Below are 72089 nucleotides of genomic sequence, written 5' to 3'. Positions count from 1 at the left end.
CTTCCTCATGTTTTCAGTGCCTTGGGGGATCAGTTATAAAAAGATTAAATCGAATTGAATGGAAGAGAAGAGGAGGTTGGGGTGAATGATAGAGCATGGAAGTTTAAAAGTAGAATAAAAGAAGATGTAATGGGATAAAAGAGAATAACAGTGGATGGAAAAAGAAAAGGAGGAGAGTAGGAAAGAGGAGAGAAAAAAGGATGGATTTATTTATAGACGACATATAAGGATATGAGGGTATTAACGGACATAGTGAGGAAAAGAATGGGCTGTAATAGAATGGAGAATGTTATATAAGTGGAGGGTTTGGGATTAAAGAATATGTATATGAATACCAAAGAAAAAACAAGGTTGGGAAGAGAAGACAAGAAAGATTGAAAAAAAGACTTTACAAAACTAAAAAGTGTCTTGCATGATATATTACAGTAAAGGGGGGATAGTTTATACATCATTTATACCGTTTAGGTTCATATTGTTATGTACCACAACCTTGCATCCTAGTACATAATGTCCTCCTCCCTCCTCCCCCTTCATCAGTTATTAAGATCAGAATAAATTATGTGAGTAACAAGAGCGGTTCTTTACTCTATATGTACATTTACATTATACCAATATCTTTCTATATATCTATCTATCTTTATACATATGGTTTAACAACGAGCAGTATTAAAAAAACGACTTGGAAATTATTACAAGCGGGTTTCGAGAAGTTTACACACACATATCTCTGTACTCGACAATTTCACAAAGGTTTTAAGGGTACTGTTATAAATCAGGTATTGCCCTCTTTGTAGAGAGGGTCACTTGAAATTACGATTACTTCCATTAAATATAAAAAATTTCTGAAATTGTATTCTGTTCCATATTTTAAGCTGAGTTGTTTTTATAACAGTGTAGCCAGATCAAATGCTTTTTTATAACAGAGTATCAAGTTTAAAAGTTTTTTATAACTGTGAAGTCAGATCAAAAGCTTTTTTATAACAGTGTATCAATGGATCAAAGTTTTTTTTTATAACAGTGTAACTAAATCAAAAGTATTTTATAACAGTGTAGCTAGATTAAAAGCTTGTTATAACAGTGTGGCTAGATTTAAAGCTTTTTATAACAGTGTAGCTAGATTAAAAGCTTTTTATAACAGTGTAGCTAGATAAAAAGTTTTTTATAACAGTGTAGCTAGATTAAAAGCTTTTTATTTCAGAGTATCTATAAGATATTTTTTTATAACAGTGTAGCCAGATCAAAAGTTCTTTTTATAACAGTGAAATCAGATCAAACACTTTTTTATAACAGTGTATCTATGGATCAAAAGTTTTTTATAGTAGTGAAGTCAGATTAAAATTTGTTCTATTACAGTGTATTTATGGATCAAAAGATTTTTTTATAACAGTAAAGTCAGATTAAATTGACTGCTTGAAATAAAATATTTCGGGAAACATTTACCTTAAAAATATTATTAAAAAATCTATAATAATGTATATTGGACTATGGTGAATATTTGTACGCAATGTTTGATGGATGGGGAGGGGGGGGGGGCGAATAGAGGGAGGAGTACAATCAAGTTATGGAATGATACATCAAATATAATCTATGTTGATAAACATATAGGCCAGTCTGGGATGCTACATTTATCATTTTCAATCAATGATCAATTTTAAACAAGATGTTTTTTATACAGTGAGAACCAGAAAACTATAGAATAGGAATACGACTTTTAGACTCAAATAGTCCAATGAACATGAGGGTCGGCAATTGTGCAGTGTAAGCAGACCAATAACTAATTTAGAGATATATAGAGAATATAGAGAAACCACAATATAAGATAAAGGAGGAGATAAATATGGATATCTAATCCGTAATTAATCATAAAACGATTTCAGGGTACTGTTGTTAATCGGACATACCACCTCACTCTGATACCTGTGATTTGAAACCTTTGACATTTTATTAAATATCAATACCTTTTCTCAAAAAGAGCAGTTAGGTCTAAAGAAAAGAAGAATTGTAACTCAAATTGAAATCAATTTTAGTTTAATGTGTAGTCACAACAAAATGCAAATGGCAGTAGGAATTTATTAAGTATTATTTTCATCCAAGTTTAAACGTTTAATACAATTAAAATCTCATATAACAGAAATATGGCGCAACCCAATGTGTGGAGACCTAAGGTGAGGTGGAATACTCCAAAACTGGTTTGTTGTACGGTGGTAGGTGATGTTAGCAATATAATAAAGACGACTTTCAAATTTGGTTTATATCTAGCTTTTGAAAAGCATAGATACACAAAAACATGGAAACAAAGAGAAGCTGTCAATTTTAAAAATCAATTCTCTTTAATAACTAGTAAACTTGTAATTCGAAAAAAGCTTTTAAATAATAAAAACCTAAATAAAAAAGTCGTCTTCATTATTGATATTATCGCCTATCACCGTATGATAAAAACCGTTAGTAAACAATGATTTGTTAATGTTTTGATAAAACTAATTTCAAACAGCCTTCTATAATAGTTCACAATCACAGTATAGTATGTACAGTGTACATAAACCCTATCCCTAGCTCACCTTAGGTCTTCCCACGTTGGCCCGACCTATTCATTTTAGAAGTTTAGAGTCATCTCTTGACTAAACCATTATGAGGGGGGGGGGTTATGGTATAATGTTTTCTTTGAGTAAATATGTTTGATATTAATGGATGTTTAAGGTTTCACAGCTGATTGCTGATTTTCCTGTTTACACAACTATCTCTCTTTCTTCTACTAATCATCCTTTATACAGTTTCCACATACATATAGAGCTAGCTATTTAATAATGGTGTTTTGGCAAAATATATGAAAAGAGGTGGCTAAGGAAAGAGGGATCACCTTGCTTTTAGGTTTACAGTGCCAATTGTAAATAAGTGGTTTCAGGTATTTCTTATAGAGATTTTAAAATGTCGTCTTTTATAAATTTTAGTTATTTGCTAGACGTAAACAACTTGGAAGAGTTTACAAATAGAGTTTATACTGAGTTGACAATTGAGATATTCCACCGCAAACTAGACAGAAGTAGAAGGCGAAATAGACTGGTGGGGTACGACTTTGTGACCCCTTGTTTTGATTTGACGCATTTAAATATAATACAGAAGATATATTTTGTTACAGAATTCAAAACATTTCAGTTCTTCTCAAAATATCTTCAATTAAATGATAGTGATAGATTTTAATCAGTTTTGCAATTTATTTTAGGTTGTTGTCATTTCTAATTTAATTTATGACACAATTATTTTAGTGAAGAAACCATGCTTGAAAAGGTCAAACCATTAACTTTTTTTACACAAAGAACTAAGAAATATTAAATAAACACTGAGTGAAAATTATTTAAATTATTTAAATCTTATGATATCGAATGGGATAAGTGCACCACTCCCCTAACCCCGAAATACTAGAAAATATATTTGATATTCTGATTGAATTGATTTAACACCCTCCCTTATATTAAATTTCCTTNATTGTTGAGAAATTATTGATTAAATGTCAGACCAGAAGTGGTTGTATTTCCCTCTTCTGATAGACTTAAATAGATGCCGGTATAAACCACAGGATTACGCAATAATTCTTAGTTTTTCACCTAAAAACGAAAACTTGAAAACTTGAAACAAAAGTTTCCAGATTTTGGTTTCATGCAAAATTTTCATAGCAATTTTAAAATTACAGGCTTCGCGCGCAGCCATCTTCTATTTCAACTTTTAATTGTGGATCATCTGTGAGCATTGTCTCTTCGTATAACATAAAACAATTAAAAAATATAATGATTCAATCGTTTTGACGTTTATTGGATACAATTAAACAAACAGACAAACACCCACCCAGACAAGCAAAGTATATATATAGATGTGAATATCAATGAAAACAGCATAAGTGACCATATATTTAAAAATTACATGAATGGTTCAAAACGGCGCGCCTAAAACCTGTTTAGATGAACACAAACTGATGGAGATATCCTTATAATTTTCAGTATCGGGTTCATCGGGTTCTCTTTAAAAGTGATTAGCAGATTATGGAGCAGAGACAAATAAGGAATTGGATAGAAATGAAAGAATCTGTTTTTAAGAAAAACTATGAAATTTCCCTTATTATTACTCACCAATAAAGGTGTAGATCACTGAATTTTTACAGGGATATTGAATAGTATTATCATCCCGTTCCCGGAGAATTCGAACCGATAATATCTAGAATAGAGCAGAACTAATCCTAAACCCTTCTCCACACAACCTCAATAATTCAACCCTTCTCCCCCTTCAAATACAGAGAGGGAGGGGTTCACCAGTAAAATTGATGAGATAAAAATTATGTTTAAGAACCTGATCCAATTATTTTGTTCACAGAATAGGAATTCTGGTATTTTTCAAGAATTTTAAAGATTTAATCTGAAGTTGAACTTGAAGTTATGTCTGCATACTGTTAAAATTACATTGCTATATTTATACTCTTTACATTACAGTAAATAAAGGAATTGACTCTTTGCCACAAACTCTGATTTTCTAATCACTATGTCTTTGGAACCAAATGTTGCAGACCTTAGATATTTCAAACTATGAATTCTGTTAGATCAAATAATCAGAGTTTGAAATATCAAAGGTTCACAACATTCTAAAGGTATTGAGGTTTAAATATTTGAATTTGTTCCAAAGACTCAACTCCTTTGATCCTATCAGCCATGAAAATTGCACGAAAAGTTCCCCTAAATGTATATATTGTTCTTGTTATTCATAGTTTTGGTTAATCTTGACTTGAACCATGCAGGGTGTCCCACGAAACATGAGAGTTGGCGAATGGTTTTGAATGACTTCTTCCGTATACTATATTAGATATTAAAGACTTTTTGCAGTTTATTTCGTTAGATAAATTTTTTACTCAATTATATTTTACTCTGAAATCAATTTTACTATAAAATTACTGCCATGTTAGATTTCTTTTAAATGATAAATTATCTTTTTTGTATCAAAGAACTTATGGAAGAAGACATTTAATACTATTCACCAACTGTCATGTTTCGCGGGACACCCTGTACTTACCAATAGATAGTTTTTTTTGTGTGCCACTCATGTGTTTCAGTTTAGAGTGCAATCAAATTTTAATCTATACTTGTATCCACATTATTAAAAACCTTTTTAATCAGAAAATTGAGAAACCATGAGATCAAGAAACCATGAGTTCGAGAAACCATGAGATCAAGAAACCATGAGTTCGAGAAACCATGAGATCAAGAAACCATGAGATCGAGAAACCATGTGATCAAGAAACCATGAGATCGAGAAACCATGAGATCAAGAAACCATGAGATCGAGAAACCATGAGATCAAGAAACCATGAGTTCAAGAAACCATGAGTTCAAGAAACCATGAGATCAAGAAACCATGAGATCAAGAAACCATGAGATCGAGAAACCATGAGATCAAGAAACCATGAGATCGAGAAACCATGAGATCAAGAAACCATGAGTTCAAGAAACCATGTGATCAAGAAACCATGAGATCGAGAAACCATGTGATATGAAAATAAGAAATCCAAGTATTCCTTACATTCTTTATAGTTCAAAATTACCGCACCTAAAAAAATTTGTTTTCTTTTTTTACACAAACTTTAATTTTCTTACCCCTATTCTTGTAACCTGAGTTTGTGAAAACAACTCAGATCCTTAAATTTAGACGCGTCTGGATATGAATAAAGCTGTGCATCATGTTATAATGTATGTAAAAAATTCAATTCATTATTAATCTTTTTTGAGAATTTTGTCAATGAGGTTTGATCAAGATTATTACTAGCATTGTTGAGAAATTATTGATTAAATGTCAGACCAAAATATAATTAGTTTAAAGGATGCAAGATAAATGATGCAGGGATAATTAGAAATTGTTTTTAAGATAGATACTCATTATTCCTCTGGAGATAGATAGATACAAGTTGAATATATTAATTAATTAAATATTGCTTAATTACCCCTCATTCATCAAAGTTGAACAGTTTCAAGAGTTTGCTTAATGCAGGAGTACAGGGACAAACATACTTCAGTAGTCAAACACTCATTTTCATTTTTATTCAGACAGTCATAGATATGGTAAGAAAGGAAAAATGGATATGGTAGGAAATGAAAAATGGATATGGTAAGAAAGGAAATATGGATATGGTAAGAATGGAAAAATGGATATGGTAAGAAAGGAAAAATGGATATGGTAAGAAAGGAAAAATGGATATGGTAAGAAATGAAAAATGGATATGGTAAGAAAGGAAAAATGGATATGGTAAGAAAGGAAATATGTATATGGTAAGAAAGGAAAAATGGATATGGTAAGAAAAGAAAAAAGAATATGGTAAGAAAGGAAAAATGGATATGGTAAGAAAGGAAAAATGAATATGGTATGAGAGGAAGAAAGAAAAAATAGATATGGTAAGAAAGGAAAAATGGATATGGTAAGAAAGGAAAAAAAGAAATTGGGATTCGAGAAAGGCAATAAAAGAGGAGTGTAGAATGTAGAGTGTAGAGCACAGAGTGAAGACTGTATGTAGAGAGGTTTTGTTTAATTACAACATTGAGCCAGTGAGCCAAGTTTAACTAATTCTAATGACTCCCAACACTTGAAATTGATGAGTTCGGGGGGAACTCTTATTCAATCCCATTATACTCATTCATTCCCCTTCATCCTTCTTCTTCTATACAACTATCCTTCATTCCTCTTCATCTTCATCCTTCTTCTTCTATACAACTATCCTTTTAATTCAACAAGATCATATTTCATCCTACAGAACAATTCAAATTAGATAAACGAGTTTATTAAGATTTTCTCCCAAGATTAAAAATGCATTCTTCTGAAAAAAAAGGGAAAATCAATTGATGATGAGTAATAAAGGATTATTCTAGTTGTAAACAGATACTTCTGGAGCTCTCATTACATAAATAAGCATAAAGATCGTAAACAATATCAAAATGATCGGAAAGAAAATGATGAAGCAACTGTTAACTCTTCGTGCAGTAACCATCTTTGATCGCTTAACTCGAATCAAATCCTTCTTTTTGGCGTCATCAAAAACCTTCTGAAAAAGAACAGTAAATATTTGCAATTTCATCTTAAAATAAGGTTAAACATTTTCTCAAGATTGAATTTTGCTTTTATTTGTTTAAAGCCTTCAATTATTAAAGTGTAAAGATTGATTTCATGTGGTGTAAATATAATCCCGAAAGTACAACTTTAAGAATCCTTTCCTAAAAACAATTTAAACAATTTTTTTTTACAATTTTTTTTACCTGGAATTTTCCGAGCTCGTCATTTTCCTTGGTTTCCTTCTTCCTGTAATGTTAATGTTAGCCAGTCTACCATTATTCCGTCAAAAAAAAAACCCACCAAAGTATGAAAATTAATGCAAAAATTTAATAATGACTAATAACAGCCCTCGTTATATATGAACAAACCTGAGGTTATCAACAATAACGTGAACTGATATATTGACTGCAGTACTGATAACAAAGAACTGGAGCCAGATATCGATAACCTTGAGAAGAATTACTGTAATTTATTTAACTAAATTTCAGACGTAATTTCAAGTGACCTTCCAGTTCTACAGTTCTAAATATGTTTAATTCACCAGAGTACTCTTTTCTGAGCAGCTAATAGGAAACTATTGTAATTGCTCAATATAAAAATATGTTTAGTTCACCAGAGTACTCTTTTCTGAGCAACTAATAGGAAACTATTGTAATTGCTCAATATAGAAACATGTTTAGTTCACCAGAGTACTCTTTTCTGAGCAACTAATAGGAAACTATTGTAATTGCTCAATATAAAAACATGTTTAGTTCACCAGAGTACTCTTTTCTGAGCAGCTAATAGGAAACTATTGTAATTGCTCAATATAAAAATATGTTTAGTTCACCAGAGTACTCTTTTCTGAGCAACTAATAGGAAACTATTGTAATTGCTCAATATAAAAATATGTTTAGTTCACCAAAGTACTCTTTTCTGAGCAACTAATAGGAAACTATTGTAATTGCTCAATATAAAAATATGTTTAGTTCACCAGAGTACTCTTTTCTGAGCAACTAATAGGAAACTATTGTAATTGCTCAATATAAAAACATGTTTAGTTCACCAGAGTACTCTTTTCTGAGCCACTAATAGGAAACTATTGTAATTGCTCAATATAAAAAAATGTTTAGTTCACACATCTTCCTACCCGGTTGCACAAATCTGAAAGATTTTCTTCTATAGAGATACCACAATTTAGAATATTCATTTTTAAGCCATAAAAACAAGAATATGTAATTGATATTGGGGGCGGCCTAGGCCGGGGTAAAGAGACAAAGGTTTAAAGAGAACTGATGTGAATCGGACATGTCACTTAATGGATAAGAGGTGACTTGAAATTATTTCTTTAATTTCTGTAAGCACATTTATGCAAAGATATAGATATGCAAAGATAGACTTTTTTAACCAGATACATAAGGTTTTATTTGAGCTGGTCTAAGACATCTCAATATCTTTATGAGTTATCTTATTTCCAAGTTTTTTTTTTCAGAAAAAAATCCTATTTTTTGCCTAAGAAAATCTTTAATTGATTGTTGCCATTGAAAAAGCCGTTTTATTCAACAGTCACAAAATAAACAATTATGTCAATTATGTTTATTTTTAAGTTTTCCTGAAATATCTTAATAATTTGATGATTTTTGCTTTAGTGCGCGCCCTATAGAAGTGGTAGCAGAGCTATTTTTTTCAATTTTCGGTTTTAAAGTACCTTTTTTAAGGACTTTATATAAAAGGTCAGATAAATTTTCATATTTTACTCCAAAACCATAGTAGCAACTCCTAAATCCTGAGAGCAATTCCAAATCCCTGAGAGCAGCCACCCCTCCCTCACTGAACCCTACCTTGAAATATGAGGTTTTGGGTAGATCAGCAGTATATACTGAGGTTAACGTGGCTAGGACAAGTAGAGCTGTAAGAGATCCCATAAATCTAGAAATTCAGAATTGAACAAATTACTTCTAAAATTAAGGATATATTTCTCAAAAAAGTTAACAGATTGTTAAAATTTTAATATGTGTCGAAAATGGCATGAATAAAAAACAAGAAAAAATTCAAGAAAAAAGTTACATTTACCAAACTCAAAAGGACACATAAAACTGTAAATTAGGATGACGACATTTAAGCCATCTTATTTTAAAAAATCAACTAATTAAGTGAAATGTGCCAGTGTACACTGCACAATTGGTGTCTTAGACTTCTATAAATAATAAATTCAGTTTAAAAGTTTCTCAGTTTTATGTACCATACCAGATCGAAACTTGACTGGTTTAATTACCACCCAAATTCTACAATGCTCAGCTCTGACGTCAGACTTTATGAAGATGGAGAAGTAGTTGAACCAGTTTTGAAAAGTTAAACTACATTTCTATTATGTTAAGTAGTTCAACTATCCGTACCTAGATTATCTAGTTCTAAATATTCATAAATTTATACTGTTGGATATCTAGTTATTCTTGCGTGATGTGGAGTCATCAAATACAATAAATCACAATACAATATAGTCTAATGTCACCTATCATTAAAGTCATCTATATTGATGAAGAAGGTGGAGTAAGCTAGCATACCAAGAACAAATGTGGTCAGGAAAGATTGAGTCATGTAGTAAAAGTAATCACGTTCAAATAGAATAACAAGTCTCTGTAAAAAATTAGGGTTATTCATTATTTCAACTATTTTCTAGTCTACTATTTTATTTAAAAACCTGAGCACTTGAAATAACACTTTTTTATTCTTTAATCTTTGTATTCTGATGTCGTCGACCTTTTCAAACTACGAATTATGCTCCTTAAAATAGTTATGGTTTGTAATATAAAAACCTTTACATCATCAGGTTACAAAAATAGAGTTTGAGACAAGATTTTACGTTCTTTGAAAAAAAATTTCAATGGAAAACTTGTCTCTGTCAAGGAAATGATTTAGATGAGAAGAATGCAGAATGTAAAAGCAAACAAATTATTTTTGGTGGCGGGGACTGTACACTCTTTTTCAAATGGCACTTCATTTATAGAATGGCATATTTGATTTAAGCTTTCTCTGATCAAGAATGAATGAGACATCCATGTTTTCCTCTTAGAAAATTTCTTCTTTTTAATTTCTATAAAAGTGATTTGCAGATTTCTTGCTACAAAAACAATAGTAAAAAATTTTAGAATCAAACTCTTTTCAAATTAGAAAACGGAGATATTTTGAAGCAGATAAAGGTTTAAAGAGTGCTGTTGACATTCATTCAATAATTAGAAGAATGCATACATGAAATTACATTTTAATATCACCTGAGTTGAACGTCTATTGTCTGCATCTAAATCTATTGTAGAAATATTGATGATTGAAAATTCTACCATTTTCTTGGAACCTTCATAGTTAATTCTTCCCATATTCAGCTTTACAAATTTTTTAGTGGCTGTCCTCAGCTTGAAATCCATAAAGCATTTCTACAAAATAATTATTACTAGTCCTCTAGTAATGATAATCCTCTAAATACTAGAAATTCAGGGCCCTTAATTTCTAGTATATATATATATATATATATATATATATCTACCTGTACATCAAATGGAAAGTAGGTAAGATCAAAATCACAAAAATATTCAGCATAAAACCTAAATAAATCATATTTTAAGAAAAAATATTATATCTTGTTTAAGTTTTTACCTTATTGTCATATTAATAAAATTGTTTGCTCCATCGTATCTTGCTTCTTCAACTGCATAACTATCTTGAAATGGAATCTCGCTTCCTTTCTTTACTGCAAGGAGCCTTAATAATAGTTGAGTATAAACATGGTGCGGAGAAAATATTGAAAACCTTTATTTGGTAAATTCCGGGATGAAAAAGCTATCTATAACTTATGTATTCTTATTGGTCGCATCCGTAAGGGTAAAACTAAAATGGAGAAATACAAAAAATCATTACAATTATAAACTTGTCTTGTATCGTGACAACTTTTTCTTTGTTTATATAAATTTCACACAAATATTTTGATCTCTTGGGCATGCGCTTTGGATGCTATAGCGCTAATCGATCTACAATACGCCCGAAGTTGATATTCTCAACGGAAATTTTTAATTTGTAGCGATAAATGGCTAATAGTAAAGTAACAGCTGTTTCGCAAGTCCACGATCTCTCATTATCAAATAGCAGAATTTTGAAGCTTTTGATTATTTGATATTTTCAGCAGACAAAACACTCAATGTTCAAACTACACTATAGCCTAGGGTAAACCATAGAAACGGTAATTCAAAAATAATTGACTTAATCCTTAAATAACAAAAGATCACTGTGATTTAACCTTTTTGTCCTGACGTCTGGTTTTATGACTGGTTCCCTGGGGGGGGGATCAAGTTGAACCCCCCCTCTATTTTCTTATTGTGATAAAAATCTATACCATTTGATACGTTTTTGGAAAGCCCTTGGGCTCTACTTCAATAATATAAATTACAAAGAGCCATAAAATGTTGAAATACAATGATTGGAAGTATGTCTAAATATAGGTTTAGTCTGGCATAGGTAAAATAAGGCATTTAGGCAGTTTGCCTGTGGACACAGGAAGTTATAGGTGTAAAAGGAGTAAAAGCCAACTGTTAGCCTATAGTGATATGCATGTGTTAGTTAGAAAAGTCAGAAAATTTTAGCGTACTAGCTCAAATACTTTTTGAGTTATCGCAAAAAAACTATTGACAACCCCCCCCCCCCCAGGATAAATAAGGTTAAATATCGCAAGCTCTCAAGCAAAAATTGATGAGAATTTTGCCAATTACTTCTTTAAAAATAAAAGCTAGCAACAAGTGCTTCATAGTGCTAAAAGTACATGCAAAAGGACAGAAAAGGATAAGTGAGTTAGAGCGGTGAAATCAAAGCCCCAAGGCGTTGCGACACTTCAAAGTCGAACCTGTCTTAAAAATGGATGAGGCTTTTTAAAAGCAGGCTGAATTATGTGAGATATGGATAATTGCTTTCTGAACAGATTAACACTAAAAAAATTGCTCCCATAGCACACCTAATTGTATTTTCTTGAACTGTTTGTCCATTCTTCGCATTGTCAAAGTACACTGTGGGCTTCCAAAGTAATTTTACTTCTTCATCAGTTAAAATGTTCTAAAGAAAAATAGTTCAACAAATTTAACAAATTCAACTTAAAATAAAAACTTTGATTGTGTAGACTTTAGAGTTCTATTTAAACCAAATATAACACACAGAAAGAAATAGTGAAACTAGAAAATGAAGATTTTCCTATCACTAATGTTAGGACTTTTGTTACAATTAAATACAAAGTTCAGAAAAAAGGAAATAGAGATTTTACCACAAACTCTGATTTCCTAATCGTTATATCTTTGCAACCCAAAATGGATTACCATAGACATTTCTAACTAAATAAAATAGTCTAAGTTTAAAGTATAAAATGTTTATACCACCAGGATGCAAAGGTATTGGGATTAAATCATTTATGTTGTGGCAAAAACTGAGTTACGTAAAGTTCTTTTATCTAAACCTGATAAGGATCATCTCGAAGTTTTGTTTATTTAAACTTGATAAGGATCATCTCGAAGCTTTGTTAATTTAAACCTGATAAGGGTCATCTCGAATTTTTGTTTATTTAAACCTGATAAGGATCATCTCAAAGTTTTGTCTATTTATAGCTGAAAAGGATCATCTCGAATTTTTGTTTATTTAAACCTAATAAGGATCATCTCGAAGTTTTGTTTATTTAAACCTGATAAGGATCATCTCGAAGGTTTTGAAAAGTTATCCGTTTATCCTTCCAATTCACCTAAATACAATATACATTCAGATTATGTTTTTTTTTAGAAATAATTTTCTGTTTTTTTATATTAATTCTAATACATATCTTTTGTAATTTTGCCAGTTTGACTTTTCCTACATAAAATCAATAATATTAATTCGTGTTTAAAAATCAGATTGTCATAGATACTGTATATGTATGTCAAAGATGTTAATCTTTTTAATCCCCTATTTTTTGTATTGAATGGCAAAGAAAAATCTAGATCAGATTCTGCAAACTCAAATAAAAACCTTTAGTTGCCTTGCACCCTTCTGTGCAGATTGTAGATTTGTCAAACCTCCCTCTTAATAACCCTTATTTTTATAAACTGAAACCATCTCTGCCTGGATCTTGATCATGATCGTGAGTAGAAGATCCTTCATGATGATCTTATCCACGAGGATACCAAGGTCCAGTTCAACAGGAAGAGGTTCATTTGTAACCCCACTTGGAGCTGGGAGGAACGGATCATAACTCTCTAGAGATAAGATTAATTATTATAGGGGTGGTAATAAATTAGATATAAAATACGCAGTAGAATTCAAGCACTCTGCAGATAGGATTTCCAACAACGAATGAAACTTCAGAGACGACTGTACGTAATTTATACTGCCATTTATATTTTATATATTTCCTTTGTGGGTAACCCTGTAGCTAAACATACGGTATAACAAATGGAATAACTAAGAGAAAGACTTTATAGGAAATATTTTTAATTTTTGGGTCATGACCGACATTAAACATGGAAGGTTATAAAATTCAAATAATATCGAAAATAGCAAAACAGATTTGCAGACCAAATTTCTCAATCTAAAATCATCATTTAATTAAATTTCAAGGTATAAGTTTTTCCTTACTATAAATCAGAATAAACTATTTAAATGCATTAAAACCTTAAAAAATTGTAAGATTCAATATTATAATTTTATATTTAACATTTTGTATCCCAGTTTTTAAGAATTATTAGACAATAATACCTTCTTGGATGATAGATCTGCAACCTACTTCATCTGAGTTGTCTGGACAGTCTGGAGTAATATTACATCTGTTTACCAGAGGAATACAGGTTCCATCATCACACGTAAACTCCACAGTGCTACACCTATAATATCGTCTTAAGTATTCCCAAAGGCCTATTTCCAAGGGTGACTTCCCAAGGGACAATTTTCGAAACAGCAACTTCCCAAACATGCAATGTCCCAAGCGTCAACTTCCATAATGTATATTTATAGAAAACTATATATTGTCTCTCCATATGTTTCTACCCCACGTATCTATAGAAAGCTATAGATTGTCTCTCCATATATATCTACCCCGCGTATCTATAGAAAACTGTAGATTGTCTCTCCATATGTATCTACCCCGCGTATCTATAGAAAACTATAGATTGTCTCTCCATATGTATCTACCCCGCGTATCTATAGAAAACTGTAGATTGTCTCTCCATATGTATCTACCACGCGTATCTATAGAAAACTGTATATTATTTCTCCATGTTTATCTACTCGGCGTATATATAGAAAACTCTAGATTGTCTCTCCGTGTATATCTACTCCGCGTATATATAGAAAACTATATATTGTTTCTCCATGTTTATCTACTCGGCGTATATATAGAAAACTCTAGATTGTCTCTCCATGTTTATCTACTCGACGTATATATAGACAACTATATATTGTCTCTCCATGTATATCTACTCCGCGTATATATAGAAAATTATATATTGTCTCTCCGTGTTTATCTACTCGGCGTATATATAGAAAACTATAAATTGTCTCTCCATGTTTATATACTCGACGTATCTATTGAAAAATGTAGATTGTCTCTCCATATATATCTACTCCGTGTATTTATAGATAACTGTAGATTGTATCTCCATATATATCTACCCCGTGTATATATATAAAACTATAGATTGTCTCTCCAGATGTATATACTCGACGTATCTATTGAAAAATGTAGATTGTCTCCATATATGTCTACTCCGTGTATTTATAGATAACTATAGATTGTATCTCCATATGTAATTACTCTGCGTATCTATAGAAAACTATATATTGTTTCTCCATGTTTATCTACTCGGCGTATATATAGAAACTCTAGATTGTCTCTCCATGTTTATCTACTCCGCGTATATATAGAAAACTATATATTGTCCTTCCATGTTTATCTACTCTTCGTATGTATAGAAAACTATAAACCTGGTTAATGTAAGATAAACTTGTTGATACTGTATTGTATTGAAGCAATCAGGGTCAGATATATTCCACAAATATCTAAATAAAAGTTTTGTCTAATTCTTCAAATTCTGAGGAACTTGCCTCAAACTCTTATTCTATAATCTTTTTAACCTGATTGTGATCTTTATTACTAAAATTATGAATATTGCTAGATCAAATTGTAAAAGTTTGAAATTTCAAAAGTTTAAATTTACATATTGACCTACCTTCCAACAGGGTAGTTTCGTTCTGTATCATCGAACAAGAATCCTCTAAATGTCCCAAACTGAAGATGAATTAACTCCCAAATCATCAAATCCGCATTCTAAAGAGTAAAATATATTCGAAAAAAATAATTTATTGATTATGTAGAATTTGTCTAGTTTTTTATCTTACCCAGATAATCTTTGAGTTGAATCTTCCTTTGAAATAGATTTTTGATTTTTCATCATCAGGGCCAGGGAACAGGTAGAATATTCTGTTTTTAAACAATTATTTAAATTTTTTTTTCAAATAAGTCAAATGTGTATGAAGTATCAGTAGTATGGGGTAACCATGTTTCTCGGGAAATGATCAAAAGTACGAATGTGGATTTGTTATGTAAATTGTACTAAATAAGGGGGTAAGTACAAACTTAAAAAGATAATGTTTTAAAAAGTTGAACATTTCCCCACTTTGGAAAAATCTGAGCTTCCCATTTTGGAAAAATCTGTGCTTCCCATTTTGGAAAAATCGGTTTAAAATTTTCGTTAAAAAAATGGGGAAAAGTAGCCCCGTGGACGGAGTCAAGAATTCAGTAGAAAAAAAAGGTTGAATTTGTGGAAGAGAATAATGTTTTTTTGAAAGATAATATGGAAGATGTGCTAGGAGAGCAGAAGTTGACCGGAGCTGTTGAGAGTTTGAAAAGTTGGCAAGTGTCCAATATTGAGTGTCTGTGAGGATACTAGGAGAACAGAAGAATGTCAGAGCTCGTGTTTAAAGATTAATTTTTTTATTTCAAGATATTTTCGTAAAAATATAGTTTTTTTTTGTTGTTATTTGTTTTCATGTTTGTTTGTCAAGGAGTTAAGACCTGGTGAGGATCTGTTTCTGCCGTAAAAAAAAGTAACCCATATCATAGTAGTTTTTTTCCCAAGCTATATAATATTAAAATAAGCAAATAATTTTGAAAAACGTACCTTTTTTTTGTATCAAAACTTTATGTTGGCCTTTTCGTGTTGAAAAAAATGATTTAAATTTTTTTTAAATTTTATGTTTAGACCCGAGAATCGAAAATTTAGATCCATTAGCGACTAATGATGTGACAGAACAATTTGTTCTGTCTAGGTGAGACATGCTTTCTTTGGCTTGCCAAGTTTAGAAAAAAGTGTGTGTGTGTCATTAAGCTAAACATTTTTTGTCCGTGTTTAAAAATTAGTTAGAAATATCTTCACTAGAGGTCTATATAAAAAGTCATAAGAATAGTTTTTCAGCTACTAGAAAATAGCTGTTGTTTATGTTTGTCAATGTTCAGAGGAGATTTGTTTAAAGGTGAAATTAGTTTTTCTAAAAGAAAATATTTGAGGATTAATTAGTCAAATATTTGAGTAAAATGTTCAACACTAATTTTAAGTTAGAACATAGTCTTGTTTACAGTAATTCAGAGCTCTTAGAATGTATCCAGTTTTAAATCTTTATATACAGTTTTATTTCTGTAATAATTTTTGTAATAGAAATTAAAGGATATAAGGTTAGCTGGCAAGTATCCAAAGTTTTTGTCCTCTTCTTAGCATGGTTGGTTAAGATTATAAAAAAGTTTGTGTCTCTACGTATGTCATAGATGTCCGAGTAAAAATAAGTTATTAGACTTAACCTATTTGTCTGTGTAAAATAGTTATTTTTGTAAAAACCTATTCACTAAAATTGAAATTTTGTGTTTATTTATTGTTTTTTGAAAAAATCTAATATAGTCCCTTGTAAATATTTGTTCTGTACACAGGTGCACTGTATCTAATTCTTAGGTTATCAATCACCCTACTTTACGTCAGAACTATCAATCATAAATCTCTTGGTTATAAAAAATGTAATGCAACGTTTTTTGTGTGGTTTGTAGGTTTTCTGTTTTGGGGATATTAATGAATTTTGTAAAAAAAAAAAGTTGTTTTATTAGATTGTTATTTTTTTCTAGGCGTTTACAAAATTTCTTTGTTTTGTTATCCTTTATCCATTATCATATTAGTTAGGCAATGGAGATTAATTTTTTTTTTTTTTTTGGTAGTAGGTTAAAAATTTAAGAAGGATGAGTTCAATTGTAAAAAAGTAGATAAGTTTTTTTTTCTTCTATTTTTTTATCTAAAAAAGATTTGTCCTGTTACAGAAATTTAAGGGTTTTAGGTTTCTGGCAAGTGTCTAACCCTTAGCGCCGGATAGGATACCAGGTATTAACAGAAGAATGTTAGAACTCGGTTTTGTTTGAATAATATTTTGTTTTCAAATATTTGCTGTTTTTTAAAAATATATAGTTTTTGTGTTGTTTTGTATTTTACGGCTTGTATCAAGAGTTCAACACTAAAACATGGAGTTGAACCTTTTCCTACTTGGCGAGGTGTGTTAATTATAGAAAGCTCGTGTCACTATGATTGTTATATTTTCCTAGTAAAAAATGTTATAAATCTCACCACCAGAGGTCTCTTTGAATCTTAGAAATTGTTTGGTTTTTTTAAAACATTCTGTAGTTTGTCACATTTGTCAATGTTTTAGGAGTTTGATTAAAGCGTAAAGTGTTTTTTTTTAAATATGTAATTTTTCTGGGATTAAAACAACTAATATGGAACGTGGGAGTCAAATATTTTTATGTCGAGTTAATGATAGAACATTTACTTTTACTGTTACTTATCTTGTTTCAGGTTGTCGTTAACCTGTTGTATAAATAAATTTATGTAAACGTTACCGTTTCTGTTAATAGATTTGATTCCGAAATTTTTAAAATAAAACAATTATTTGGAGGTGAGGGGAGAGGGCTGGGAAAAAAAAGAGTAATATTTTTTTAAAAGATCATTATTTATAAAAGCCAATGTTAAAGAAAATCTGTTCTGTTTTCTTCTTTAAACGCTATTTTTTTTATTTAGTTTTGTTTATTTAGTTGTGAATGCTTGATTTTCCGTTTTTTAAAAAATCGTTTTAATATTTAACCTTTTTTAATGTATACACGTTTTTTAATATTTAAATGAGTAAATGGGTAAAATATGATGTGTTGATTGTTTGTTTTGGTGTCAAAATGGTTTTCTTCTCATGGTGTTGATTTGTTTTAAATATTATTGTGAAAACGTATAAATCAAGATATTTTTTTCAGTTTTAAATATAATCCAGTTTATAGGTGTTTTTATTGTTCGAATATTATATTAGTCAGGTTTGTATGCAGTTTTTGTTGTATTGTTTTCCTTCAATAAAAATTTAAGCTTTCTTAAAAGGAAAGGGTTTAGGTTTTGTCACCGGGGAGTTTTTTAAATTACCTATATTGGGGAACGTTTTTTGTGATATGAGGTTTTACCCTTTGTGATCATAAAGGTTTATGCTAGGGTAAATTTTATGTCTAGACCCGAAAATCGAAAATTTAGACCCATTAGCGACTTATTATGTGGCAGAACACTCTGTTCTTGTCTAGGTGAGACATTCTTTCTTTAGCTTGCCAAGTTTAGAAAAAGTGTGTGTGTCATTAAGCTTAACATTTTTTTGTCCGTGTTTAAAATTAGTTAGAAATATCTCCACTAGAGGTCTAAATAAAAGTCATAAGAATAGTTTTTCAGCTACTAGAAAATATTTGTTGTTTATGGTTGTCAATGTTTTCAGAGGACTTTTTGTTTAAATGTGAAATTAGTTTTTCTAAAAGAAAATATATGAGGGTTAATTAGTCAAATATTGGAGTCAAATGTTCAACAATAATTTTAAGTTAGAACAGATTCTTGTTCACAGTGATTCAGAGCTCTGAGAATGTATCCAGTTTTAAATCTTTATATACAGTTTTATTACTGTAATATTTTTTGTATTTTCAAAAATAGAAATTTAAGGACATTAGGTTAGCTGGCAAGTATCCAAAGTTCTTGTCCTATTCTTTTCATTTGCATGGCTGGATAAGATTATAAAAAAGTTTGTGTCTCTAGGCATGTCATAGATGTTCGAGTAAAAAAGTTATCAGACTTAACCTATTTGTCTGTTTAAAAAAGTTTTTTTTAGTAAAAACCTATCTACTAAAATTGAAACTTTGTGTTTATTTATTGTTTTTGAAAAATTCTTATATAGTCCCTTGTAAATATTTGTTTTGTATAGACATGTTCAGTGTATCTCATTTTTAGGTTATCAATCACCCTACTTTACGTCAAAACTATCAATTATAAATCTCTTGGCTATAAAAAAATTTAATTCAACGTTTTTTTGTGTGGTTTGTTGGTTTTTGTTTTTGGGGGTATAAATGAATTTGAAAAAAAAGTTGTTTTATTAGATTGTTTATTTTCTAGGTGTTTACAAATTTTCTTTGTTTTGTTATTCTTTATCCCTTATCATATTAGTTAGGCAATGGAGATTAATTTTTAATTTTTTCGGTAGTAGGTTAAAAAATTAAGAAGGATGAGTTTAATTGTAAAACAGAAAATAAGTTTTTTTTCTTCTATTTTCTTGTCTAAAAAGGTTTGTCCTGTGTAGATAGTATTTTCAGATTCAGATTTATCAGATTTAGATTCAGATTGGAAGAAACAGATTTAGATCTAGCAGAGACAGATTCAGATTTAGCACATATAGGTTCAGATTTTGCAGATACAGATTTAGCTTTAGGAGGCACAAATACAGATTTCTTAGTTCTAAATTTAGATTAGCAGAAACAGATTAAAATCTATTTAATACAGATTTAGACGTTCCCGATTCAAATTTAGGAACTACAGAATCAGATTTTGGAGATACAGACTCAGATTTGCAGATACAGAGTTAGATAATATAGATTCAGAGTTTGCAGATACAGAGTAGATAAAGATTAAGATTCAGCAGATTTAGATTCAGATTAGCAGACATGGATTTAGATTTAGCAACAAAAAATGTTAAAAGCCCCCCCCCCCCTCTGTTGAGACCTAGAAAAAAGTACAAGTTTAGATATATTTGGTTTAAGACTAATATTCAAATTTAAAGAAATAGTTATTTATAATCATCCCTCATTTATTCTACAAATGATAAGTAGAATAGAACAAACTTAAGAATAAATTAAAAAATATACATTTCCAAAATATTTCACAACTGATTAAAAAATATTTTCTCGAATTTATTTTTATATAAATAGTTTTCACGGGTCTGTTAGATAAAGATTAAGATTCAGCAGATTTAGATTCAGATTAGCAGACATGGATTTAGATTTAGCAACAAAAAATGTTAAAAGCCCCCCCCCCCCTCTGTTGAGACCTAGAAAAAAGTACAAGTTTAGATATATTTGGTTTAAGACTAATATTCAAATTTAAAGAAATAGTTATTTATAATCATCCCTCATTTATTCTACAAATGATAAGTAGAATAGAACAAACTTCAGAATAAATTAAAAAATATACTTTTCCCAAATATTTCACAACTGATTAAAAATATTTTTAACTTTTAAACTTTGGTCCACATGAGAATACAAATACACGTTTCAGGATTGAAAACTTGAAATATATTTCCTTCAATTGTATAACTAAAATTCATACTGCTCCTTCTTCATCTACATTTGATAGATTTTTTAATAATATATGTAATGTATGTAAAATGATGAATGTGCGAAAAAAATATTTAGTATTAATCTTCTCAAAAGAAAAACTTCCGTAGGTTTTCAGAAGAATTCCAAGGTTTCCTCTTAGTACTCAGGATAATTCCAGGGTTTCCTCTCAGTATTCAGGATAATTCCAGGGTTTCCTCTCAGTATTCAGGATAATTCCAGGGTTTCCTCCCAGTATTCAGGAGAATTCTAGGTTTTCCACTCAGAATTCAGGAGTATTTCAGGGTTTCCTCTCAATATTTAAGAGAATTCCAGGGTTTCCTTTAAGTATTCAGGAGAATTCCAGGGGTGTCCTATTAGTATTAAGGATAATTCCAGGGTTACCTCTCAGTATTAAAGAGAATTCCAGGGTATCCTTTAGTATTTAGGAGAATTTCAGGGTTTTTTAGAATTCAGAAGAATTCCAAAAGTTTTCTCTTAGTATTCAGGATAACTCCAGGATTTCTACTAAGAATTCAGAAGAATTCTAGGGTTTCCTCTTAGTATTTAGAATAATTCCAGGGTTACCTCTCTGTATTTATAAGAATGCCAGGGTTTCCTTTTAATATTCAGGAAAATTCCAGGGTTTTGCTTTAGTAGTCAGAAGAATTCCAGGGTTTCCTTTTAGTATTCTGGAAAATTCCAGGGTTTTCACTTAGTATTCAGGATAATTCCAGGGTTACCTCTCAGTATTTTTGAGAATTCCAGGGTTTCCTTTCAGTATTCAGGAGAACTCCAGGGTTGCCTTTTAGTATTCAGGAGAACTCCAGGGTTTCTACTAAGAATTTAGAAGAATTCTAGGGTTTCCTCATAGTATTTAGAATAATTCCAGGGTTACCTCTCAGTATTCATGGGAATTCCAAGGTTTCCTTTTAGTATTCAGGAGAATTTCAGGGTTTCATTTAGTGCTCAGGAGAATTCCAGGGTTTACTCTTAGTATGCAGGAGAACTCCAGGGTTTCCAATGAGTATTCAGGAAAATTCCAGGATTTCCTCTCAGTATTCACGAGAATTCTAGGGTTTCCTCTTAGTATTCAGGAGAATTCCAGGGTTTCCTGTTAGTATTCAGTAGAATTCCAGGGGTTTCACTTAGTATTTAGGATAATTCCAAGGTTACCTCTCGGTATTTATGAGAATTCCAGGGGTTTCCTTTTAGTATTCAGGAGAACTCCAGGTTTCGACTAAGAATTCAGAAGAATTCTAGGGTTTCCTCTTAGTATTTGGAATAATTCCTGGGTTACCTCTCTGTATTTACAAGAATTCCAGGGTTTCCTTTTAGTATTCAGGAGAATTCTGGGGTTTCCTGTTAGTATTCAGGAGAGTTCCAGGGTTTCCTTTTAGTATTCTGGAGAATTCCAGGGTTTCCTCTTAGTATTCAGAATAATTCCCAGGTTACCTCTCATCTCAGTATTTATGAGAATTCCCGGGTTTCCTCTCAGTATTCAGGAGAATTCCAGGGTTTCCTTTTAGTATTCATGAGAACTCCAAGGTTTCTACAAAGAATTTCGAAGAATTCTAGGGTTTCCTCTTAGTATTTAGAATAATTCCAGGGTTACCTCTCAGTATTTATGAGAATTCCAGGGTTTCCTTCTAGTATTCAGGAGAATTTCAGGGTTTCATTTTAGAGTTCAGGAAGAATTCTAGGGTTTCCTCTTAGTATTTAGAATAATTCCAGGGTTACCTCTCAGTATTTATGAGAATTCCAGGGTTTCCTTCTAGTATTCAGGAGAATTTCAGGGTTTCATTTTAGAGTTCAGGAAAATTCCAGGGTTTACTCGTAGTATGCAGGAGAATTCCAGGGTTTCCTCTTAGTATTCAGGAGAATGCCAGGCTTTCCTCTCAGTTTTTAGGAGATTTCCAGGGTTTCCTCTTAGTAGTCAGGAGAATTCCAGGGTTTCCTTTTAGTGTTCAGTAGAGCTCCAGGGATTCCTCTTAGTATTCAGGATATTTCCAAGGTTTCCTCTTTGTATTCAGGAGAATTCCAGGGTTTCCTCCCAGTAATCAGGAGAATTCCAGGCTTTCCTCTTGAATTCAGGAGAATTCCAGGGTTTCCACTCTGAATTCAGGACTATTTCAGAGTTTCCTCTCAGTATTTATGAGAATTCCAGGGTTTCCTTTTAGTATTCAAGAGAACTCCAGGGTTTCCTATTAGTATTCAGGATAATTCCAGGGTTTCCTCTTAGTCTTCAGGATAATCCAGGGTTATCTCTCAGTATTTAAGAGAATTCCAGGGTTTCCTTTCAGTATTCAGGAGAATTCCAGGGTTTTCTTTTAGTAATAAGGAGAATTCCAGAGTTTCCTCTTAGTATTCAGGAGAATTCTATGGTTTCCTTTAGGTATTCAGGAGAATTCCAGGGTTTCTTTTCAGTATTCAGGAGAATTCCAGGGTTTTCACTTAGAATTCAGGATAATTCCAAGGTTACCTCTCATTATTTATGAGAATTCCATGGTTTCCTTTTAGTATTCAGGAGAATTCCAGGGTTTCCTTTTAGCATTCAGGAGAACTCCAGGGTTTCTACTAAGAATTCAGAAGAATTCCATGGTTTCCTCTTATTATAAAGAATAATTCCAGGGTTATCTCTCAGTAATTATGAGATTTCCAGGGTTTCCTTTTTGTATTCAGTAGAATTCTAGGGTTTCCTTTTAGTATTTAGGAGAATTCCAGGGTTTCCTTTTAGTATTCAGGAGAATTCCAGGGTTTCTACTTAGTATTCAGGATAATTCCAGGGTTACCTCTCAGTATTTTTGATAATTCCAGGGTTTCCTTGTAGTATTCAGGAAAATTCCAGGGTTTCCTTTTAGTATTCAGGAGAAATCCGGGGTTTCTACTAAGAATTCAGAAGAATTCTAGGATTTCCTTTTAGTATGTAGAATAATTCCAGGGTTACCTCTCAGTATTTGTGAGAATTCCAGGGTTTCCTTTTAGTATTCAGGAGAACTTCAGGGTTTCATTTTAGTCTTCAGGAGAATTCCAGGGTTTCCTCTTAGTATTCAGGAGAATTCAAGGGTTTCCTCTTAGTATTCAGGAGAATTCCAGGGTTTCCTCTTAGTATTTAGGAGAATTTCAGGGTTTCATTTAGTATTCAGGAGAATTCCAGGGTTTCCTCTGAGTATTTAGGAGAAATCCAGGGTTTCCTTTAGTATTCGGGAGAATTTCAGGGTTTCCATTTAATATTCAGGAGAACTCCAGGGTTTCTACTCAGAACTTAGAAGAATTCTAGGGTTTCCTATTAGTATTTAGAATAATTCCAGGGTTACCTCTCAGTATTTATGAGAGTTGCAGGGTTGCCTCTTAGTATTCATTAGAACTCCAGGGTTTCCTTTTAGTGTTCAGTAGAATTCCAGGGTTTCCTCTTAGTATACAGGAGAATTCTAGGGTTTCCTTTTTAGTATTCAGGAGAATTCCAGGGTTTCCACTCAGAATTCAGGAGAATTCCAGGGTTACCTCTCAGAATCCAGGAGAATTTTAGGATTTTCCTTTTAGTATTCAGGAGAATTTCAGGTTTTCATTTTAGTATTCAAGAGAATTTCAGGGTTTCCTCTTAGTATTCAGGAGAATTTCAGGGTTTCCTCTTAGTATTCAGGAGAATTCCAGGGTTTCCTTTAGTATTCAGGAGAATTCCAGGGTTTCCTTTCAGTATTCAGGAGAACTTCAGGGTTTCTACTAAGAATTCTCAAGAATTCTAGGAATTCCTCTTTGTATTTGGAATAATATCAGGGTTACCGCTCAGTATTTATGAGAATTCCCGGGTTTCCTGTTAGTATTCAGTAGAATTCCAGGGTTTCCTTTAAAATTCAGTAGAATTCCAGGGTTTCCTCTTCGTATTCAGGAGAATTCTANCCCCCCCCCCCCCTCTGTTGAGACCTAGAAAAAAGTACAAGTTTAGATATATTTGGTTTAAGACTAATATTCAAATTTAAAGAAATAATTATTTATAATCATCCCTCATTTATTCTACAAATGATAAGTAGAATAGAACAAACTTAAGAATAAATTAAAAAATATACATTTCCAAAATATTTCACAACTGATTAAAAAATATTTTCTCGAATTTATTTTTATATAAATAGTTTTCACGGGTCTGCGCACACTTGCAACGAGCAAATAATTTGCTAAAAGAAACCCTAGAGTTTTCCTGAATTCTGACTGGAAACCCTGGAATTCTACTGAATACTAAAAGGAAACCCTAGCAATCTCCTGAAAAATAAGAGGAACCCCCTGGAATTCTACTGAATACTAAAAGGAAACCCTAGAAATCTTCTGAATACGAAGAGGAAACCCTGGAATTCTACTGAATTTTAAAGGAAACCCTGGAATTCTACTGAATACTAACAGGAAAACCGGGAATTCTCATAAATACTGAGCGGTAACCCTGATATTATTCCTAATACAAAGAGGAATTCCTAGAATTCTTCAGAATTCTTAGTAGAAACCCTGAGGTTCTCCTGAATATTGAAAGATAACCCTGGAATTCTCCTGAATACTAAAGGAAACCCTGGGATTCTCCTGAATACTAAGAGGAAACCCTGAAATTCTCCTGAATACTAAGAGGAAACCCTGAAATTCTCTTGAATACAAAAATGAAAACCTAAAATTCTCCTGAATACTAAAAGGAAAACCCTAAAACTCTCCTGGATTCTGAGAGGTAACCCTGGAATTCTCCTGAATTCTGAAAGCAAACCCTGGAATTCTCCTGAATACTAAAAGGAAACCCTAGAATTCTCCTGTATACTAAGAGGAAACCCTGGAATTCTACTGAACACTTAAAGGAAACCCTGGAGTTCTAATGAATACTGAGAGGCAACCCTGCAACTCTCATAGATACTGAGAGGTAACCCTGGAATTATTCTAGATACTAATAGGAAACCCTAGAATTCTTCTAAGTTCTGAGTAGAAACCCTGGAGTTCTCCTGAATATTAAATGGAAACCCTGGAATTCTCCCGAATACTAAAGGAAACCCTGGATTTCTCCTAAATACTCGGAGGAAACCCTGGAATTCCACTGAATACTAAATGAAACCCTGAAATTCGCCTAAATACTAAGAAGAAACCCTTGAATTCTCCTGAATACTAAGAGGAAACCCTTGAATTCTCCTATATACTAAGAGGAAACCCTGGAATTATCCTAAATACTAAAAGGAAACCCTGGAATTCTCCTGAATACAAAAAGGACACCCTGGAAATCTCATAATTACTGAGAGATAACCCTGGAATTATTCTTTATACTAAGAGGAAACCCTCGAATTCTTCTGAATTCTGAGTAGAAACCCTGGAGTTCTCCTGAATACTAAAAGGAAACCCTGGAATTCTCCTGATTACAAAAAGAAAACCATGGAATTCTCATAAATAATGAGAGGTAACCTTGGAATTATCCTGAATTCTAAGTGAAAACCATGGAATTCTCCTGAATACTAAAAAGAAACCCTTGAATTCTCCTGAATACTAAAAGGAAACCGTAGAATTCTCCTGAATACTAAGAGGAAACTCTGGAATTCTCCTTCTTACTAAAAGAAAACCCTGGAATTCTCCTGAATACTGAAAGGAAACCCTGGAATTCTCTTAAATACTGAGAGGTATCTCTGGATTATCCTGAATACTAAGAGGAAACCCTGGAATTATCCTGAATACTAATAGGAAACCCTGGAGTTCTCTTGAATACTAAAAGGAAACCCTAGAATTCTCATAAATACTGAGAGGAAACTCTGAAATAGTCCTGAATTCAGAGTGGAAACCCTGGAATTCTCCTGAATACAAGAGGAAAGCCTGGAATTCTCCTGAATACTGGGAGGAAACCCTGGAATTCTCCTGAATACACAGAGGAAACCTTGGAAATATCCTGAATACTAATAGGAATCCCTGGAATTCTACTAAATACTAAAAGGAAACCCTGGAATTCTTTTGAATACTAAGAGGAAACCCTGGAAATCTCCTGAATACTGAGAGGAAACCCTGGCATTCTCCTGAATACTAAGAGGAACCCCTGGAATTCTCCTGCATACTACGAGTAAACCCTGGAATTCTCCTGAACTCTAAAATGAAACCCTGAAATTCTCCTGAATACTAGAAGGAAACCCTGGAATTCTCATAAATACTGAGAGGTAACCCTGGAATTATTCTAAATACTAAGAGGAAACCCTAGAATTCTTGGAAATTCTTTGTAGAAACCTTGGAGTTCTCATGAATACTAAAAGGAAACCCTGGAATTCTCCTGAATACTGAGAGGAAACCTGGGAATTCTCATAAATACTGAGAGGTAACCCTGGAATTATTCTGAATACTAAGAGGAAACCCTGGAATTCTCCAGAATACTAAAAAGAAACCCTGAAACTCTCCTGAATACTAAAAGAAAACCCTGGAATTCTCATAAATACTGAGAGGTAACCATGGAATTATTCTAAATACTAAGAGGAAACCCTTGAATTCTTCTGAATTCTTAGTAGAAATCCTGGAGTTCTCCTGAATACTAAGAGGAAACTTTTGGAATTCTTCTGAATTCTGAAAAAACCTGAAATTCTCCTAAATACTAAAGGATACCCTGGAATTCTCTTAAATACTGAGAGGTAACCCTGGATTATCCTGAATACTAAGAGGAAACCCTGGAATTATCCTAAATACTAATAGGACACCCCTGGAATTCTCCTGAATACTTAAAGGAAACCCTGGAATTCTCTTAAATATTGAGAGGGAACCCTGAAATACTCCTGAATTCTGAGTGGAAACCCTAGAATTCTCCTGAATACTATGAGGAAAGCCTGAAATTCTCCTGAATACTGAGAGGAAACCCTGGAATTATCCTGAGTACTAAGAGGAAACCTTGGAATTCTTCTGAAAACCTACGGAAGTTTTTCTTTTGAGAAGATTAATACTAAATATTTTTTTCGCACATTCATCATTTTACATACATAATATATAAACATGTTTATTTTGAACATTTGCTTTTTGTCAAACTTTGCCTATTGTATATTATTAAAAAATCTATCAAATGTAGGTGAAGAAGCAGCAGTATGAATTCTAGTTTTACAATTAAAGAAATATATTTCAAGTTTTCAATCCTGAAACGTGTATTTGTATTCTCATGTGGACCAAAGTTTAAACTCCAGACCCGTGAAAACTATTTATATAAAAATAAATTCGAGAAAATATTTTTTAATCAGTTGTGAAATATTTTGGAAATGTATATTTTTTAATTTATTCTTAAGTTTGTTCTATTCTACTTATCATTTGTAGAATAAATGAGGGATGATTATAAATAATTATTTCTTTAAATTTGAATATTAGTCTTAAACCAAATATATCTAAACTTGTACTTTTTTCTAGGTCTCAACAGAGGGGGGGGGGGGCTTTTAACATTTTTTGTTGCTAAATCTAAATCCATGTCTGCTAATCTGAATCTAAATCTGCTGAATCTTAATCTTTATCTACTCTGTATCTGCAAACTCTGAATCTATATTATCTAACTCTGTATCTGCAAATCTGAGTCTGTATCTCCAAAATCTGATTCTGTAGTTCCTAAATTTGAATCGGGAACGTCTAAATCTGTATTAAATAGATTTTAATCTGTTTCTGCTAATCTAAATTTAGAACTAAGAAATCTGTATTTGTACCTCCTAAAGCTAAATCTGTATCTGCAAAATCTGAATCTATATGTGCTAAATCTGAATCTGTCTCTGCTAGATCTAAATCTGTTTCTTCCAATCTGAATCTAAATCTGATAAATCTGAATCTGAAAATACTAACATAAACCTTTATGATCACAATTTTTAAAAAACAACAAATATTTGAAAATAAAATATTATTCAAACAAAACCGAGTTCTAACATTCTTCTGTTAATACCTAGTATCCTATCCGGCGCTAAGGGTTAGACACTTGCCAGAAACCTAAAACCCTTAAATTTCTGTACAAGATTTTTAAAACTGGATGAAAGCAAGAATATGTTCTAACTTAAAATTATTGTTGAACATTTGACTCTACTATTTGACTGTTTAACCCTCAAATATTTTATTTTAGAAAAAAAAATAATTTCACATTTAAACCAAAACGTAAGCAACAAATATTGTCTAGAAGCTGAAAAAACTATTTTTATGACTTTTTATTTAGACCTCTAGTGGAGATATTTCCAACTAAATTTAAATAAACAGACAAATAAGTTAAGCCAAATGACACACACTTTTTTCTAAACTTGGCAAGCTAAAGAAAAAAAATGTCTCACCTGGACAAGTATATGAAAGGAACAGATCCTCTCCAGGTCTTAACTCCTTGACAAACAAACATGAAAACAAACAACAACAAAAAAAACTATATTTTTTACGAAACACAAGCTCTGACATTCTTCTGTTCTCCTAGTATCCTCACAGACACTCAATATTGGACACTTGCCAGCTTTTCAAACTCTCAATAGCTCCGGTCAACTTCTGCTCTCCTAGCACATCTTCCATATTATCTTTCAAAAAAACATTATTCTCTTCCACAAATTCAACCTTTTTTTTCTACTGAATTCTTGACTCCGTCCACGGTGCTACTTTTCCCCAATTTTTTAACGAAAATTTTAAACCGATTTTTCCAAAATGGGGAGCACAGATTTTTCCAAAATGGGAAAAGTGTCCGACTTTTTAAAACATTATCTTTTTAAGTTTGTACTTACCCCCTTATTTAGTACAATTCGTATAACAAATCCACATTCGTACTTTTGAGCATTTCCCCAGAAACATACTATATCCATACTACTATTAATAGATTAGTTAATATCTTCAAGTAGGGTAGAATTAATAGATAATATCAATAGATTAGTTATATGGATAAGATGGATAAGATGGATAAGATGGATAAGATGGATAAGATGGATAAGATGGATAAGATGGATAGGATAGATAGGATAGAGAGATAGTAGATAGATAGGATAGATAGATAGGATAGATAGATAGATAGGATAGATAGATAGATAGGATAGATAGATAGGATAGATAGATAGGATATATAGATAAGATAGCATATATAGATAGGATAGTTAGATAAGATAGATAGATAGAATAGATAGATACAATAGATAGATAGTATAGACAAATAGTAAAGCTAGAATAGATAGATAGGATAGATAGATAGGATAGATAGATAGTATGATACCTGTAAGAACGATAGAAAATCCAAGCGAGAAAACGAGCATAGCGAGATGTACAATATACAAGGAACGTATTCTAAGAAAGATCATTAATGAAGTATTTTCTAAAATTTATAAAAATTAGATTAAAAACTTTAAGAATAAAATATAATATTTTTGTTTGTTAAATATTTTGGCAATAATATTGCAGTTCTTGTATAGTACACTTTATATCTTTAACAATAACTAATCATGATCATGTTCATGTTCATTTTCATATAAAACATTTTTTTTCAGCAATATAGATAATTTGGTATTTAAATTGCGGGAAAATCAAATAATCGAATACAAAAAAACCCAGAAAACTCTGGAATGAACGTTGTGGTTATTTCTCCTAAAGAAATGGTTTTCTGATATCTCAAAATAATGTTGAGGACATATTACAAAATCCTAAGCGACATTTTAAAAGAAAGAAAAAGAAGCTGACGTGACTACCATTGTTTCTAGTTCTCACTATTTCAAAATCATATTTTCATTTTTTTCTATATTTTTGAAAATCGGAATAGAATGAAAAAGTTTTCAGATTTGAATTAAATTCAACCAAAATACAAAAATGTTAAACATTCTTTGAAGTCTGAAGTAATTACTTATGTGAAGAGTATCGCTAATCTTGAACACTTGATCTTGAAATTAAATGTGGACACTTTATTTTGAGGATCAAAAATTAATCCCTTCATTTCGGTTACTCCTGCTGAGTACGATTATCACGGGATATCGAAGAGGAATAACATTCATTTATAGATCTGCAATATAGATCTGCAATTTAGATCTGCAATACATGAAGATCTCAAGATTGACAAAAGTTTCGATCTCTAAACAGATTGGTTGAAGGGATTGGTTAAAGGGATTAGTTGAACGGATTGGTTGAACGGATTAGTTGAAGGGATTGGTTGAACGGATTGGTTGCAGGGATTGGTTGGAGGATTAGTTGAAGGGATTATTTGAAGAGATTGGTTGAAGGGATTGGTTGAACGGATTGGTTGAAGGGATTTGTTGAAGGGATTAGTTGAAGGGATTGGTTGAAGCGATTGATTGAAGGGATTGGTTGAAGGGATTGGTTGAAGGGATTGGTTGAAGGGATTAGTTGAAGAGATTGGTTGAACGGATTGGTTGAATGGATTGGTTGGAGGGATTAGTTGAAGGGATTTTTTGAAGGGATTGGTTGAAGGGATTGGTTGAACGGATTGGTTTAAGGGATTTGTTGAAGGGATTGGTTGAACGGATTGGTTGAAGGGATTAGTTGAAGGGATTGGTTGAAGGGATTGGTTGAAGGGATTGGTTAAAGGGATTGGTTGAACGGATTGGTTGAAGGGATTGGTTGAACGGATTGGTTGAAGGGATTTGTTGAAGGGATTGCTTGAAGGGATTGGTTGAAGGGATTGGTTGAAGGGATTGGTTGAAGGAATAGTTTGCTAGAAGATTAATGTAGAAAATAAATTCTAAGTTGTTGAAAGGAAGGGAGGTGGTGGGTAGAGGTGACAGGGTCAGATCTGGGGGCAATAATAATAAATAAAATGCAATAAAATGAAAGATATTAACGACCATAGACTATACCAGGAACTATTTTGTTTGTCAATAACTCACTGCAAACCAAGATGTGCACGATCTAAAGCAAAAATCTAGCAGAATTTTGCCAATTACTCATTTTAAACTTAAGCTAGACACAAGAGCGTGGTATTTTTAAAATGTATGTGCCTAGGGCTTCACAAAAGTTGGTGAGGTAAAATCAAAAGCCAAGGTGTTGCGACACTTCAAAGTCAAAACTGTCTCAAAATGTAATGACAAACTTTCAGAGTTGTCTTTATCTCAGCGAACTTCGTTCGTTTTTCTAGAACTTCGAAATTTTTTTGGACCAAACATATACTAGGAATTTGGACCAAGCATGTACTAAGAATTTGGACCAAACATGTACTAAGAATTTGGACAAAACCTGTACTAGGAATTTAAACCAAACATGTACTAGGAATTTATATTAATCATGTACTAGGAATTTGGACCAAGCATGTACTAAGAATTTGGACCAAACATGTACTAGGAATTGGACCAAACATGTACTAGGAGTTGGACCAAACATGTTCTAGGAATTTGACCAAACATATACTAGAAATTGGACCAAACATGTACTAGGAATTGGACCAAAGATGTACTAGGAATTGGACCAAAGATGTACTAGGAATTGGACCAAACATGTACTAGGACCAAACATGTACTAGGAATTGGACCAAACATGTACTAGGAGTTGGACCAAACATGTTCTAGGAATTGGACCAAACATGTACTAGGATTTGGACCAAACATGTACTAGGAATTGGACCAAAGATGTACTAGGAATTGGACCAAACATGTACTAGGAATTTGGAAGGGCTCAAACATTTCGAAACTGTATATTCTGAAAACCTTTTCTATAAACTATTTAAGATTTAAGTAAATCGAAGGGAATAACTAATTAACAAAAGATCGTATTAATAGGATCGTTTTTGCATTTATCTTCTTTTAGGGATAACATTAACCCTTAAAAATCCAAAAACCTGAAATTAAAATTAAAAAAAAAAAATTTCCCCATCACTTCAAGAATCTGCAGTACACTTTCTTTGTAAAGTTATTGGAGTTCCTGGTATATTCCTTGGTAAAGACAAATTATCTGATATAAGTCATCAAATGCAACAATTTATTCACACATTCATAACTTTTTAAATAGATATTTGCAACCTTTCGATTTGTTGCAGACTTTGTTCTTTTGATCTGAATTTCAAAACTTTGGTGGATTAAAATCTTTCTAGAAAATTAATTATATCAACTCCGCTTGTTCTCTTTATTTTGTACTATTCGGGTCAGCTGAAGATTAAAACATATTTCAAAACTTTGGTGGATTAAAATCTTTCTAGAAAATTAATCATATCAACTCCGCTTGTTCTCTTTATTTTGTACTATTCGGGTCAGCTGAAGATTAAAACATATTTCAAAACTTTGGTGGATTAAAATCTTTCTAGAAAACTAATTATATCAACTCCGCTTGTTCTCTTTATTTTGTTCTATTCGGGTCAGCTGAAGATTAAAACATATTTTTAATGGATTGTTAGGAGAGCATCTTTGTGCAAACTAGAAGGTCAAAGGAATTGAGTCTGTGCCACAAACTCTGATTTTCTTATCACTATATCTTTGGAACAAAATGTTGTAAATTTTAGATATTTCAAACTATGAATTCTGTTGAATCAAATAGTCTGAGTTTGAAATATCAAAGGTTTACAAGATTGGGTTCTAAAGATATTGGGGTTTAAATATTTGAGTTTGTGGCAAAGATTCATTCCTTTGTGTGACATTACTTGTAAGATTTTGTAACCTCATAGCTCCTCTGGTTTTGATTCTACGCAAAAGTATAACGAAGGCCGGTCACATTTTAGAAATTCAAAACATTTTTATTCTTGTCATATAGCTCTTCAATAAGAGAAGTTATGATCAAAAACATAAAAGATTTCAATCTTGCGAACAATTTACTTCAGTCCATAAGCGCCTGATCCAATCAGGGTTCAGTCATGTGTTTGTTGTCTATTCTGAACCAATAGAAATAGTATGGCGTTAACATCTATCTTTCTATCTATCTCATTATCCAATTAGAGATATGAATTCTTGAATCGGCGCTATCAGTAAATGGAAATATTTACTTCTACTGAAACTATGGTGTGACGGGATCTGAGCAAAAATTTCGAACATTAAAATTTGAATGTCTCATCAAGAAGTTACAATATGTAAATCATACTATCATACGAACATTTTTGTGTACAAGAACTCCTGAACTTTGCATTTTAATACATTTAAAATAAATTTTCAAATTACTTAAATGTTTTGAAGAATGTTAATGTGAATGTTATTAAGACAATCCTAAGAACAGTGAATATCAGACAGAGGAAAGATGACTCTTTGCTTGATTGAGAACATTGAACCTGGATTTTCTCTGATCTGGTGTCTCTAGGTTTAACCAGTATTTATCCTCCTTCTCCTCAACCTTCTTCACCCCGCCATCTTTACGCCATTTCATCATCTTTTGTCTTTTGTTTAAATAAAAAAGAAATATATCAACAACTAGAATATTCGAAATTATTCAAGGTTCAGAGATCGGAACTTTTGTGTGAATATTGTAAAACTTGAACGCTTGATCTTGATATCCTATGTGGGCACTTTTTATTTAAGGATTAATGTCTAAAACTCTCAATTAAAGATATCACTGGATATCGAAGAGAAATCAAACTAATCTGTAGATCTGAATTAGATCAATGATTTTTCCCGAGATTCACAATACAATAGTTCTGACTTCTGATCATTTATCAATTAGCATTTATCATTCTTCCTAATATTTTCATCAGAAATATAATCCCCTTTTCAATTCTAGTTTAAAAAATTCTGATGGAGGTTTCAATATTTTCCCACTCTTCTTTTTCAACGATTTTCTTTATATTTTCTTTTACTTTTCATTCTTCATTTTGTACAATTTCTAAAATCCAATGTTAAAGTAGAAAATACGAAAATTAGCTTTAAATGGATAAAAAATTGGGTTAAAAGTGTGTCCTCATCTTAATCCCCGTGAATTGCCGAGTACCACGTTTCTTGAACCATTTTCAACACTTGGTTTAAAAGTCCTCGTTGTATTTCTTTTTATTTTGAAAAACACTGTTTGGTCAAAATTAAACAACTTGTTTAATATTTGCTTCTGTAACCTAGTAGATACTGGACCCAACTAATCCATGGCTAACTGATAATACTTTAAATCTTATCTTCCAAAACATATTTCATTTAGCTTGCGTATTTTATTGCACGATTATTCTGACGTATTTCATTATTATATTTAGCACTTTTATTTAATTTTTAAGTTTTTAAAAGATAAAAATTTAGCCTGCATAATATATAGATTTGTACTAGTGCTTATAATTGTAATTTAAAAATTCAGTTGCAATTAATTTGCAAATGGAGGTTCAAATTTTATGGAGAAAAATGAATTGACATCTAATTGTTTCAATATGGATTATTTAAAGTATTAAACTGAGGGTTGCCCTAGAGAAGTTAAATCAGGCAAATTAATTATTTGAGACGAAACTTCGAACCAATTTTGGCAGTTTAAGACATTTATTCTGAGTTAACATTTTTGCTTGGAATCATTGGGTCATTTTGTGCAGTGGCTTAGATTCTCTGGTTATCGTGTGTAATGAGTTATGGATTCATCTTGTGGCATGAGTTATGGATTCATCTTGTTGCATGAGTTATGGATTCGTCTTGTTGCATGAGTTATGGATTCATCTGGTTGCATGAGTTATGGATTCATCTTGTTGCATGAGTTATGGATTTATCTTGTGGCATGAGTTATGGATTCATCTTGTTGCATGAGTTATGGATTCATCTGGTTGCATGAGTTATGGATTCATCTTGTTGCATGAGTTATGGATTCATCTTGTGGCATGAGTTATGGATTCATCTTGTTGCATGAGTATGGATTTATCTTGTGGCATGAGTTATGGATTCATCTTGTTGCATGAGTTATGGATTCATCTTGTGGCATGAGTTATGGATTCATCTTGTTGCATGAGTTATGGATTCATCTTGTGGCATGAGTTATGGATTCATCTTCTGGTATGAATTATGGGCTCATCTGGTTGCATGAGCTCTTTGGACTCATCTTGTGGCATGAGTTATGGATTCATCCTCTGGTATATGATGAGTTATGGGTTCATCTTGTTGCATGGAAAATGAGGTAATCTTTTATCATGAATTTTGTGGTCACATATAACATGGATTATGAAGTATCCCGGCTGTAAACTGTCCACCCTAAAGCTTAGATTATGTAGCCATATGATAAACTTTAGTTCATTTGAGACACTCTGTATGATTTGGTGTTTACAAGATGTTTACTGTCTCTAATCCTGGCAAATAGGGTTTATGCAAACTCATCTTAACTAGTCAATGTATCTATCTACCAGGTTTTCATCCAACACCACCTCCCCCCTTCATTATAACCGGATTCTTTTTCTTTCCTTCCTCTCCTTCGTGTTTTCTTTGATTTCTTCTATTTATTTTTTGTTTCTTTCGTTTGGCCATTTATTTTTTTCCCTTTATTTATAATTCCTTTTTTTCTTTCTTTCTTTTCTTTTTTTTCCTTTTTATCGTCCTATCTTTCTTTGTTTCTTTGTGTCTTTTTTGTTTGTTTGTTTGTTTGTTTCTTTTTTCTTTCTTTCTTACTTACTTTCTTTCTTTTTATTTCTTTTTTCTTTTTATTTCTTTCGTTCTTTTTTTTTCTTTTTTTCTCTTCGTTCTTTCTTTCTTTCTTTCTTTCTAAATATCTTTTTTTTTCTTTCTTTCTTTCTTTCTTTCTTTCTTTCTTTCTTTCTTTCTATTCTTTCTTTATTTCTTTCTTTCTTTCTTTCTTTCTTTTTTTCTTTCCTTCTTCTATTCTGTCTTTCTTTCCTTTCCAATTTTTGATCTTTTTTTCTTTCTTACTTTAATTCTTTCTTTCTTTCTTTCTTTCTTTTTTTCTTTTTTTTAATCTTAATCTTTTTTTTCTTTCTTTCTTCTTTTCTTACTGTCTTTTTCTTTTTTTGTTTATTCTTTCTTTCTTTCTTTCTAAATATCTTTCTTTCTTTCTTTCTTTCTTTTTTTCTTTCTTTCTTTCTTTCTTTCTTTCTTTCTTTCTATTCTTTCTTTCTTTCTTTCTTTCTTTCTTTCTTTCTTTCTTTCGTTCCTTCTTTCTTTCTGTCTTTCTTTCCTTTCCTATTTTTGATCTTTTTTTCTTTCTTTCTTTAATTCTTTCTTTCTTTCTTTCTTTTTTTTTCTTTTTTTATTCTTAATCTTTTTTTCTTTCTTTCTTCTTTTCTTTCTGTCTTTTTTTCTTTTTTTCTTTATTCTTTCTTTCTTTATTTCTTTTCTACTTTCCTTCTTTCTTTTTTTCTTTCTTTCTTTCTTTCTTTCTTTCTTTCTCTCTTTCTTTCTTTCTTTCTTTTCTTTCTTTCTTTCTTTCTTTTTTTTCTTTCGTTTCTTCTTTCGTTTTTTCTTTCTGTCTTTTTTCTTTGTATATCTTTCTTTCTATCTGTCTTTTTTCCTTTTTTTTTGATTTTTTGTTCCTTTCTTTCGCTATTTTCTTCCTTTCTTTTTTCGTTTATAATTTTTCTCTTTCTTTTTTCTTTCTTTTTTTACTTTAAAAAAAAATTTCTTTCTTTCTTTTTTTCTTTCCATTTTTTTGCTTTTTTCTTTCTTTCTCTCTTTCTTTCTTTCTTTCTTTCTTTCTTCCTATCCTTCATTGTTTATTTTTTTCTTTCTTTCTTTCTTTTTTTCTTTCTTTCTTTCCTTCTATCTTTCTGTCTTTCTTTCTTTCTGTCTTTCTTTCCTTTCCTACTTTTTCTTTTTTTCTTTCTTTCTTTCTTTATTTCTTTTTCTTTCTTTCTTTCTTTCTTTCTTTCTTTCCTCTTTCGTTTTTTCTTTCTTTATTTGTTTCTTTATTTGTTTGTTTCTATCTTTCTTTCTTTGTTTCTTTATTCCTTTTTTTCTTTATTTCTTTATTTCTTTCTTTCTTTATTTCTTTATTTCTTTCTTTCTTTATTTCTTTATTTATTTCTTCCTTTCTTTCTTTCTTACTGTCTTTCTATTAATTTATCTTTTATCTATGTATCTACCTAATCGTTGAATGTATTTCTATTTATCTATCTAGCTATTTACTTAATTTTATTAATCTTGTTTGCGGATGCCTAGGGCAGTGTTAAAACCATTATAGATTTTAGAATCTCTAAACTCCAAGCCGGCGTATTTCCGTAAAAATCTAAACTACGCTGAACCTATGTTACGAAGATTAATTATTGCATAATTCCTTGGGAGCAAAATATCATGGATTAATAGCTTATAAAAAGGACTAAAATGTGATATTTTAGATTACGTTAATATTTATAAAACAATTTTTTTTTCACTAAACACTTAATATTAGCTATTTATGTATTTAAAGATTTTCTTGGCACACGTAAAATGTTCATTTTAATATTTTGTTAAAATTGATAAGATTCTGTATTATTGATACTTGAATTAAAGGTTTGAAGGTTGAGAATCGTTGATGGCACACTTTTAATGGAAGGTTACTATATAATTTCATTGATAGTGTCAACAACAACATATATGTACTTTCAAGTGCAACCCTCCATCAGGGGTTTCATATATGTACTTTACAGTGCAACCCTCCATCTGTAGTATTAGATTCAGAACAGAATCTGTTCAACAAGAAGCCTTGTTCTAACTAAAACGAATAAGATAACCTTACTTTTCTGGCTGAAACTTGACGTCAACCTGTGTGTCAACGTGACTTGCGGATTTATGCTGCAGAAACAACGAAATAAAGTGTAAGAATTAAACACTTCTAGATAGCACGACCACACTATCTGCCAAATGGTTAATCAGATGTAAAGGATACCAACGTAACTCTATACACGAATGACGTGTACAGTCCCTTTAAGTTAAAGCACATGAATATTGTTGTAGACCACAAATGTTTCTAATTACCCCCTCACGCTGTTGTATAATGGCGGGGGTAGGAAACAATTATAAAACTTTAACTTACTTTAATTTCTATGGATAACACCATTTAGAATAACTATTTTCCAACAGGGCTAATCCTAAACATATAACGAAATAATTTAAACCAATAATTATAATAAAAATAAACTTTTCTAACTTTCATTAGAAAATAGAAGACACTCATGGTATGACTGTCTTACCCTGTTTACTCCCTCTCAGTTTTTTCTTTCTTTCAATATTTAGTTTAAGACATCTATATTATTATTAAACACTAATACCTTTTTATAATATCAATATTGGACCTTTAAAAAACCAAATTCCATACAAACTAAATTCAACTAAATTATCCACGTGTTGTTTACTATAAACGCTTGTTAGTAATATGAGTTAAAATCTAAATAAGCTAAATAATTGCACTTTATGTAACAATTATAATCTAAATATATTGCAAGAAACAAGGATCGTAAGTAAAACATTGATAAAAACTATAGATAAACTGAAATAAATGTAATGAAACCCTATAATTTACAGGAAATAAGAACTAATCTAACTGTTTTCTTCACACATTTGACAAGGGCAACGCCCTTGACATTTGATAAATCTACGTTTTCATGCAAAATTTGGATAAAAACATGTTGTTTGATTGATTGTACATCCTACATAAAAGAATGTATATATCTCCTGTATATGCTTATGTATATATATAATGTATATGTATGTATATAATCTAAGTGTACCTAAAGTGTACCCTAGTATCCGTCCCCCCGGCCCAACCAAGAATTCATTAGAGGCGGAGCTCTTCTAGCGGTTTCAGCAGTTTCCAATTTTGGAAATCATTTCAAACATTCCTCACATTCTGACATTTTGACACGTTTTCCCGCCACCCTCCCCCACACAAACATATAAACCAGGGACAATTATTTATTATTAACCATTTTAAATCGGATACATATAATGGATATGAAGAATTGAAGCGGATAGGTTGGTTAAAGGAGTTAAACTTGGTGTTTTATATTAAAACTTTTGGTCTTTCTCGGTAAATTATCAGTCGGTCGACAACCATCCAACCAACCGGACCAGGCCTCAACAGTTCACCGTTACTTTCACGTTCACCGCTTTTCGAACCAAAACGACGAATGACGATTTATCTGATGGTTTTGAGACTATAATATGAAATCGGCCAATAGCAAGGATAACAAAAGGTATTGTTTACATATGTTAAATGCATTTAAGTAAATGCAGTATATATTGCAACGAACTGCATCAAACTGCACATTGATGCACATTGGTTAACCTCTCCATAGCTTATCAATCAAATACTTGATGCTTTGACAATGTATGTGGGATACACATTAGTGTATCACAATAATATAACAAATCATACAGTAAACACCAGCATTTAAAGTGATTGTTCATTTCGACCTTTCGGTAATTTACCTATTTCAAAGCAGCATAAACAGGATTTTTCCAATTACAACATCAAAACTGAAGCTTTAGAATCCAGTGCTGGGCGGCTTTAAACTATTCATATCCAGGGCTACAAAAATGAATTTGTAATTTCCAACCAAGGCACCAGTCTGCTTACACTTCAAAGCCTTCCTAGACTCAATGTGCTGCTGTTTTTTGTCATTAATAATTTTTAAGTTTGTGTTATTCTTTTAAACCTTCTGATTTGAACCAGACACCTGACAACAATCACAAGAGAACAAACTGATCTACAGTAATACCTGGCAGGAATGTATTAAGAAATTTATCTATGGTGGGGGAGGGCTTAAATTTTGTTCTCTCCAGAGGAGGACTCAGCACCCTTCGGGAACATGCTTCTCTATATTAGTTTCGTGAGTTATAACACGAACATGCTTCTCTATAGTTAGTTTCGTGTGTTATAACACGAACATGCTTCTTTATAGTTATTTTCGTGTGTTATAACAAGAACATGCTTCTCTATAGTTAGTTTCGTGTGTTATAACACGAACATGCTTCTCTATAGTTAGTTTCGTGTGTTATAACACGAACATGCTTCTTTATAGTTATTTTCGTGTGTTATAACACGAACATGCTTCTCTATAGTTAGTTTGGTGTGATATAACGCGGAAATACATAGCTATAGTTAGTTTCTTGTAATGCCCTGATTAAAATAATCCAAATCTAAACTCAATGTTTACTTAATTAGCCATTAGTGGTGTACGGACATAAAGACTAATTAGCATTTTCTGGAGTCATTTTTGTAATTGCGATTTATCATTATAAACTTGAAATTGAATTTGCTAGGAGATTCCATTAAACAGCTTAATTCCTTTAATCATCTTTCAAAATTGAATCTACTTATTCTAATCATAATTAATACTTAATGAGATAGAGATGTATTTTCTATAAAATAAATATAAAATATTTGTAAATCTTCAGGATTGGACCTGTACTAAATTGAGGCTTGGAGAAGAATTCCTGAGGTAAGATTTCAGTTTGTAAAGCAAAATAGAGAAAAAACAGACATGAAAATTCTGTTTGAAACCATGAAAACTAAGTAAGGAATCATGAACACTATCTTTAAAACCATGAAAACTTAGTTAGGAATCATGAACACTATGTTTGAAACCATTAAAACTTGGTTAGGAATAATGAACACTATGCTTGAAACCATGAAAACTAAGTAGGAAATAATGAACACTATCTTTAAAACCATGAAAACTTAGTTAGGAATCATGATCACTATGTTTGAAACCATGAAAACTTAGTAAGGAGCATGAACACTATGTTTGAAATCATGAAAACTTAGTAATGAAGCATGAACACTCTGTTCAAACCATGACAACTATGTTAGGAGTAATAGAACAATGTTTCAAAACTTGAAAACTCTGTTAAGAAGATTGGAATCTATGTTTGAAGCCATGACAACTCTGTTAAATAGATAACATGAGAACTCTGTTAAATAGATAACATGAGAACTCTGTTAAATAGATAACATGAGAACTCTGTTAAATAGATAACATGAGAACTCTGTTAAATAGATAACATGAGAACTCTGTTAAATAGATAACATGAGAACTCTGTTAAATAGATAACATGAGAACTCTGTTTTTAAACCATGAAGACTCTGTTTGAAACTATGATTTCTCTGTTAGGAATGAAAACTATGTTTGAAACCATGAAAACTTTCTTAGGAAGCATAAAAACCATGAAAACTATACTGGGAACATGAAGAACATGAATGCATGAAAACAATGTGAAACCATAAACTATATTTCATCAAGATTAACAAAACTTTCATCCCTAATTTAAAAAAGAAAAATTTATAATGGGCCGAACTAATCATGTCTGGGAGGGCTAATATCTAATTTGTTGAAAATGGCCAGGGTTCAACACACAAATGATGATTTTCAAGATAAAACATTTCAGACAATCTGCAAACACTAAAACTACATTATTTTAATGCGAAATCTTGCCTATGTATAGAACTTGGTACTGTATCTTTTGGTTGATATTAACGCTGAGGCTTCCATGTAAAAAAATATTTTTAACACAAAAGGTGTAGAGTTTTTGCCTCAAACTCTAATTTTCTAATCCCTCTATCTTTGCAACCCGGTGCTATATAAAACTTTGATTTTTAAAACTAAAAATTCTGTCAGATCAAATGGTCTAACCTTGACAAATTATAGGTTGCAAAGATATAGGGATAAAAAATTTAAATTTATGGCAAAAACTCAATTTCTTTTTTTCAGAGAAAGAATGATCAAATTAAAAAAAAAACATTTTATTCTCTAAATATTATTTTCAATTATAGAGAACATTGATTCAATCTGAATAATTTTTAAAACTTGGAAAGGTGTCTTATAGAAAAAGTACAGGAATTCATTATCTGCTTCAAAGTTTAAATGTGTAAATCTCCCTATTTCTTTTTTTCTAACATATCTGGTCAAAACTTTGTGTCCAAAGTGATTAAAGCTACTTAAACACTTTGCATTGTGGATTAGCTTTCTTAATGCATGCAAAAAGCCGGAGATAGCTGTATAGGAAAGGATGAGTTGGTTAGAATGATGACTTGATCTATCTACTTGACAACATGAAGATACAATAGGGTGGTTCAGGCTGTTCACCACCTTCCCTCTACTAACCTTCCCTACCTTCCCTCTACTAACCTTCCCTACCTTTCCTCTACTAATCTTCCCTACCTTCCCTCTACTAATCTTCCCTTCCTTTCCTCTACTAACCTTCCCTACCTTTCCTTTATATTCCTTTCCTACCTTTCCTTAATATTCATTCCCTACCTTTCCTTACCATTCCTTCCCTACCTTTCCTTACCATTCCATCCCTACCTTTCTTTACCATTCCTTTCCTACCTTGCCTTACCATTCCTTACCATTCCTTCCCTACCTTTCCTTACCATTCCTTCCCTACCTTTCCTTACCATTCCTTCCCTACCTTCCCTTACCATTCCTTCCCTACCTTTCATTACCATTCCTTCCCTACCTCTCCTTACCATTCCTTCCCTACCTTGTATTACCATTCCTTCCCTACCTTTCATTACCATTCCTTCCCTACCTTTCCTTACTATTCCTTTCCTACCTTCCCTCTTCTAACCTTCCTTACCTTTCCTTCCCTACCTTCCTTTACCATTACTTCCCAAATTTCCCTTACCATTATTTCCCTACATTCCCTCTACTAACCTTTCCTTCCTTTCCCTTCCCAACCTTCCTTTACAAATATTTCCCTACCAGCCCTTACCATAACTTCCCTACTTTCACTCTACTACCCTTCCCTACCTTCCCTTACTTTACTTCCTTACCTTCTCTTACTATTCCTTCCCTACATTCTTTCTCTTGTCCTTCCCTAACTTTTCTTACTTTTCCTTCCCTACCTTCTCTCTACAAACCTTCCTTTCTTTCCCTTACTTCCGTACCTTACTTTCATCTGATAGAGTTCTAATGTTCTTTCCACCTTCTTCCTTTCTTCCTTCCTTCCTTACTTTAAGCAAGCTTGCAAAAAAAGCGATTAAAAAAGAAATTTCCTTTTTCTTGTTCATTTCCCTGCAAATTCATTTTATTAAAATCTTTGCCTAATCATTCAATAAATCAGATCATCAGATAAAAAGTTTTTTTTTCTGTTGCAGAATGAGACAATAACGTTTTCCAACTTGGGGTTTTGGTAAATTCTATTTTTCAGTCAATAAACGCAGGATTTTAATGACGACCTTCTTTTACTGGTTGAGGATAATAACAGCTTAAACAACAAAAATATTCACCCTTGTTGTCGGAATAGTCTTGATCAATAAACATCATATTTTTGCGTAAATAGTTGAAAATAATCTGATTCAATGCTAATATTGTCATTGATTTTGTCTTAACATGTTTATTATTATTTTTCTCTACTTTCTTTTTTTCAATTTTTTTTTATTTCAATAATTCAGTTTCAATTTATTATAATAAAAATAATACCCACAATTAGAGTTCAATTAAATTTTATTCGCTCATTAAAGGCAAAAATTATTCTTCGTATTTGATTAGATTAATTAAAAATATTTTCAGATTTGATTTATAACAAAAAGTGCTTTTTAATCTATTTTATGCATTGGTAGCTTGAAAAAAGATTTTATAATCTAATTGGTTCTAGGTCCAATCTGAGTGTGTTAACAATTTTTGAAAATTGATCTAAACGATTACTTTTATTTATATTTAAAACTATAAATAGAGATATACTGTTGAATTCTCAGATTCTTTCAACTTTAAACTTTTACAATCTTATTCCTGCCTACCTATCCTAAACCCTACAAGGGGAAATTCTTATTCCTGCCTACCTATCATAAACCCTACAAGAGGGAATTCTTATTCCTGCACATCTAACATAAACCCTACAAGAGGGATTCTTATTCCTGCCTAACTATCATAAACCCTACAAGAGGGATTCTTATTCCTGCTCATCTAACATAAACCCTACAAGGGGGGATTCTTATTCCTGCACATCTAACATAAACCATACAAGAGGGATTCTTATTCCTGCACATCTAACATAAACCCTACAAGGGGGGATTCTTATTCCTGCACATCTAACATAAACTCTACAAGGGGAAAACTTATTCCTGCACATCTAACATAAACCCTACAAGGGGTATTCTTATTCCTGCACATCTAACATAAACCCTACAAGGGGGATTCTTATTCCTGCACATCTAACATAAACCCTACAAGGGGGAATTCTTATTCCTGCCTACCTATCATAAATCCTACAAGAGGGAATTGTTATTCCTGCCTACCTATCATAAACCACAAGAAGGAATTCTTATTCCTGCACATCTAACATAAACCCTACAAGGGGGAATTCTTATTCCTGCACATCAAACATAAACCCTACAAGGAGGATTCTTATTCCTGCACATCTAACATAAACTCTACAAGGGGGGATTCTTATTCCTGCACATCTAACATAAACCCTACGAGGGGGAATTCTTATTCCTGCACATCAAAGAAAATAGGATTAAAAAGGTAACCATAAAAAAATAACTCATCATACAGTATATCTATGTTATGATATATTTAGATTGGCAAAGCATGTGTGATTCAAATGTTCTTTCTTATTAAAAAATTTAAAGACAAATATTTTCAATTCTCAAAAATATATTCACATTTCAAGGGCTTTCCAAATATGTTGATTAAGGACCTATATCGGTTAAAAATCAATCGAACTTCACCCTCCCAACATCTACACTGTCTACACTGTCTACACTGTCTACACTGTCTACACTGTCTACACTGTCTACACTATCTACACTGTATACTGTCTACACTGTCTACACTGTCTACACTGTCTACACTGTCTATACTGTCTACACTGTCTAACTGTCTATACTGTCTACACTGTATGTACTGTCTACACTGTATATACTGTCTACACTATCTACACTGTCTACACTGTCTACACTATCTACACTGTCTACATTGTCCATACTGTCTACTTTCTACACTGTCTACACTGTCTACACTGTCTACACTGTCTACACTGTCTACACTGTCTAAACTGTCTACATTGTCTACATTTTCTACACTGGCTACACTGGCTACTCTGGCTACACTGTCTAACTGTCTGTACTTTCTACACTGTCTACACTGTCTACACTGTTTATACTGTCTACACTGTCTACACTGTCTACACTGTCTGCACTGTCTACACTGTCTACACTGTCTACACTGTCTACACTGTCTACATTGTCTACACTGTCTATACTGTCTACACTGTCTGCACAGTCTACACTGTCTATCTGTATACACTGGCTACACTTTCTACACTGTCTATACTGTCTACACTGTCTACACTGTCTGCACTGTCTACACTGTCTACACTGTCTACACTGTCAGACAGAGTACACCCCTCTTGGAGACTAGGGCTTTAAATCCACCCACTTTCTATACACATACTTTTATCGCCGAAAAATATTTAACGACCCTTAAAATTTTTCTAATTAAATCTTTGGGATCCAAACTCAATGCCTTGGCGTGCAATGCAAGATGCAGGCTAGACGTTAATATGCCCGTTAAATGCAATTTAACGAGGTTTCCAAGAAAGGTCGTCGTTTCCTTGCTCGCATGCACTGGTCTTTTAATTAGAAATAAAAGTTAAAGTGGTTCTCAGGCAACGCCTTTTTAAGCAAATAAATGTCTAAATATTAAAAATATCTGGGGAAAAAAATGTTTGTTTTTTCTCAGATTGAATCAAAATCAATTAATAGGGAAGAAGAAAACCTTTTTTATTCCCAGCAAGTAGAAAACGTAATAAATATAGAGAAAGTAAACATTAAGGTGCAAATTCAATAAATTTACAGGGTGAAGGAAAACATAGCAGAGCGTAAATTCATTACGGTGTATTAAAACACATTCGATAGATATACAGGGTGTATCAAAATACATAAAAGTGTAAATCCAATGAATATACAGGGTGTATCAGAACAAATTAGATTGTAGATCAAATGTATCTACAGATTGTACTAAACAGTAACATTTTTTCTTATCTTCACCGTTGATACTCTTGAATTTGGTTACTCGCAAATCAAGCACGCTAACAAAAGTTGTCTAATATTAAGTTAAAATAATAGAAAATTAGGGTTAAGTAGGGAAGTATAATTTAGAATGAATTTAAATTTTAATTAAGAATAAAGTTGATGTAGGAGAGGAGAATGGAGAATGCACTGAATCTATGCATTCTTCTATGTAAAAGTTTTTATAAATGTTTAAACTTCTTAAACTAGCAAGGAGAATGAACATATATTCTTTTATAGAACTTTTCCAGATACATCCTTATTCAAATAAAGACAGTGGGGAGAAAGTAGAAAACAAGAAAATAAGGGAAAGCAACATGGACGAGAAGAATGATGATAGAGGAGAAGGATGAGAATGAAGGAGAAGGAAAAGAACGGAGGAGAAGAAAAAGAACGGAGGAGAAGAAAATAAAAGGAGGAAAAGGAAAAGAAAGGAAGAGAAAGATAAGGATAGAGGAGAAGGATGAAAATGGAGGAGATGGAAAAGAAAGGAGGAGAAGGAAAAGAAAGGAAGAGATAGATGAGAATAGAGGAGAAGGATGAAAATGGAGGAGAAGGATAAGAAAGTAAGAGAAAGATAATGATAGAGGAAAAGGATGAAAATGGAGGAGACGTAGGAGAATGGAGGAAAAGGGATAAAGAATAAAGGAGTAGGAGGAGAATGTAGAGGGGGGGGAAGGATGAAGGAGAAGAATGATAATGGAGGATAAGAATGCAAATGATGGAGAAAGATTACAATGGAGGAGACTGAGGAGAAGGAAGAAAAAAGGATAAGAAGAAATGAATGAAGGAAAAGGAGGAGAAGAAGGAGGAAAAGGAGGAGAAGGAGGAGAAAGAGAAGGAGGAGTAGATACGAAACCAACCTTAAAAATTAATTTTTAGAATGGAGGAGATTTTGGATTCTCAGTCGCAGGGACATTTGCAACCTAAACCACAGGCCTCAAGATGTCCCCATTGTCATAGGTTAGTTGGTTGGTTGGTAAGTTGGTCGGTTTTGTTAGTTAGAAAGAGAAAATTTCGTGTGGGTTTGTATTGTAAAAGTGACGTTTCTAACCTAATATTGGCAGTTTAAAAACTTTCTTAAAAAACTTTAAATCAGCTAAATTTAATTTAACACAGGAACTATATAAAAATTTATCATAATTCAGAGACATAATTTTGCAAGTATATAATTTTGGCTGGCAAAACAAATATTTCTATAAACCTAAATAATTTAGTTTTCTGTCCCCATTACTTTACTCCAGTTAATTGACCTAAGTAGCATCTTCTTTGAATTTTCTTTAGTTTAGGATTTTCAAATTTAAGAAAAGAGTAAATTATTTCTAGAATTTTTTCAGAGGATGCAACTGCTAGAACTCTTCTAATTATAAATTCGAGCAGAATAATATGAGTTTTAGACCTTGCAAATATATTCGCAAATTTAATTTTATGAAAAAGTAAAATAGCAAGTTCTATCTCATTCCTACATAGTTGGGCTCAACACTGGTCTTTTCAGAATAATAATTACATAGATTTATAATGTAAAATATACTTCAAACTTTTGTATCATAGATTTTAAAATTTTCTTTTTTTTAGAGAATTTACTAACCTTCGGCATCATATAAATCAGCAACATATGCAGGTAGATAGTTAGTTAGTTGGTTTGAAGCTAAATAGTTTTTTTTATAGTTGTTCATGGCAGTTGTTAACTATAGTTGGTTAGTTTGATAATTGGTTATAAGATAAATAGTTTTTTATAGTTCATAGGTAGTTGGTTAGTTGGATAGTTGGTTAGAAGCTAAATAGTTAGTTTTTTATAGTTGATAGCTAGCTGATTACTTAGATGGTTAGAAGCTAAATATTTAGGTTTTTAATAGTTGAGATAATCTTTGCCAACTTATAAGTCAGCAACATTTGAAAATGGTTTTTTTTATATAAAAGTCCAGTTTTTTTACTTTATTTGTGAATTACACGGAATTCACACTAGGCTGCAGGAATTACATATAATCATGTTTGCATCAACCTTCATATACTTTCTACTCTAATTCAACTTGGTGGAAATGCATTCGACCTAAAAGAGATTGTCCAAGTTATTTAAACTGATCCAATTCATTTTAACGAGTTAGAGAACCAATTCACAAAGGTACGTTTTCAAGACATTAAACTTTCAAAAAAACAAACTACTGTTTTCCTATATCTGAAGGGACATATTTTATATTTATAATTTATATCTATAATATATTTATAAAGAACTGTATTTGAAAATAATCAATAGTTCAATAACGGAATAATATTTGCTCAGATAATGTGTAAAGGGTACCATTGTGAGTCGGTAGTGCAAATTCTTTAAATGGGGGTCCCTCCACATAACCTTGGTAGACCATTTAGGACAAGTACAAAAATGTCTTCAATTAAATTTACTCTGCTTTTTCTTTTTACCCTGTCAGATTTTTGCTTCTAGCTGGTTTCATGTAATCATTGGATTGTTAAACAGTTTGTCAGTTATTCTGAGGTTTGAAAGCATAATATTACTAAGTGGGATTACTTGAAGTTTAATGAGTTGTAACCAAGGTTTAATAATTAGCTGATTGATTATTCCTTCCTGCAACATCTTGGTCTTTAATCATCTTTATCTCTTTTCATCTTTCATATCTCATATTCGAATCTCTTTTCATCTTTCATATCTCATATTCGAATCTCTTTTCATCTTTCATATCTCATATTCGAATCTTTTTTCGCAAATCTTTTAATTTTGGCTTCCATTGAAATTTCATTTTTCTTTCTTTTTTTGCTTTTTCTACTTTTTTAATTTCTTTTGTCTCTAAATCGACATTTCCCCCATTTACTTTCTTACATTAATTTACTAAAACTTAAACTATTTTCTATCTCTGACATTTCTGTTGATCTATCCTTCGATTTATCTATCTATCTGTCTGTCTATCTATTTGTCGATTTATTCTATATTTATATATCAGCCCCCCCTGGACCAGTGAAATTTATGGATTTCAGGGGGTTTTTAGACCCCAACGGTTGCTGAGCCCCCCAGGAATAAAAAAAAGTTTTAAGTCCCCCTCCTTGACAAATTTCTGACTATGCCCCTGTAATATCTATTTATCTATCTATTTCTTGATTTATTCTATATTTATCTATCAATTTGTCGATTTATTCTATATCTATCTATTTCTCTATTTATCTATCTATCTATCTATCTATTTGTCGATTTATTCTATATTTATCTATTCGTCTATTTATCAATCTATCTATCTATCTATCCATCGATTTTTTAAAAATATTTATTTATATAAATATCTGTCTATCTATCTATCTATTTATCTATCTTTCTATCTCTTTACCTACCCGTCGATTTATTCTATATCTATCTATTTGTCTATCTATGAAAGTATCTATATAATTGTAGTTTAGCAAAGTCTGAAGGGGAGCGTAGAATTATATTCTAAGCTTGCATAATGCACTTTCCGAAATATATTTTGATTTATTCTGTAGAGAGCTAGCTGTACAATTCTAAACTTAATATATTATAATTCAAATCAAATTTGTTTATTTCAAATATCAAACTTTATAATTTAATGGGATTTGTTTCATGATAAAGGAAGAATTAAAGAATTAAAATGAGAATGAAAACTTTAGCTTAAAACCAAGCTAAATCATTCGAATTTAGAGGCAAATCGGTACAGGGGTTTTTGAGTTATGATCGGACAAACAAACAGACAGACAAACAGAGATCACAACTTTATATATAAAGATTTGCTTGGGAACCCAGCGTTGCACAGGGAGTCATAGTTAGTTCCACCCGTGCATTGTCGTTATTTATGATTTAAAACTATTTTTGCCGATAAAAGTCGATCCACTCACCTTAGAATTTCAAAAAATCTAGCTAAAAACATTCCTATGGTCCTCCCGAGTACCCAAATCAAAATTTAAGGCAAATCGGTCCAGGTGGTAGTGGAAGTAGTGGAACGGTTGTTCGTTTTGTTTTTAAATGCTAAAAACATTGTCAGGAAACATTTTAAAGGTTTACAAAATGGTGTTTGGCATTTTCCCAAGGGCGACTTCCCAAGCGACATCAACTTTTCAAGTGGCAACTTCCCAAATGTGCAATTTCCCAAGCGGCAACTGTCCATGCAGATTAGGTTAGGCCTTCTGAGGCGCCGCAGGCTGCAATAAGGCCAAGCGCCGCAGGCTGCAATTGGGCCAAGCGCGCGCGCCGTGGGGAAATTACCCAATTTTGAAATCGCCACTTGGAAATATACCCTTGTGAAGGTATCTAAAAGATCCGAAATTTAAAGAAGGGGAGAGGATGACAATTATTTTGCTGCTTTTTTCAACGTATTCTGTATTCTGAATACTGTATAAAGAGGTGCACAAATGTATTCTGTATTCTGAATACTGTATAAAGAGGTGCACAAATGTATTCTGTATTCTGAATACTGTAGAAAGAGGTGCAAAAATGATTCACAATTATACAATGATGTCACACAAGGATAAAAATCTAAGAAAATTACGTTTTCTATTAAATAACTTTAAAACATTTTTTCTGTAAGAATGTTAGAATTATCAAAAATATTGACTGAATTAATTTTATGATCTATCCGATTTCTTTTAAATTATATTTTTTGATCGAATCAAAATAGTTAAAAATGCTTAAATACGATCTTTGCAAATATTTGTGAGAGAGTCCATGTTTGTGAGTCTTTTTCTCCTGATAAATGAATCCTCAATGATTTCTTTTCTTTATGAATAATTTGTAATGAAAGGGAAACATAATAAATTTAATCCCTGGATCATATATATTTCCTGTATCCTCTGTATCCGCTGTATCCTCTGTATCCTCTGTATCCTCTGTATCCTCTGTATCCTCTGTATCCTCTGTACCCTCTGTACCCTCTGTGTATCCTGTATTCTTTATCCTGTATCCTGTATCCCGTATCCCGTATCCTGTATCCTGTATCCTGTATCCTGTATCCTGTATCCTGTATCCTGTATCCTGTATCCTGTATCCAGTATCCTGTATCCTGTATCCTGTATACTGTATCCTGTATCCTGTATCCGGTATCCTGTATCCTGTATCCTGTGTATCCTCTGTATCGCTTGTGATCCTTTGTATTATCTGTATTTTCTGTATCCTCTGTATTCTCTGTATTCTCTGTATTCTCTGTATTCTATGTATCCTCTGTATCCTATGTATCCTCTGTATCCTTTGTATTCTCTGTATCCTCTGTATCCTCTGTATCCTCTGTATCCTCTGTATCCTCTGTATCCTCTGTATTCTCTGTATTTTTTGTATCCTCTGTATTCTCTGTATTCTCTGTATTCTCTGTATTCTATGTATCCTCTGCATTCTCTGTATCCTCTATATCCTCTGTATCCTCTGTATTCTCTGTATCCTCTGCATCCTCTGTATTCTCTGTATCCTCTGTATCCTCTGTATTCTCTGTATTGACTGTACCCTCTGTATCATCTGTATCCTCTGTATTCTCTGTATCCTCTGTATTCTCTGTATTATCTGTATTGTCTGTATCCTCTTTATTCTCTGTATTCTCTGTATTCTCTGTATCCTCTGTATCCTCTGTATCCTCTTTATTCTTTGTATTGTCTGTATCCTCTGTATCCTCTGTATCCTCTGTATCCTCGGTATCCTCTGTACCCTCGGTATCCTCTGTATTCTCTGTATCCTTGGTATCCTCTGTATCTTCTGTATTCTCTGTATTCTCTGTATCCTCTGTATCCCCTGTATTCTCTATATTCTCTGTATACTCTGTGTCCTCTGTATTCTCTGTATCCTCTGTATCCTCTGTATTCTCTGTATACTCTGTATCCTCTGTATCCTCTGTATCCTCTGTATTCTCTGTATCCTCTGTATCCTCTGTATTCTCTTTATCCTCTGTATTCTCTGTATTGTCTGTATTGTCTGTATCCTCTGTACTCTCTGTATTCTCGTATTCTCTGTATCCTCTGTATCCTCTGTATCCTCTGTATTCTCTGTATTGACTGTACCCTCTGTATCATCTGTACCCTCTGTATTCTCTGTATCATCTGTAATCGATGTATCCTCTGTATCCTCTGTATCGTCTGTATCCTCTGTATCTTCTGTACCCTCTGTATTCTCTGTATCCTCAGTATCCTCTGTATCCTCTGTATCCTCTGTATCTTCTGTATCCTCTGTATCTTCTGTATCCTCTGTATCTTCTGTATCCTCTGTATCTTCTGTATCCTCTATATTCTCTGTTTACTCTGTATTCTCTGTATTCTCTGTATTCTCTGTATTCTCCTCTATTCTTCAGGATGATTGAAGTTTACTATGATTGTATTCCTGTAGTTTAAACCTGGTGTAAAATAAACTCATATTCGTCAAATATTTCAAGATATCGAGCTCATGCATCAGAAACAATTAAATAAAATGGAAAACGACATTCTTCCACACATTTGCAATTTGCACTAAAACATTTTACAATTTACTCTTAAACATATAAACCATTTTTAACACAAACTTAACTTTGAAGAATATGAATATTACATTGACGTTACAGGGATAGTTTTGAGGTAGAGGGTGGAGGGGGGGGGGGGGGGGTGCATGAGAGTAAGTAATGCAAGCGGGCTTGAGAAGGTTTAAAGAGAAAAACTGATTAGAATTGTAAAAAATAGTATTTATATTTGTATTACAATACATTATACAATTCATGAAATAAATGCTTTATAAAATTATATATTATAATATTCAAACACTTACCTTTTCATTTTAAAATATTTAGGTGAAGAACTTTAAGTGTGGTGACTGTGGTTACAGTTGTTATTTAAAAACTGACCTGGAGCGTCATATCAGTAATGTACATGACAAGCATAGATCTCCATGTACCGTATGTGGGAAGAAGTACAGTGATCTCAGACAACATGTAAGAATAGTACATGAAGGGGCAAAGGTATAAAAAAAATTTTTTTCTAAATTTATGTTTCAATTTTCTAAAAATATTTTTAAAGACGGAAGTTTCAAAGTGACCCTCAAGAGTTACCACACTATTCACTATAGTACCCTTTAAACCTTTATCTGATAATGAGAGAGACATAGTTGATTTCTATTTGAATAAGAGACAAATTCTCTTAATTTCCTTCCTTGTCTTTTCTGCATTAATCGGGCCAATAAAGAAGGTTCACTTGAATTTACGTGAACAGTCTCTTTAAGTATATTGTTTTGAGAGAAACTAACTATAATATTTTCCAGGCGGAGTGTCCACATTGTAAAGGAAAATATTCTAACCTAAGCCAACATATTCATAAGGTTCATCTTAAAACCAAGAATGTGATGTGTGATAAATGTGGAATGACGTTTTATCATAATTCCAACTTGAAGAAGCACATTGAGAGCACACATACCCAACATAAGGCTATTCAGACATTAAACAATAATTATCTTGAAGATATGGATAGACAAGCATATTCTCCAGGTTATCAACCTAATTATTGGACTCATTATGAACAATATAATCATAATCACACACATTATCATTATCACTATCAGAATAACTACTACGGAAGGCAATGGTGGTATTAAGGATCATGAAATTTGAAAACATTTAGACAAGTCTAATTTCAGATGATAAACATCCAACTTATTAGTAATTAGTAAAATTATTATTTCAATTTGTAATTAATTGTGGATTTTGTGATCCTGAATATTTTTTACATATTCCATAAAACTTTTTAAAATCAACTTTTTGTTGAGGTCATTGTTTTGGTATAAACTTTGTACACTTTCTTTGAGGTTATTTTACATGTGAGGGCCTGAAAGAATTGTGGACCTGATCGGTTCAATTAGTTTGAGATTTATTGGATATTAACTAAGAAATATATATACATAGAAAATAGTATATGCAGTCGACTAGATATAACTTATACCATGCATAACATATGTACGAGATGCGTCCAATTAATTTTGCGAAATTCGTTTAAAGAGATACATATATATGTATTTAGTTCTATGCTGTGACAACAATGCTAATCCACCTTCAGGAGAACACTCCTTACATCACAACAACAATCTGCTTGACGCTAACCTAGCTAAAAGTGTATCCGGTATAGACATAGTGAACTTTACAAAAACAAGTTACAGGGCTGAGACCTCTAGAAGTATACCTCTAAAAAAATTCGCAAAACTTATTGGACGCACCTGGAAATCGATCTGTAAAGATGTTTTTTTTTCGCCTGAAAGAATTATAGGTTAAAAAAAGAGAATTTACATAATGTTATTTTTAAAACATGTATGATTAGGTCTATTGGTCTAGTTATTGAGGAAGGGGGGGGGGGATTTAATTGCTAGTTAATATTTACACTAATTTTACAATTATATTTTATAATAGTGGGTTAGAAGCACTGGGTTGTAATAACATTTTATCCCTCTTGAATTATGCAATTGCACTTGTCCTCAAAATTGCAGTAATTAAAATAAATTAAGCAAATTAAGCTCATTTCAGGAAAATTAATTTTGTTATTGAACTTAAACTTTTTATCTTTTGCAACGCTATTTAAGCTTCTTTTACAGCATGTTTAAGTTGTACTAAAGTTTTAGCTATGATAATTGTGTTAAAGCTTTCATATTTTGTGTTTCAACTGTACAATCTTGTGTTTAAACTTTGATATTTATGTTTAAACTTTAATATCTTGTGTTTAAACTCTTATATATTTTGTTTAAACTTTTATACTTTGTGTTTAAACTTTGATTTCTTGTGTTTAAAATTTGATATTTTGATAGATTACAAAGTTACGTTACGTTTACGTCCTGCAGTACACAGCGTTATGTTAACGTCTCGCAGTACACAATGTTACGTTAACGTACTGCAGTGCACAATGTTACGTTGATGTTCTGCAGTACACAATGTTACGTTAACGTACTGCAGTTCACAATGTTACGTTGACGTACTGCAGTACACAAAGTTGAGTTAACGTTCTGTGGCTCAATATTTCATGTTAGCACGTTGCATTACGTTATGGTTGTTAACATACAGCAGTATCTTATGTTATGTAGACGTCCTGCAGTAAACAATGTTATGTAAACATAGTTCATATTGTTATGTAAACATACGGCGAAATGGATCGAAGAAAAAATGAACCAGTAATACCTCAAAATATTTATTTGATAAAAATTAAAAAAATTAAATTAACGGCATATGTGTATTATACATTTAAATATCTATGCAATCTCTAAACCTCTTTATGTTAACTATCTTGATAATTTATGTAGTTGTTAAATTTTATTAAATGCGTTAAATACATATTAGAACTAGTATTTTTTCCATGGGTAGGATTGTATGGAATGTTTGTTAAATTAAACCAATTTTAAAATATTATAGCTCCACGCTCCCTTGTTTTATGTTTAATGTAAGATAGGAAACCTGGCCTCGTAAAGGTAAATCGTAAACTATTATATTATTATTTTAATATTTTACTATTTTTAACGGGTTTCATAATAGGCTTGATGATATACGGCACAGGAATACAAATATTGTTTTAAGTGACTAATGATGGCGGGTGGGGGGGGGGTTAGTCATTTTATACATGAAAATTTGAGAAACCTAATACTTTAAAAAATATTCGAAAGTTTAAACGTTAAAATTCAACACATATTTTTGTGCGTGCTTTTAATTTTTTATCCCATTTTCTTAATTTAGTTTTACAATTCTTGGTTTCATTTTCTGCCCTTTTTTCTTCTTAATTATTTTTATGTGTAACTTTTTTTTATTATTTAAATATTCATAAAATATAAAATTTAAATACTGATTTAAAATATTTATCATCAACTTATGTGAAATAATTGGTCAAAATTAAGAACCTTTTCAAATTATTAATAATAAAATTTTACTATTTTACCGCAAAATCCAATTTCTGCTTTTCAATATACATCTTCAGTAAACGTGAGATGAGTTCCTATTTAAGCAATGCTAGCCCAAGAAATGAGAATATGATAATTAAACCACGCCAAATTAAAGTAAATTTTACTTTAGATTGAAATATTAAATGTTTTCAATCATAACTCCGCTTATAAAAGAGATTTTTAGAGAAGAAAACATATGTTTTGAATTAATAGCATTAACTAAACAAATTAGCTTTTCCCATAGCTAAGCGTAAAATCATAACTAGAGGAGCTACGAGATTACAACGTCGTAGAGATTTGACCTTCGCCATATGATTATGCAAGCTTTGCAGACGGGTACTCCATTTGTATAAAAAATATTTAGAATAGGTTATTGTATACGCGGTAATTGTACATGAGCCAAATATTTCTTATATAAATGGAGTACCCGTCTGCAAAGCCTGTATAATCATATGGTAGTGTGAACCGCGTCAGTTGTATCTCCCTTCTATTCCTTACTCCCTGGCTGCTAGAAATGAGAATGAGAAAGAAAAGTTTATAAATGAAACCACATTTCTGTAGTGCACAGAGTTCACATTTTTATTGATAGATTCAATAGAACTACAGATGCAACAAAGTGCCAAACATTTCTTAAAAAATTACAATTTTGCATTTTAATATTCTAAAATTTAAATGTTAAAATAATAAAATCTAAAATTATGACTGAAGACTACTTAGTCTTAATGCAAATATAAAGACGCTTCACTGTTTTAAATTCTTTAAATGCTGATTTATGCTGTAATTTATGTTCTGAAAATCTTCGATTTACTAATTGCACCGCCTTTTGACCAACATTAGCGACCTATGATTCCCCCCAACAGAGGGAGGTTAGGGTACTTAACGTCCCTTGGGACAGTTATGTAAAATAACCACCCGTTTTGCGGGAAAAAATTATCGCATTTTCATTTCAAAAGACGATAAAATTGTGTACAACTACTTTTTCGGGAAATTAAAAATGTTACTTAACCACGGGTTCCCTAGGTAAAGTAAAAATCCCTAAACTTCCATGTAAAGTAGATGTAAAGTATTAGTATTTTCCTATATTAGGAGTTCACAATCTACAGTACCATTACTAGGTTTATAAAAAGTTTACTAGGACAAATTTACAAAAAAGATTTCACGCATTTAATACTTTTTTTTTGAGAATTAAGTTTAAACCTTAAAATTTTAAATAATCTGAAATACTGAAAACTAAAGACAATCACAATTTAATTTATATCACAGTAACTTTTAGTAACTTAAACAAAACTAATCAAAATAAAAGTATTTAGATGCCAAATTAACGAGCCACGTTTGAGTCCCTTTTTAAAGATTGCTATTTTTAGAATAAATTAATTTTAAATCTAGATATCTTGAATTTTTTAATTCACTGTTCTGTTAACAGAGTTTTCTATCATGTTAAATAGCCAGAGATGGAATTTAAAGAATTTAAGCCGCGGTTTAAATCCGCCAAAACCCGGTTTAAATTAAGCGCCGGTTTAAATCTTGAAACATTTGATACAATTTTAAGTGGAACCAACCATATTTAAACCGCGGCTTAAATTTAAACCGCCGCTCAAATTCTTTAAATTCGGCCACAAGTTGGAGCTACCTTTGTTGAAAAAGATAGAAGTTGCAAAGTTTTTTAAGATTGCAATTTTCGATTCAAACACATCACTTTTCTTGTTTATTTTTACTATAGTGAAAAATCATTTTTTTTTGAATTTATGGACGTACGATGGATTCGGTAAAATGTTAGATAAATTTTTTAAAACATATTGCTGAGAATATGTATTTAATTTGTGAAGGAGTTTACTTTAATTCTTCGGATTTAATTGATCTTGTTCATGGATACCTCGTAGACGTGACCCAGAAAAAAGCTTTCACTACAGATATCAAGCTGTGTAGATTAGCACTAAAACTAGCAAAAATTTAGACTTTTGAAAAATTGTAAAATATTTTTTTGAAAATCATATATTTTATTTTAATGTTGATCTTTTTCATGTTTCTTTAGCTGTGCCGGGGAGGAGAATACATTGCCACACTTCTCACACATTAGATTTCTACTCTTCTTGTGAACCTTAAAAAAAAGATTAAAGGAATTGTTCACAATTGAAAGGAAAGATTCGCTAAAAATGAACTGGAGATGTAAAATGAACAATTATTTCGAACCGATGTATGGTGTCAAGAAAGGTTTAAATAAAAATCTTTTTTCATGTGATTAACACTACTGAACATCCTTCAATCTAAAAAGTAAAAAGACAAAAATTCATCAAAAAACTTTGGATTGTTTTTACCTTTGATATATGCTGGCTTAGGTTTGTATATTTCTTGTTACATTCAGGACACTGCAGCTATAATAATGATAATAAAATTATTTCAATAATAATGATAATTATAAAGAAATAATATCAATTATAACAATAATAATAATAATATTGATAAGGATAAGGATAATGATAAAAATAATAACGATCATAATAATAATTATAATAATACTATCGATTATAGACACAATAATAATTTTGATAATAATATAATGTAAAAAATTAAAAGTTATGATTTAATGATAATAATAATAATAATAATAATAATAATGGAATGAATTTAACAAAGCAAAAATAAAAATAAAACTATGAACCTTATGTCCTTCATGAACTAGTCGAATATGCTGTCTAAGATCACTGTAGGATTTACCACAGATAGGACAGGGAGATCTTTGCTGAAAAAAAACATAGAAATAAATGTTATATTCATTACTTATAAAAAAAAATAATAAAAAAGAATATGTTAAGAAATTAGCTATGTTCAATCTGCACCAATAAAAAACTGTACATTATGTCTCTAAGTTTCTAGGTTAGGTGGACGGGCAAGAAAAACAGTAGAGTTAATAAAAAAATGGCAAAAGCAAAAACGGTTTTGATGTCGTCTTGACCCCCTTACCTTGTCATGAACATTGAGAATATGGCGCTCCAGATCAGTTTTCAGATAACAACTGTAACCACAGTCTCCACACTCGTAATTCTTCACCTTTACATTAATCCTTTATTAAAGAGATTGTTCACGTATTCCTCTTATTTGTTTCATTTAAGGATTTGTTCAGATATTTTATTTATTTATTTTTATGTCGGTCAGGTTTCATTAACCTTTCTTTTAATACTATTATTAATATCATTTTTAATATTGTTATTCTTATCTTTTCTATATAATAAAGTTGTTCACTCATATATATATTATCTTTATTATTATTATAAATATTATTATTATTATTATTATTATTATTATTATTATTATTATTATTATTATATCTCAACCGATTTTAAAGCCCTTTCTACTCTTATTTTCGAACCCACATTTTAGTTAACTTTCTAATCCCTTTTTTAAACTGTATTTTAAAATTCCGCTTTATAGACTTTTTTACAAGTTCAAAAACATTCCAGAATCGACATTTGTTTTGGTGAAGAGTTTATACTATTTTATCAGTGATTTTTTAAATTTTGTTAGCTTGAGAAAAATTGAACATATAATTTTTACTGTAATTATGGGCTTTCTACTTACTTCCGGATGAATTTTGTAACGGAAATGTCGTACGGAACTTTTCCTCAAGCTCATTTATACGTCTCTGTAGACTTTAATAGAGAAAACCCAAATTTAAAATTAAAAGTCGGAAAAAAAGAAGAAAAAAATGTTAATCCTCATCGATCAGACAAAGGTTTGCAGGGTACCGTTGTAAATCAAACATTCCACGCCCAAAGAAAATATTAATAAATATTTTATAAATAAAAATATACGCACCTGTGAATGTTGTTGATTAATATGATGTTTAAGATTGGTAAATTCTCGACCACAATGCGGGCATTGTGAACTCTTTTTACTAGACAAACAACAGATAAAAAATACTTTTTTTAAAGAGTTATTTTTATATTTCTTTAAAAGAATTTATTTAATGTCTTTCTTGATTATATGTAGAAGCTAGAAAATCCACTTGACCTGACTGTAAACGTAATTTTAAGTTAATTTCTAGAGTTGTATACACGATTCACAATGGTTCCCTGGAAACCTTCGACTGAGCACGATTTTGATTTCTTTTAAAGAGTTAATAACGTTGACTTTTGGTTTCGCTGTGAAAAATACTTGCGGATTTAAGTAAAAAAATAAATTAAAATGTTTTTCTCATTGTTTCTCAGATAAAAATGTGAAGACTACCTTTCAGAATATCAATAAAAATTCCGATTACAGTTCCTTAGTACCAAAACATTTTATGTTAAATGTTAGATGAAAAATAAACTTTCTTTAGGTTAATCCTAAGTTTAAAAGGATGCTATAAACTATTCACAATAAGCTATCTTTGCCAATTTTTGCTCTTTTTCAAATTAAAATTCTTCTATTAATAAAATAGTGTTTTAGAGTAAAAAATAATTAATATTGTTTTACAGTAAAAAATTATTAACAATTTTGCACAGTTGTTTTTTGATTATAATTAAAGACAGATATTCCTGTTATAAACTCCAAAACAAAAATAGATTTTAGAAAAAGGTTTGATACTTTAAATTGATTATGACACTTTTTGAATTTTAAATAACATTAACATTCTCTATAAACATTTTTGATTTTGGTAAGATTGAAAGAATTGTATTTTGTAAGAATTCAATTAATTTCTCTTCTGCTTATTATATATATTTGCTTCTTTAATTGATCAAAATTAGGGGGTAATTCTAAACTTAATTCATTAAAAACTTTTTTATGAGAAAAAATATTGCGAAATTCGTTACTGGCCTATTGTTTCAGATCTTTAGCCTATGTAATTATATTGAAAAATAATTAATAATTCTCTAGAAATTAACTTATTAATTAATTAACTAATATCTGCCTAGTTTCCTGTGCTTAGAACTGTACCCCAGCATATCCGGTAAGGGAACCTCAATCATTGTTTAACTAAAATCTAACAAATATTTGTTTAATGGTCTTTTTCTTTTCATTATTCATGTTAGAAAATCTTTTTTTATTATTTATTTAAATAGATCTAATCTAATTTGGTCAAATCTTTTCTGAATAATGCATCAAAATTATAATTTTCAAATATTCAAAATATACAAAATATCTTGCAAAAAGAAGAATAGGTCGTAATAACTTGTATTAAATTATCTAACTGATACCTGATCAAATTTTTTAGTAATTTCTGTTTTAATTCGTTGAAATGTAGTTTGCGAATTTTCTTTGTGTTTGCAGATTTGAACTCTGATTTGCGGATACAGGATCAGCTGTTTTCCAGCCTAGCCAACCACCGGCCCCGGGATACAGGGATACAAAAATATATACAATTTATGTTTTTACAGTTAATCTTTAATCACTTATTCACTTTTTCAATCCACAAATGAGTTGAAAAAAACATGTATCTGAAAAATGGATGGTAATTTCAATATAATCATGTTAACTCTTATAAAGAAAAAAATGTTGTTGGTTTGGTTTCTATTTTGGTTCCAAAATACCAGATGGAATAGAAAATGTCTGGGTAGAGGTTCAAAAGAGAACTATTCGACTTGAGTTGGGTAAAAATACGTTGGGATATCTCCATATATCTCCCCGCGTATCCCTCCATATACACTGCTCCCCCCCCCTCTTCTCTCTCCCAGACCAGGGTTGAGATGGAGGGGGGGGGAGGAGGGGATACAGGGTACGTTTTAGGTACACTATTCAATATAAGGATATTTTACCACTCACAGCTTCAGAGCCTCGGGCAAAACAGGGGTTATTCTTGATCACATAAAAAATATTTTTTTAACAATTTGGTTTAAATACTGATTTTTTCTAATGGCACAATTCAATTTTTTTCTTTTCTCACAATATCTGAGTCTTTCTATTTTTTGAAATATGTGAAACAATAGACAGATAGACAGATCAACGGATAGACTTTTATATATATAATAGGTAATATTGTATATATAGACAGATAGACATAATTCTATTATTCATATCTCAATTAAGAAATTAATCATTTGAATTTTTAGGAATTGATATTAATTAATTTCATGATTACTTTTTATTTTTAGAAAATATTTAATATTGTTAGTTGTAACCGTTATTTCAAGGTCATGTCTGACATGTTGAGCACAGTTTGGTTTCAAAACGCGATTACTAATCCTGAAAATTTAGGTTCTTGCGTGAAAAAACGGCGTATTTTTAAATAAACGCTTAATTTCTAAAATCATCTCTTTAAATCTGAATCCACAGTCTTGTCTTGTCTGAATCCACAGTCTTAATTAAAAAAAATCACTTAAATAGCAGAACATTTTCAAAACAGATTATTCTTCTCAAAATATACCACTAAGTTGCTCTGAAAGTGACCATTTTTAGCTATTCTCAATTTTTGGCAGATTTTTAGGGCAAATTGCTCAGCTTAGGCAGTCCATAAACCTTACCTTGGGACATATTAGGGGCCATAAAAATCGGATCGGTTCAGCCGTTTTGACGTTTATTGAATGCAAACAAACAGACAGACAGACAAGCAAAGTGTATATATAGATATCAATAGCTGTCAAAAGGGAAATGTGTGAGTGGGAGGAAGTACTTCACAATTTAAATTTGAATTTGGCTTAATTCCTTCTGGGGAGGTTTGAAAATGTAAAATAAACACCTTCATATTTTGCCAATATATTATGAGGATATGCTTTTAAACTTTTGACAAAAATTTGAGAAGATTATCTGCTCTTATCAATCCTAATATAAGAGGCTGTGATAAATAATATGTAATAGATATCAATGTATGTTATGTATATTGTATATTGTATATATGTCAAACAAAGGTCTAAATCTATTTTATTTCTACTGCTATTTCCTTCAGATTTACAGGAAATTCGCGTAAAAAAAATACTAGCCCCCAAATTGTTCTTTAGTGACCGATAGATTAGAATGTTTTGATGACACCTTTTGTGATTCAACTATAAAGGAACTCGCCACAAATTCGAATTTTCGTATCCTTATATCTTTGCAACTTAATGTTGTTGGCCTTTGATTTTTTAAACTATAAAGTTTGAAATATCTAAGGTTTACTCCATCAGGTTGCAAAGATATGGTGATTCGAACTATTTTATAACCATTACGTCATGAGTTAATATATTAGAAGAAATCTACTCTTCACAGGTTTTTCACAATTCAAATTTCTAATTGCATATTTTGTATTTTGATCTTTAAAATCGCTAAAGAACAATCGTCACCGAAGTCTGGAGANACCATAGTTTATATAAAGTTTGGATTATCATTTTAACTCGAAATCTATATTTTTATTTAGTATATTTAGAATATTCTTATCGATCAAAAAAGTTTTTATCTTAGAAGTACATTACAATGCTTTATATAGTACTAAACTTCTCCATACCAGCGAACCAAGATAAGCACGCTCTCATGCAAAAATTGATCAGTATTTTGCCAATTACTCTTTTTTACTCTTTAACTAGAAACAAGCATAGTGCAATTTAAAATGTATATTTCTAGGACTAAAAAATGTATAATTGAGTTGGTGAAGAAAAATTCAAGGCTGTCTAAAAATGTGATGAATAGATTTCAGTATCCGGTCCGGTCTGATAAGTAGATGCATAGTTTTCATAGCTGTATGGACATATAAACGTTATAAAGCACACGATTGATAAAACTAATTAAATGTTTTAACATAAAGGGTTACACTCAAAGAATAAGACTAAAAGACGACCTACAAATTATTAATTCTGTCGATCTGAAGCTTTAATTTTCACTTTTACAGGTGTATTAAATTATTTGCAATAAAAGAAAGTTTAATATTTATCATCTTTATTTCAAATATAGAAAATCATACAGATAAATAAATGCAAAACAGCATATATTTAAAATGTTAGTTATATTGTATATAATTTGTATATAACACTGCAGGTTGTAAATTTGATTAAAAAATAGGTTTAACAGACGGAGTAAACTTATCCCAGTCCTGGGATTTCCTGCTTACAAATATGTATTAGAAGAATAGTAAGGGATGAAATGAAATGTAACAACGAATGTAGAAATAAAGACTAGTTATGTCGTGGGTAACCTTGAATATGATTTCTTGTAAAAAAGTTTTACATAAATCTAGATTTATTCCAGAATTGATGTTAACACTTTACAATTTGCGCATTATCCGTAAATTGTTCTTATATTTTCCTAGGATTGGATGAAATATTTGCAGTCTGTACGAATCATGTTTTTCTCCTCCCCCTGATTGGTTGGATTGAAAGCTCTCCTATTGGTCAATATTTCGCACACTTTCCTTCCAGTCTCCGATTGGCTTTTCACCCTTGCAACACTTGCAAATCTCTATTTCTGCAGATTAACCTGAAATCTTTGCAGATTTGTTGAGCGAACTATTTTCTATATATTTGATACATTTTGTCATAAGTCTAATAATAATAAAATAGTTTTGATGAATTTATATTGAAAATGTATGCAGGAATACAAGGAAGCAATGTATGGAGGATCCAAACCTCTGCCGCCACCCCATACTCCCTCCCCCCTCTCAGTATTCCTCTCTCTCTCCCTGCAACACCCATTGCCGCCAACTTTGGGCTGAATGCAGATCTGCAAATGCAAATATGGGCGCCCTGCAAAGGATCAGTTTTGCATATTCGAATTTTTACATTATTTTTGGGACGGTTTTACGTTCTAAAAAACATGAAAATTGCCAATTATAAGTAATAGATAGAAACTTCGTATGCGAAAAATGAGATTAGGTTCCCCTAGGTTTGCGAATATAAATGTCCGTCTAAAATGCATAATTTGAAATGTAAAAGATCTACGAAATGCCCCCCCCCCCNTTTCTACATTTACTTCTCTTTTATTATGGGTGAAACTATTTGATTATATTGCTCAGGTTTTCTTCGTTTTTAGTTTACAGTTTCTACACTTACTTCTCTTTTATTATGGGTGAAACTATTTGATTATATTGCTCAGGTTTTCTTCGTTTTTAGTTTACAGTTTCTACAATTACTTCTCTTTTATTATAACCAATATTACAACATGAAGGAAGATACACCAGGAACTAATATTACAATATCAAGGAAGATACATTAGGAATGAATATTACAATATGGATGGATACATTTGTTCATCTCAAACTTGGACGTAAAATCAAAACTAGAGAAAATACGAGTTCACAAAGTCGTACCAGAAATTTTTCATAAATTTGACCTTTTCCAGTTGTCTACAGATTGTACCTAGTCTGAAATATTATTAAATATTCGGTAGGGCTATAAGTTTTTTTTTAATATTGATTGATCATATAGAAAATCAAAACAGGTTGATCAGCCTTTAAATTCATCTTGAAACTATTTGCGGAGCCATCTTAATTTTATTGAATAGACTGACAGCAAAATATATAAAGTTAGTTGAAGGGTGTTTTGATCTTCCATTCTTTTTGTCAAAATTAGGTGTTCAAAACAATTTGAATACATTATTTCACGACATTTTAGGCTTTTGAACATTTATGAATAGTAAAAAACAATGTCAATTTCTCTTCCTCTCCCCCTAAAACCCACCACCCCGCTTCTGCTTTGAAAGGCTCGCAAGCTGAATTGTAATGGGTTCCGCACTAAATGTTGATTTTTAGCAAGATTTGTGATTTTTTAGTTTCATTAATAGTTCAAGAAAGGAGTTGAGTTTTTGTCACAAACTCAAATTTTCAAATTCCTATAACTTTGAATCCTGAAAATGTAAACCTGTAATATTTCAAATTTAGATTAATTCATCTAACAGAATTCAAAGTTTAAAATATCTGAGGTCTTCGAGGACGACATTAGGTTGACAATCTGAGTTTGTGGCGAAAACTCAATTCCGTTACCACTTTGCGGTCCTTATTATCACTTAAACATCCGTGGTTCTTCTTTTTACGCAGGATCTTGAAGTGTATCATAGGGCCCAATGTTTTCTATAAAATCTAGTATTTTATCCAAGAAATAATAAAACCATAAAAATGAAGTTTGAAAGTAGCATAGCAACAGCTATTCATCAACAGAATATATGATAAAGTTCTGTTTTCCCGACCTAGTCTTGTTTCGACATTTGATTTACAACAATGGAACTGAGTTTTTGCCGTAAATTATTATTTTACAATCACTATATCTTTTCAACCTGATGGTGTAAACCCTTGATATTTCAAACTATTATTATATTTTATCTAAAATGATTCATAGCTTGAAATATCTAAGGTTTCCGACATTCAAATGCAAAGATATAGGAATAAGAAAATCAGAGTTTGTGACAAAAACTCAATTCCAATTAGATATCACAGCACAGAACTCATCATTTAGAGAAATTTTAAAATAAAGTTTATTTTTAAGAATAAATATTTATATTTTCCGCTTTTTTTACATGTTAATAACAATGTTACAGGATATATTATATAAATCACATGTTGGTTACGGAATTTTAATTTTGAATACAGTTTTAAAACAAAATTAACAATTAAATATACCACCTCAAAAAATACTAAAGGTTGGTTGAATCATTTTCTTTAAACCAGACGCATTTTATGTTTTAGTCTTTTAATAATAATTTCAAAGGAATTGAGTCTTTGTCACGCACTCAAATATTCTAATGTCTATATCTTTGAAGCCTGGTGGTGTAAACTTTTGATATTTCAAACTTAGATTAGTATATCTAACAGAATTAATAGTATGAAATATCTAAGGTCTACGACATTGAGTTGCAAAGATAAGGGATTAGAAAATTAGAAATTAGAAAAACTCAGTTCCTTTGTAAAGTGGATTTTCTCAGGATTTCATGTGATTAAATATATTTAATCAAACTTATCAAAATCGACCAAAGACAATTCGATTTATCAAACAATCTGAGAGAATTTAGACATAGAGAGCTTGGTTGTTTTGTTTCTTAAAAGTTTTTAAGGTTTTGATATACAAACAACTTTTAGAAAAGACGTTTTTTTTAACTAAAGTAACTGGTTTCTTACTTTTAAAGTTAAAAAATGCATGGAAGAAGAAATGTCTTCAAAATACGCCGAAATGGGTTATATTCATTGTATTTAAGCACTGAACTTAGCAACATTGCAGTCATCAAATTTGAGAAAGTTAGAGACAAAAAATAGACTCCATTAATGTTGAATATCCTTAGATTAGGAAAACACTTTAGTTCCGTTTCTCCTGTAAGGTCGGATTGGAAGGTAGGTCAGTTAAACTGCACCCCTCCTTCTTAATTCTGACATTAATTAATAAATTTCTAAAGAAACAAATGTTTAATTACTCCATAAAAGATTAAATCACAAATTAACTGTAAAATCAAAATGTTTAAAATATTTCGACAAAAACTTTTTTAAAAATTTTGTTATTATTTTTAAAACCCAAGAATAGATTTTTGAAGCAAATGATTTATGCAGCAAATGGGAAGGGAGAGGGGGGGGGTATTACCATAAACCCGGTGCAAACTTTTGATACATTTTATTTTGACGGATTTATAGCTGCATAAACTGCAACAAGCCAAATAAACAAATAGAAATGTTAAAAACTTGGAACTTGGGCTCAAACATCAACAAACAAAGCTAAGATTAAGCTCAAGGTTTAATTTAGAAACTATTTCAACCATCTTTATATTATTATTATTATATGAAGGGAAGGGGAGGAGCCTATTAAACTATAGAATACAGCTTTTTACACAGAGTATAAAATATAGGAAATACTGAAGAGCCAAATCAATAAAAATGAATATAAAACGCATATATCCAGATATATTAAACATTTAGTGCACTGCATATATATGCACATATTTATTTTCAATACACTTCCTTTTAGTAGTTCTATTTCTTTCTTACTTATGCTTCTTTTTTAATTTCTATTTCAATCTTGGTTCTTTCCTGTTTTTTAAAAAAATCCTTTTTAAATATTTCTCCAACCCTTTCACAACCTTTCTTATTTGATTATATTGCTCAAGTTTTCTTCGTTTTTAGTTTAGTTTCTACATTTACTTCTTTTCTTTTATTAAGGATAAAACTATTCGATTATATTGCTCAAGTTTTCTTCTTTTTTAGTTTAGTTTCTACACTTACTTCTTTTCTTTTATTAAGGATAAAAATATTTGATTATATTGCTCAAGTTTTCTTCGTTTTTAGTTTAGAGTTTCTACAATTACTTCTCTTTTATTATGGGTGAAACTATTTGATTATATTGCTCAGGTTTTCTTCGTTTTAGTTTACAGTTTCTACATTTACTTCTTTCCTTTTGTTAAGGATAAAACTATTTGATTATATTGCTCAAGTTTTCTTCGTTTTTAGTTTACAGTTTCTAAATTCACTTCTTTTCTTTTATTCAGTATGAAACTTTTTGATTATATAGTTTTCTTCGTTTTTAATCAACCGTTTTCACACTTACTTCGTCATTGAAACTATTTGGCAATTTTTTTTGAAAAAAACCATTATAGTTTTTTAGCCTTAAACAAAACAATTTTTTGAAATTTCGGAAAACGGACAAATGGGAATGGGCGGTATTCAGCGGTTCAAGACACATCTAGCTAACTTTTGATACCTAAGTTAACATTTTTTGAAAAAAAATGAAAAATCGGCCTTACCTCATGATCGCTTTTTTCAAATCGTTATGTATTGACTGAGATTTTTTTTTATTTTTTTTTTTCTATTTATTTTAGACATGATCCAGCTTGTGAACAGGGTTTTCAATTATATTATCAAACCTTAATATAACATCATATATGTCTGCATAGAATGATAGAATTCACAAATTCACTTGGCTGCCCTGCTCAACTCATTTTCAATTTGTTGTATATACTCCTGCCTTGGAGTAGTCTTAAATCCATCAACAAAAAACTTCCACGGCTTGTAAGAGATCTTCTAGTGCATCTCCAATAGATTGTTGTATTTGTGCCTCTATTTCCAACATCATATGAATAGTTGTTTTTATCAATATTGGAAGGCTTTCTTCTTATAGATTCTCTAGCTTTGGTAAGTGCTGCTATATTTTCAAGAGAAAATTAAGACTGAATTTGCAAAATCGGCGAATGAGTACTAGGCGAATGAGTACTAGGCGAATGAGTACTAGACGAATGTACTAGGCGAATGAGTACTTGGCGAATGAGTACTAGGCGAATGAGTACTAGGCGAATGAGTACTAGGCGAAAGTGTACTAGGCAAAATGTTACTAACTGTATACAGGGATGAAAGTAAAGATGAGAATGTATGTATGTATGGATGTATACTAGGATAAAAGAAAATATGAGAATGAATGGATAGATGAACTGCAGCTTGTAAAATATTAAATCTATTGAACAGAAAAATAATTTTGCATTAAATGTTTAAAGCTCATGAACTACGATGTTGAAATTCATAAATATCGCAGTAGAACCTGTAGAGTGTAGAGTGTAGATTGCAGAGTGTGGAGTGTAGAGTGCAGCGTGTTGAGTGTAGAGTGTTGCAGAGTGTAGAATGTAGAGTGCAGAGTGTAGAGATGTAGAGTTTATAGTGTAGAGTGTAGAGTGTAGAGTTTATAGTGTAGAGTGTAGAATGTAGAGTTTATAGTGTATAGTGTAGAGTGTAGAGTGCACAGTCTGGAGTGTGGAGTGAAGAGTGCAGAGTGTAGAGTGTAGAGTGTAGAGGTAGAGTGTAGAGTGTAGAGTGTAGAGTGTAGAGTGTAGAGTGTAGAGTGTAGAGTGTAGAGTGTAGAGCGCAGAATGTAGAGTGTAGAGTGTAGAGGGTTGAGTTTAGAGTGTAGAGTGTAGAGTGTAGAGTGTAGAGTGTAGAGTGTAGAGTGTAGAGTGTAGAGTGTAGAGTGTAGAGTGAAGAGTGTACAGAGCGTACAGAGCGTAGAGTTTGGAGTGTAGAGTAATAAGTTCTGCGTGCAATTTAATTTGACCTTACTGCAACTTAACAATTTACATGATAAATCTGTTGAATAGTTTAATAGATTTTATCAAATGAAAATGTGGCTCAACTTTTTTTTCTATTGGTTTGAATTTTTTAGAGAAAAGTTTTAATTAAGCTTCTATTACAGTGAAATTCATGACAAACATTTTTGTTTTTGGCAAGGTTTTTTAAAATGTAACGAAATCTTTCATAAGAAATATTTGCCCAATGGATCATTTTTAGCAGAACAGTTGTATTAATTCTGATAAGGTTTAGCTATGAAAGGGTGAATCTTATGTAGGGGACAGCGCAAAGCTTCAACGACTGAACTAGATATCCATTGTACTCACTTTTGAATTGAAATTTAAAGCCTTAAATCTGGAAAGTTTTTATTGACGGCAATAAGACACCCCCTCCCCCCAACCCAAGAAATCAATATGGGGTTTTCCTTGGTTATTATTATTCCCTTTCCTGCCGTTACTCTTATATTTTTTCAGCAAGATAAATTCATATCATCAAAAGTATCTAACAAGTGTTAGTTTTACATTGACAAAATATTTAATTTTTCTTTTTTTTGACAAAATTGAAAATTGTGTCTGCTTGTTTTAATTAATGGCCATCAAACAGACCAATTAAGTGTTATGTTCGTCTGAAAACCAGAAAACAATTTGGATTATTTGACAAAAAAATAAAAATAAAAATTTTACATCTGATTAAACAATTGTACATACAAGGCCGCTTAATGAATCGAAAAATTCCGTTCCAAAAATATACAAAAATGATCCCCGAAATTAAAAAAGAAATTGGGTTTTAGGATCCTTTTTAAAGAAATAAAGCATTATCTAAACTTTGTGCATAAAAAATACATTTCAATTGAAGGGATCTTGGATTTATCCTATGGAAGAAAGGATCTTGGATCTATCCTATGGAAGAAAGGATCTTGGATCTATCCTATGGAAGAAAGTATTTTGGATCTATCCTATGGAAGAAAGGATCAGATTATAATTGAAGCGTTTACGGATCTTGGATCTATCCCATGGAAGAAAGGATCTTGGATATATCCCCTGGAAGAAAGGATCTTGGATCTGTCCTATGGAAGAAAGGATCAGATTTTTGAATTTCTTTACAAAAGCAAAGGAATTGAGCCACAAATTATATTTTTATAATCCCTATATCTTTGCAACCTGATGATGTAAACCTTTGAAATTTCAAACTTACATTATTTGATCTAACATCATAGTTTGATATATCAAAGGTCTACGACATTGGGTTGCAACAATATTAAAAAATTAGAAAATCAGGCGTTTGTTGCAAAAACTCAATTCCTTTTCCAAAAATGTAATTTCCGTTTATTTTTTGCTGAAACTTGATTTTTTTTTCATACAAAAGGAGGAAAATTTACCAACCTTTCAACATGTTAGTTAACACTCCCGGCCTTTTAAGTCGACCAATTGTCTTGAAAATGGTTGCAACAATCCATAACAGCCTGGATCTATGAGAGATATAATGATCAAGCAAATAGATAAAGAGATTGTGTTTGCACTGGAAAGTCTGAATTTATAAAAATTGAATCATAAATGTCAAAAAATAAATTGGACCAAGTATTGTTATACCATTTATATTCTATCAATTCTCCAGCATATTACAATTTACATGGGGCTCTTCAACAAATGAAAAGAACACTTGCCGCTAACTCTTATTTTCTAATTCCTATATCTAGCACACGATGTGGGGAAGGCGATCCACACCCATTTTCTATTCCGGCAAAAAGTTTGTACTTTTGTATCATAATTTTTGACGAATACAGCATTACTTTTGTGAACCATATCCCT

The 72089-nt window shown here is 31.5% G+C and overlaps 3 protein-coding genes and 1 long non-coding RNA gene across 4 annotated transcripts; 1 reads left to right on the top strand and 3 right to left on the bottom strand.

The window, feature by feature from the left end:
* Positions 1-6792: 6792 nt before the first annotated feature.
* On the bottom strand, positions 6793-15530 carry LOC111700030 (glycine receptor subunit alpha-2). Its single transcript, XM_023470843.1, has 15 exons — positions 15451-15530; positions 15282-15379; positions 15037-15111; positions 13813-13937; positions 13180-13313; positions 12767-12823; positions 12053-12150; positions 10708-10812; positions 10598-10655; positions 10329-10487; positions 9569-9693; positions 8898-8985; positions 7446-7525; positions 7281-7323; positions 6793-7069 (listed from the first exon to the last, which is right to left on the bottom strand). Exons 2-15 carry the CDS (start codon positions 15365-15367, stop codon positions 6893-6895), a joined length of 1410 nt encoding a protein of 469 aa, XP_023326611.1. The 5' UTR covers positions 15368-15379; positions 15451-15530; the 3' UTR covers positions 6793-6892.
* A 14387-nt stretch (positions 15531-29917) lies between these two features.
* Positions 29918-38850, bottom strand: LOC111700031 (uncharacterized). Its single transcript, XR_002764883.1, has 4 exons — positions 38772-38850; positions 38537-38591; positions 33897-34001; positions 29918-29992 (listed from the first exon to the last, which is right to left on the bottom strand). It is a non-coding gene; the product is annotated as an uncharacterized LOC111700031 (long non-coding RNA).
* Positions 38851-39457: 607 nt separating this feature from the next.
* LOC111700028 (zinc finger protein 782) lies at positions 39458-54137 on the top strand. The gene is made up of 6 exons (XM_023470841.1): positions 39458-39695; positions 40900-40943; positions 47399-47479; positions 48092-48137; positions 53266-53433; positions 53733-54137. The coding sequence occupies exons 3-6, from the start codon at positions 47400-47402 to the stop codon at positions 54060-54062; spliced, it is 624 nt and encodes a 207-aa protein (XP_023326609.1). The 5' UTR covers positions 39458-39695; positions 40900-40943; position 47399; the 3' UTR covers positions 54063-54137.
* Positions 54138-58340: 4203 nt separating this feature from the next.
* LOC111700027 (zinc finger protein 711) lies at positions 58341-61758 on the bottom strand. The gene is made up of 7 exons (XM_023470840.1): positions 61553-61758; positions 61275-61338; positions 60192-60270; positions 59340-59426; positions 59038-59118; positions 58694-58750; positions 58341-58476 (listed from the first exon to the last, which is right to left on the bottom strand). The coding sequence occupies exons 2-7, from the start codon at positions 61322-61324 to the stop codon at positions 58381-58383; spliced, it is 450 nt and encodes a 149-aa protein (XP_023326608.1). The 5' UTR covers positions 61325-61338; positions 61553-61758; the 3' UTR covers positions 58341-58380.
* Positions 61759-72089: the final 10331 nt, after the last annotated feature.

The sequence above is a fragment of the Eurytemora carolleeae genome, unplaced genomic scaffold, assembly GCF_000591075.1.
Source record: "Eurytemora carolleeae unplaced genomic scaffold, Eaff_2.0 scaffold388, whole genome shotgun sequence".
NCBI lineage: Eukaryota > Metazoa > Arthropoda > Copepoda > Calanoida > Temoridae > Eurytemora > Eurytemora carolleeae.
The sequence above is the reverse complement of the archived record's forward strand: the minus strand, read 5'-3'. Positions and strand labels throughout refer to the sequence as shown.

Excerpts from the sequence above, each read along its gene's own strand:
- LOC111700027 (XM_023470840.1), bottom strand. The coding sequence starts at position 61,324 with ATGATTGAGGTTCCCTTACCGGATATGCTGGGGTACAGTTCTAAGCAC. Across the intron at positions 59,119-59,339 it reads TTCTCAATGTTCATGACAAG|CAAAGATCTCCCTGTCCTAT; the intron begins GTAAGGGGGTCA and ends GTTTTTTTTCAG. Across the intron at positions 58,751-59,037 it reads TAGTTCATGAAGGACATAAG|CTGCAGTGTCCTGAATGTAA; the intron begins GTTCATAGTTTT and ends TCATTATTATAG.
- LOC111700028 (XM_023470841.1), top strand. The coding sequence starts at position 47,400 with ATGGAGGAGATTTTGGATTCTCAGTCGCAGGGACATTTGCAACCTAAA. Across the intron at positions 47,480-48,091 it reads AGATGTCCCCATTGTCATAG|AGAATTTACTAACCTTCGGC; the intron begins GTTAGTTGGTTG and ends TCTTTTTTTTAG. Across the intron at positions 53,434-53,732 it reads TAGTACATGAAGGGGCAAAG|GCGGAGTGTCCACATTGTAA; the intron begins GTATAAAAAAAA and ends AATATTTTCCAG.
- LOC111700030 (XM_023470843.1), bottom strand. The coding sequence starts at position 15,367 with ATGATTTGGGAGTTAATTCATCTTCAGTTTGGGACATTTAGAGGATTC. Across the intron at positions 15,112-15,281 it reads CGAAACTACCCTGTTGGAAG|ATATTTGTGGAATATATCTG; the intron begins GTAGGTCAATAT and ends ACTTTTATTTAG. Across the intron at positions 8,986-9,568 it reads ATAGATGACTTTAATGATAG|ATTTATGGGATCTCTTACAG; the intron begins GTGACATTAGAC and ends CTGAATTTCTAG.